Consider the following 72,089-nt stretch of genomic DNA (forward strand, 5'->3'; position numbering starts at 1 on the left):
CAGCAAGAGAATGGAAAACAAATTATTACTTACAATGTTGGACCTGTGACAGGGCGTAGAATCGTCCTGAAAGATGACCTCACTTGAATACTGATATCGCTGTTAAATGCAAGGTATTAGATGCTCCTCCAAAATTCTTCTATTGGCTGGACCATTGACTTTTCCATCAATTAGCGAAAGTCCTTTAACACTATAAAACGAAAAGCAGCCCCAGATCATCCTGCTCACCGGCTGGCGTACTGGTCTGGATACACTCACCACTGAATCGTTAACTTGATCTTCTCCATACGTGGTGGATCCCATCCGACCCAAAAATATTAAATTGAGATTCATCAGAGAATATTACAGTTTGTAACAGTTCCAGTGTTCAATTTTCGTGTTCCTTTGCCCGTAAATAGGCTTCCTTCCGCGTTCTTCTATTTAAAAAATGCTTTATTTGCGGGACGCCGGACATGAAATTCGCCCTCTCTGAGCCTCCGACGAGCCGTTGATGCACTAATTTTTGTCCCAATGGCATCTTTGAGCTCTTTTTAATCTCCGCATCAGTCTGTCTTTGGCTGATGTAGTCCTTCCAGAACCCTGTTTTCGGCCAGCAGACCTTGTGGACCGGATTTTTTTCAAACACTGAGCTACAGAGGACTGACTAAGCCCACAACGACCGCTATTTGTCGTGTGCTACATTTTTCATGGAATAAGGCAATTATTTCTCTTTTGTCGATATCACTCATTTTAGGTGTTTTTGCCATTTTTTTTACTTAATAATAATAATAATAATATTTGATCAGGGCTTTGAAGTGTGTTAGACCACTTCGTGTCGACCAGGAAGAAACGTTTACCCTGGGGTGTCGAAAATTGTAAGGCGACGTGGTACTAAACTTCGAGTAGCCATCGCCGAGGCTCCCAGAAAACCTAGTTTCTTGTTGCGCTAAACGTGCATCCGATGGTGCATTTAGTCGCTTGAGCTCCGTATGTCCGATGGTACCAACAAACCGTCGAGGTCGATAAGGATTCCAGCGTACGACTACGCCCATTTCGGGAAGGAGACATCGATCGTGATTGCGATCGAGATCTATTTTCGGAACGCAAAATATTATACTAACCCTCGCTGTGAGCTTTGTGATCGCGTCGGCCATTATTGTTACCATGGACTTAAGCTCATCGATTTCCGGAGTTGTGTCTCGGGAAATTTCCGCGACTACGGGATGCGTGTACACCTCGTGTACTTTGTCGGCCGTGGCGGACAACACCTCCAACGAACCCGAGTTGCCACAGGCCAAGATGATCCGGGTGCTCTCCGGGAGTCGTTGCAGCCACAGAGACTTTACCAGCTCAGAGCCGACCTTATCCCCACCCAGCTGCTTCATTTCTCTTAGCAACTGGCTGGGGGTACGGTCACCTAGCCTCAGCTCATTCAGCAAGTGATTAAGCTTTGCTTCCTCACTTATTGAAAGACGCCGAATCAGCTGCTCCTTCAAGTGGACGTACGAGCACTCCTCCAGCAGTCCCTTCACAAGTCCAATGGTTTCCTCGTCGAGACCGATGAGCGCTTGGTCGAACTTGGTGGCGTCCGCCATAACGCCCGCCATCTCAAATTGCGCCTCCAATTGGCGGAACCACGCAGCAGGATTGCGTCACCAAAAGGGAGGTATCCTAACCGCGACTGCCGGTAGCGGCGGTATTGCGTCTTCCGCGGATTTCCCCTTGCGCGACATATTCCTTATTGATTCAGAGAGAGCGGAGAAAAAGAAGAGGCGCAACAATTTCCGCAGTCACGCGGGAAACGGTCTGGCAGAGACCGTAGGCAACAAACGACCACATCTCTGGCTATCTCTTGAACTCAGAGCTCTGTATTTCCTTAGTCCGCTGGAACTGTAGCTTTTGGAGAAAAAAAACTGTTCTGCCCGAACGTACGGGGTTACCACTTTGGGGGCTTTATTCTCCAATGTTCAAAAACCACTGCCTTATTTTATTTACTATTTATTTTCTATTGAATATCGCAGTTTATTATTTTTGAACAAAGTAGCACTTGGAATCTTCGCTGGCCGGTGAACGAGAACAAAGACTTTTTATTTTCTTGACCTGACTTTCTTCCAGCCGCTAAAAGGCCGTCTATCGACTTTGCTGCGGCCATTATTACAGCGACAGAGGCGAAAGCGCGAACTTGGGGCACCATCGCGAATTCGCGATGGTGCCCCAAGTTCGCGCTTTCGCTGCATCGCTACAGTATCAGAGGAACTCATGTAATGAGTTTGCTTATAATAATAATAATCGTTGGCACAACAATCCATATTGGATCAGGGCCTTGAAGTGTGTTAGAGCACTTCATTCAAGACCGTAACGGTACACTACAGAGCACTGTAGGAGGCAATGTGGTCAGCATTACGCTCGCCCGAGATTATTACCCTGATTTGACTCAGGTACTCATTCACAGCTGAGTCGACTGGTATCCGACGTCAAATCACGATACAAATCCCACTGCCGCCAGCGAGATTTGAACCGCGACCTTCCGTACGACAGCCTTGTGCTCTAACCACTCAGCTATCCGGACACTGAGTTTGCTTAGTCTACCGTAATCCGAAGAGCAAAGTTCGATGTGACGGGTATATTAAAATAGTTTCATATCTCTGTTGATGTTCATCAGGGACACACCCTTTCACCACTCTTCTTTTGATATTGACACTTTCACACGGGACACTATTTCAATAAAACAGAATTTTGTGATGATCGATGAAAATGTAACAGCCATTTTCAGTGGGAGTGACTTGCAAAGAAATGAACAATTTAAATATCTTGGATCAATGCTATCAGGTAATGGTGAACTGCGTTGTGAAATTGCTTCAGCAATCAGTGCAATTTGGATGAAGTGGCTTCCCACAACGGGCGTTTCTTTGTGATCGACGCATTAGTGAAAGTCTCAAATCGAAAATTAGCCACAGTGTCGTTCGCCCTGTCGCCCTCTATGGTTCCGGATGTTGACCGATTATGAACAAATTAATGGCGCCTCGTGGTATTGGAGACAAAGATGTTGTATTGGACGAGTTGCGTAACACACAATAATCATATCAGAAGTGAGGACATCCGTGATTGATATGGGGTTATACCAATTGTAGAGAAATTGCGAGAGGCGTCTTCAATGGTATAGACATGTCGTTTGCGCTCACGAGAAGTCACTTGCCAAGATTATTCGAAGTTGATGCAAAACAACCAAAAGCCAGGCCGAAACAACGTTGGCTTGGTACGCTAGATGGTGATTTGAGAGCTTTTGGACTGACTGAATGATGCAACCGATCAAGACGAGCCGGATATGCTTTTGAAAAAACAGAGGTTGAAGAAGAATAGGATGAGGGACGAATCCCGGGGACAACCGTATTAAATTTGGGGGTGATGCTATGCTCGCCTGCGGGCAGATGTAGTAGACACACAGATAATGGTCCCTTTCGAGGACTAAACATTTTAGTAAGAAAATATTAATAATATCACAACATTTATTTCATCTTATACATATTAATTAAAACAAAACTAAGACACTGTTGGAGCTTCAAAAGAATCATTTCTCAAGATTTCTAATTCTTCTGGAAGAGCGTAAATTCGCAGTTGCTTCTCAATCATCAGATCCTGCATTTGAGCCAATTCTTGTGGAACGTAAACCGATCCGTCGAGATACAGGGCCTGTGAAAAAGAGAATACATTTCAAATTAGTAATCAGCTCTGGAAAGTGATCGAATAATTCGCCTACCTTATGCCACGGACACTCATCCAATGCTGTAAAAAGGGCATCCCTGCTTCTTTCAAATGTCGCTTGAATATCACATAAACTCCTTAAATAAAATCGCCAAACTAAGGAATTCTTGCGTAACGGTGAACTTTTATGTACTGCTTCCTTTAAAATATTGGCGACTCGCCTCTTATATGTGGTTTCACTGCCGTCGATATTTGAAGAATAAACTCCAATGTCACCTTGTACATTTTCACTCCTGTACTTCGTGAAACGACAACGCGCCGCTGCTATCAGGAAAATTATTCCAAGTGGGGATTTCGTGCTAGTCAAGAGGCTGCGTAGTTTGTACCAAGGTTGGTTGTCTAGCGATGCACAGGTTTTCAGTAGATACAGATTTTCTGGAAACTCATTCAGAGCTCTCGAGAGAGTTTCGTATATTAGAAGGTTTGAGACCAGACACGTCCGATCGGGGAACTGCATTATTTTCAGGTATAATTCGTAGATACCTTCCCGGATGAATATGTGACGAGGATTCTTTTCAACAAAGTGTCGAAGAAGGTTCTCCAGTGATGCCATTGCTTCAAGTTTATTTTTTAGTAGAACTTGGTAATAAATTTTTGCTTTTAACAAGCTGATGAAATAGTCTGGAAGGAAATATTGTTCCAGTTCCATTATTTGGACATTTTTCTCGATAAAGGCTAGATCGGCCAATCTTTCAGTTAACTTTTTTAGGGAGAGTAGTTTGCGAGGCTCGCTTAGAATTTCGCCGTCCAGTTCTTCAAGGGAAATGTCCAGAGCGAAGCAGGTCAGGACTTTCAAGGCCTTGATATAGTTTTGATTTTGGATTAAAATTTCGGCGTATGTCACATGAGCATGACAAAAGTCCGATTTTGGTACTTCTGAACCTCCTCCACTTATGGATGTTACGAAAATATTCTCAGCCACATGCAGATTGCCAAACTCGTATTCAATTAGCGCATATTCTGTATAGAAGTTCAGGACATTTCGATTCTCCTCCCTTTTGAGGAGATTTTTTACTTTTGATTTGATCTTTTTCATGGCCTCATTCGATAATTTTTGGCTTATCCGCTCAATTATCAACGAAATCCTCTCAAACTTAAGCCATAGAAGTACAAAAATGGTTCGCTTCCTTTCATCGCTTTGATAGCATTCTGAACAAAGTGTAAGGATATCAACAATCGTCTTCAAATAGATTTCATGTCCAATATTTGCACTTAAGAAAGACGGTCCCAAAATCATCTCCTTGACTAGCTCGTAAAGAGTCAGATCGAAATTTAAGGAGTCGACAAATAGACTCGTTGTCTTATGTAAGCACACTCCCAGAATGTCCTCAATGGCATCGAATTCGCTCAAGTTTTGCGATGCATCGAAAAGAAACCGATTACGAAGACTCGATGTCGACAGAAAAGGAATCTTCAGAAGTCTCAAGATGATTATAATCAAAGCAAAACAGTTCTCTTTATTTGCCAATGGGTAGATAAAATAGCAAATGTCCTCGTTGAAGACGATGCGCTGTGGATCGCTGTAGTTACTTGTACTTGGACATGGTAAGAAATTGTAGTTCTGACGAAGTTTCTCAATGCGCAGCCAAATCTCGTTCATTGGAAGTCCTGATTTCAGGATTACCTCCTCGTATTCGATTAATGTCTGTTGATCTTTCTCTTCAGGCTGTATTTTATTGAATTTATCAACTGAAACGTTCAGCTCGAGAGCGAGTTTTATTAGGGCGAAGAATTGTTCACTCAAACCAGATTGTCGCAAGAAAAGAGCGCAGCCATTGAAAAGTTCTGAAATGGGAAAAATAAAATGAATTGCATGAAATTATGCTCACGAAAGTGAAAAGGGAAGGAAGGATTTGAGGAGCGAATAGTGTAGTAGGTCACAGGAATTTCGTGTGTTAAATTATTAAAAGGGGCCAGCAGTTTTTCGAATCAACCCGCGGAATCAGTGATTGCATTTGCGATACGAATCATCACTGAACGGAAGGGGTCTAGGCGATGCAAAGTGGGTCAAAAAACAATAGTTTAACTCCTTGAGAATGTTTTTAGTTATTTACACCTTGTTAAAAACAGTTACGGTAAATTTTCAGGAAAGATAGAAGTTGCATAAAATAGTTCTGCGGAAAGAGCCTCTTTCGAGAGTAACGGAGATCCCGTAGTAATTCACAATTTGGTCCAAACGGAATCATTAAAGTTTTTCGCCAAGTTTTCCTGGAATTACAAATTTAATTTTTCTCCATCACCTTCCCCCTGGTAGCACGTTAATGAGCAATCATTGAAGACAGCTAAAGTACATAGGCAATTATGAAAGAGTGTAAGCGTTGAGGCCATAATTGGAGCAGACCGAATCCAGACGGAATTTTCTGGCTACATGAGTTTGTAAACCTCATTAAAAACAAAAATAGCGAAAACCAAGGTACTCGGATATTAATCAATGCACTTGTCCATACTTTTATTGTAACTACCCCACTCCATTTGCCCACATTTAATTGTGTTTAAGGGCTGCTTCACTATTATAATTACGGAGGATAACAGAAAGGATTCAAAATGAAATAAAAATTTGGTGCTGTAATCTTGTATTAGAGATTCTATTTCAAAGTGCCTTAGCAAATAATAGACGGTCCTAACGCCGTTTCAGTTTAGAGGAGTGAAGAATCATTGTAGTCTGAACGACCGTGTATCACCTGGAGGTCTATATTTGCTATTAAACCAGGTAATCAGTGGTCCGCTGTGTAGTGAGGGTGGCGTAGGGGGGAAGGGAATGTTTGAATCCACTTATTCCCTCCTAATCGTAGTCCGAATAGCCCAGTGGTTAGAGCGCTGCGTTATCATACGGAAGGTCGCGGTTCAAACCTCACTGGTAACAGTGGAATTTGTACTAGGATCTGACGTCGGTTACTATCTCAGGCGAGTGCACTGTACTGTAGTGCACCATTACGGTCTTGAATGAAGTGGTCTAACACGCTTCACGGCCCTGCTCCAATTGGATTGTTACGGCAACGATTATTATAATTATAATCATAAAAGGCGACTTAAAGGCCTTAGGCTTCGGAGACGTCTTCCATGTCTCGGAAGTAGACTGATTTTTTGGCTACAAAGTTTTTCTTTCGTCAGAGGTTTATTATCGACGACAAAATCGAGACTTCTCAGAATGCTCCTTTGCTTAAATTTCAGCGATACAAGCTGGACATTTTGGGGTTAAATGATGTAAGATGGTGGGACTCTCAGGACTCACTCTTCTCCCTCTTGTGGCAATATGCTATTGTATTCTGACAACTCTGCCGGAGATATTAGCCAGAATAGCTGCAAAATTCTGGCCCAGGTGAGGAACACACCAACGGAGATTTCCGATGAAGACATGAAGCAGTCTTTCTATGAGCAATTGAATGCAATCCAGGAGAGGCTTCTGAAAGGTGTCATTGCGAATATAATGAGAGATCTGAATGGTAAGGATGCTTTCGTGTGTGGCTTCTTGCAGCTTCCAAGGCCTTGTCAAGGCAGTACACTGTTCGGACACAGAGTCCACTGTAAGGTCAGTTGGGTTTCAACTGATCGGCAACGTACATCTAGTCAGATCAACCACATCGCGATTAGCACTATATTTAGGATATGCGAAACTAGAGAGACGCTGACACCGAGCTCAGAAGCGTCATCTGATGGTTGCTTACATTTGCTTCCTTGTTGCTTATACGTCTAGTCGTAAAGAAATGGAGTTTCACCCTCGAAATTCAATACAGATCGTTTCCGCAATGTGGCTGCCGTCTAGGAGTAGACAAATGTTTGGTGCATATACTAAATAACTCGCGGGAAAAGACTGATGAGCACTGAGCCGCCATCAAAAGTGCCTTTATCTCCGGCACGTTACGAGATCTGGCAGACGGCGCAAACGTGGAAGCGGATCAATGAATGTAAAAAGTTGAGGGCTATCTACCTTTGAGAATTCGGGTGCTTAGCTCAAAATTAGGAGTCCATGGACTAAAAAAAAATCGGACCAAGTCTTTCTCCAACTGGTTCACCTAGCGAATGGCGATTCAAATCCTCAAAAAACACTCAGATTCTAATGGTAAGTGGGTTTTAGAAATGGAAGCACTCCGGCGTCCCAGAACTGTGATGCTGGGGAGGCAAATATAGACTCGGATCACTATCGTTGGCATAGTGCTCCAGGCTCGAATTACAACACCACTTACAATCCCCTCTGACAATCAGGTGAGAGTGAATACCAAAACCATTCACAACACAGCCCTTTGTAACACCTATAAGGGGGAAACGGATGCCGCAATAACCACAACTAACAGATGTCCAGGAGATCAAAAATTGATCTTCACAACCACCTGAAGAGCGTTATCATTGATACGGCCACAAACATACTTGGCCGCAAGAAAAGTCGAAACGGCTGATTTGACGATGAATGTAAGCTAGCAACGGAACGGAAGAATGCTGCATACCGAGTAATGTTGCATTCGCAAAGAACGCGCAGAGACTTAACAAGAACTCCGTCAAACGGAAAAGCGACTCCATAGACGGGAAAAGAAAGCCTTGGAGAACCAACAGGTCTGTGAACTACAAAAGTACAGGGAGCAACCGCACCAGGCGTGCAAGTTTTACCAACAAGTCGGCAGGATGAAGCGTTACACACCTCGATGTTCATCCTTCTGAGACAAAGAGGATAATCTGATTTCCGACAGGATGGGCATATTGGAGCGATGGGTTGAGTACTTTGATGAACTACTGAACAACCAGAACATCGGCGAATTGGAGGTCCCGCCAACTGAAGACGACGGATAAATGCTGCACCAAGCATAAAAGAAACTGTCCGTGCAATCCACCGGTTTAGAGACCGTTAAATATGAAGGCGACCAACTTCCCCAAGTGGTTCATCAACTGATGCTAAAGGCGTTGTACAGCGAATCAATGCCTGACGACCGGCAACGAGGCATTATTTGTCGCATACATAGAAAGGGGGATATCATGCAGTGCAGCAATTATAGGGATATCACGTTGCTGAGTACCATCTATGAGATATTCTCCACTAACCTGCTAGGTCGTATAGCCCCGTATGCCCAGAACATCAATAGCCTCTACCAAAGAGGCTTCACTCCAGGCAAATCAGCAACAGATCAGATTTTCTCTGTTGCACCATCTCTTCATCGACTTTAAAGCCACCTATGATAGCATAGCCAGGGTAAAACTGTACACGGCCATGAGAAAATTCGGTATCCCAACGAAATTGTTGAGACTGACTAGGCTGATCCTAACCAATCTGCGAGGCCAGATAAATGCAGCAGGATCACTCTCAAGGCCATTCGACATCAACAACGGTCTTCGACAAGGGAATACCCTATCATGCGTCCTCTTTAACCTAGCCCTGAAGAAAGTGATTCGCGGTGCTGACGTAAATACGAGAGGCACCATCCTCTTCAAGTCCATGGAACTACTGGCTTACGATGACGATATTGACATTATAGGAAGAATAACCCGAGATGAACAGTCTATCTTCTTCCAGATCGAGCAGGTGGCGCGAGATCTTGGGCTGCACATCAATGAAGGCAAGACAAAATATATGGTGGCGACGTCAGCACCAAAAACCAACCAACCAACAACATCAAACCGCCCTGGTCAAACGGGAAAAATAAAGATAGAAGACTACAACTTTGAGACCGTTGATAATTTCTCCTATCTAGGGTCGAAAATCACAACCGATAACAGCTACGATGATGAAAAACGCGCACGGTTGTTGGCAGCCAACAGAGCCCATTTCAGCTTACAAAAATTGTTCCGCTCGAAACGTCTCACCATAGGGTCAAAGCTCTTACTGTACAAGACAATGATCTTGCCAGTCCTCATGTATTCCTCGGAAACTTGGGTTCTTAGCAAGAAAAATTGCGAACTCTTGGCCGCGTTCGAGAGAAGAATCCTCCGAAGAATTGTTGGCCCCCTACATGAGGATGGGCGATTCCGTAGCCTACATAATGACGAAATCTATGAGCGATAACATGACCGTCTGGTTGTGAATAAAATCCGGCTCAACAGGTTACAGCGGGCGGGTCACTGTGTGTTTGAAATTTACCTCTTGATGGGACATAATATGTCATATCTATACGTCATCGTTCACGATACGCTGGAATGAACATTGGCTCCCCAAATAGTTCCCGAAATGTTCTGCGTCATGCGCCCCTGGGTTCAAAAAAGAATATTAGCACACATCAGTATCAACTTAATCTTAGTATTGGACAAAGCAACGAAGCCAGATCTAGTGCTGCTAATGTGTCGAACTACATTAAGTTCGCTGCGGCCGTCGGCAGATGTCACGCTTCCTAGATATACAAACTGATCGACGCCTTCGATGATGTTCCGATTAATGCGGAAAAGAAGTTGACCCGTCATTCTACGAATTCAGAGCAGGCAGATATCATCAGCGTTCATGTTGCATTAAAGCCCTCTACGTCCTTCAGACATGCAGCATGAAGAACATCATCAACAACAAGAAGAGATAACATTGGTAACAAGATGCAACCCTGACCTCGTGCAGCAATTGACATTATGTCGCTCTGATAATAGCTATCAGTTTCTCCGGAATGCGTAGAGCACACTAGACAGACAAATATACTCCCTGTTCACACGTTGACCATCATTGACGTTCTTCCGTAATGTGGTATACGGTACTGAAATCATTGCTATCTGAGCCAGCTTCTACTTCCCTGACCAGTGCATTACAGTGCAATTAGTCTAATAAATTTTGTCAAGGTGTTAAATCTTCCATGTCTAGTATTGAGAGGCGCGTGAATGTCCAGTCATGAACCGATGTCAACAACATCAAGGTTCGATGAAGATGTTAAACCACCATCAGAAGCTGTTTGTAACCATATATTCACCAGGACTAAACTTAGACCACACTAAATGCAATATATCGACGCTCCCATTTCCATATACAGTCCATGCTCTTTTTAGAATCGTTGTGTCTATTAAAATATCTTGTCTTCAATTTTACAGATACTACTGAAATGGAACCTTCACTCGCTTGTAACCAAAATATCTTTTACTAAATAAAAATAAATTTTACTGCCAGGATCGCCTTAATAAACTTCATATTCAATTGTTGTGATAGCTCTTCCCATTAATTTTCGGTAAATTCGTAATCGGAGTCCAGCAAACACAATTAAAAACTGATAACGAGCGGATTATTATCGGGGACGGGCTACAAAATATCAGACATCAGGCAAAATTTTTCATTTGTTCAGACAGCAGGCATCGCATGTCTCCTGCCTGCTTACTGAAATGCAGTTTAGCCGTCCTGGCCAAGCATCGGCTGCTCCCACACTCTGGTCTGATCTCCATTTCTGGACCGCTCATTAAGATTCGTTGAATATTTTTCCGTTCATCCGACAGATTTTTCCACAATCAGGGTAGCATTGATTGAATGTGAAATGAGCGAGGAGCGAATAAAAAATGCTGGAATATTAAATTTAAGTTTATTGACAGAGTCAGCTTTAAAACCTGAATGGAAGCGATGCCGTAATCGATGGGAATGTTAGACAAAAGGATGGGAACGGAGATGCTTTTTATGCATGCAGCATCATTTGGAATTTCAATATTGAGATTGTGATTCTTCCATGAAAAATATTTCATGAGATTGTAATTGAATTTCAGCGTAGAGCGCGCTATTTGAGGAATTGATGAGTAATGATGTGGTACCCATTTTGAATAGTATTAATCGATTTAAAGATTGTTTTTAGTGAGTCTGAAAAGAAGTCGAAAATAATCCAATCAGTACAAGCCAAAGGATTGCAATTATAATCTACATGCTAAAGCTACCCGCTCCCGGGGTCAAGCAGTGCACTGTAGGATAGACTGACACGGAATATAGCTCTCTGCGACCAACCTATCTCTCTCTGAGAGTGAATTGTCTCCCTTTTAGGTTGGTGTGGGGTTTCCCAGAGGCCAAGCCTCTCGTTTATCAAGACCAAGTGAGTGGTGACATCCACACCATGTACGAGGCGACGCTACTATTAACAAAGTCGAAAAACACCTTCCCCAGAGTGTCAAGCGAACTCTGCCATTGGATAGTTTACAGTCGGGGGTAACCGACTATATTCGAACGGAGCCTGACTGATACCTGATCGCCTCAGTGAGTAAGTTTGACCTTATCATGCTACGGGGGGCTATTGCACGGCGGATCTCATAACTCTCAAACTCGTGGGAATCAAATGAGTAAAATTATGAAAATAAAGAAAACTGCAACAAAGCAAACGAGACTCCCTACCGCACACAAACTGGTCAACCAGGTGGAGGCACATTCCCGAAATAGTGAGAGCCAAGTGATTACATTCAACAAAGAATAAATGGGGACGTCAAGCAATAGATACAAGGTCAACATTGGTATACTGCGAAGACAACAACCAAGAAACGTCTGAGATCAATATATAAGACTTCAGGAAGGAGACCTGATACCTGCATTATCTGAAAGAAGGTCTGAAACCAGAAAAGACCCTTAAAAAGGCTCAGGATAGATCTAAGCCATCTTTATCGGAGCCAAGAAAGCGAGGAGCAGTGGGGATTACCCCGCATGAGGGGAATGCTCCCAAAAAACCCAAACCTGAACCCAAGAGGGGAGAAAAACCGGGTAGGTCAGGGGTGAAGACAGAAATCAGGAAGCCCGCCATTAGCTATGCTAGTGCGGTCAAGGCCATTCGACTGACCATACTGCCAAAAACGTTTCCCGAGCAAATACTCACTCATGAGGAGCAGGAAACTATCGTCAGGCAGATGTACAAGGTGTGGACTGCGAAACTCGCGTTCATCGAGCTACGCTTTCGGTCAGGTCAAATTCTGGTGGACTACGCGAAGGACACTGCAGAGTGGCTTAAAACTATAGTTCCTAAATTGCCAGGCTGGGAAGGAGCAGAACTGTCAACATGTGCTGGGGATGATATACCGGGAGCACACATGGTGACAATTTTTCTCCCAAAAGCCGCGACAATAGAGACGGAAGGTCTCATGGACCTCGTAATCGCTCAGGATCTCCATACGCGACTATGGAGAGTTTCAGAAGCAAGGTGGAGGGAAAGGGTAAACTCTTCACGACCGGGGTAGATGACCGATCCCTGGAGGCCATCAAACGTCGTAGTTGCCATATCAACTATCGATTTGGCACATGCATGTGCACAGGCAAAAGCCGAGGAAAGACACCTCGGAGGAGACACCAGGTGAAAAGCATATCGAGATCCCCGAAGAAGTCTCGAAAGTCATAGAGGGGGAAAGGAATGGATCAAATAGGGAAGTAGACCTGCTGCCCAGTGAAGAGCAGAAGCTGGACGACCTAGAACTAGGACTTCTAGGGCTCAGGGTAGACAGCGACGCACAGGATAGCGCCATGTCGGAGGAGGAAGGCGATACTCCAACAGTGGAGAAGAGCTCCAAATAATAACGGAGACAATGGCCAGCACTAAGGTAGCCCAAATAAATCTCCACCATGCGAAAGATGCATCTGCGGTAATTGCAAGGGCAAGTTCCGAAGAGTACATTGGAATAATTCTGCAGCATGCAGGTAATTTGGGACTCCTCTTGTGAAAAACCAAGAGCTTGCATAATTCTTAAACGTAATTTAAAATATATATGTCTTCCAGAGTTCCTGACCGGGGAGCTTGTGGCTATCCAAGTCTCATTGGAAGCCGGAAGGAGCACTCGAGAGGCAGTCGTGGCGTCGGGATACTTCCCAGGAGATGAAATCCGAGTTCCTCGGAACAAGTCGCTAAATTGGTGAAGTACTGTGAGAAGAGGGCGTAACCACTTCTCCTCGGCTGCGATGTCAACGCCCATCATGAAGTTTGGGAAAGCAGCGACACCAATTGAATTTATTCTTAACAATAAGTTAGAAATATATAACGTAGCGAACACTCCAACATTTGTGACCAGCACTAGACAGGAGGTACTAGACATAACTCTAGGAAATACTCTAATGAACGGGATGATTAGGAATTGGAGAGTGTCGGAAGAACCCTCTATGTCTGATCACAGAATAATCAGATTCGACATTGAGGGCAACTCCGAAATAAAAAGAATAATAAGGAATCCCAGGAGAACGGCTTGGAAATCCTATGCAACACACTTGAGCAACAACATGGCCCACCTTCAAGGGGGCGGTAACATCAGGAGCGAACTGGAACTAGAAACAGTGGTGGAAAACCTCAATATAGTCATCATTGATGCCTATGAGGGCAGCTGTCCGGCGAAGACAGTTAAGTCGTTAAGGGATGCATCATGGTGGAACAGGAACCCCGCCAGAATGGGAACAGAGGCACGAAAATGCTTCAACCGGGCAAAACAAACCGGGGACTGGCAGAGGTACAAAAATGTACTGACTGCGTATACTAACGCGATCAGGGAAGCAAAACGGAACAGCTTCAGGTAATTCTGCGAAACATATCACAGAAGCAACCAAGCTTTACAAAGCTGTAGCCAAAGACGGGGCAATATCTTCTGTCTGAAGAAGGAGGATGGGACATTTACCGAGAATGAGGGAAACAAAGTATACCTGCTTCTCAGACCTCATTTCCCGGGGTCCTACTCCACGGCGGCAGGCGACAACATTCTGCCTGACACCCGAACAACGAATAAAAGGGGAAGAAAGGAGAACTAGAAAGTAGCAAAAGCGGTATGCTCAGAAGCTAGGGTAAGGTGGGCAGTGGGAACTTTTCAACCACTGAAATTACCCAGAGTAGATGGCATTTCCCCAGCACTAATCCAGAGAGGTCTGGGAATGCGAATGTGGAATTATTAGTTTGTTCCGGTTTCAGCCTACTAAGAAGCCCACAATTTGAAATTTTATATTCCAATTTTGTTTTAGGGGAATCCCCATTTTGTAATTAAAATGTAACAGAGGTGCATTGGTAAGTTATCGTTCATAGAAATGGTACTGATTTTTGGAATAGACACGCCATTGTTCGCCGATATTTGAAATGTCCTTCCGTTCCCCCACGACTTCCCGAGATGCTCGCAGTCCTCTAATGTTCTGTGCCAAGTGCCTTGGAGGCGACCCTCTTCGGAGAATGTATTCTAGTCCATGGCGTACTCAACAATGCAATTGTCGCCCCTTAATGGGTGACCTATCTAGTGTCCGGATAGCTGAGTGGTTAGAGCACAAGGCTGTCGTACGGAAGGTCGCGGTTCAAATTTCGCTGGCGGCAGTGGAATTTGTATTGTGATTTGACGTCGGATACCACTCGACTCAGCTGTGGATGAGTACCTGAGTCAAATCAGGGTAATAATCTCGGGCGAGCGTAATGCTGACGACATTGCCTCCTACAGTGTTCTGTAGTGTACCGTTACGGTCTTGAATGAAGTGCTCTAACACACTTCAAGGCCCTAATCCAATATGGATTGTTATGCCAACGATTATTATTATTATTATCCAGTGCCACTTCCGTCTTCTGATCACAGTGCGTACGAATGCCTGCCCCGCGCGCCGACCAAATTCTTCGTTTGAAATAGTGTCAGGCCAGCGTATTCTGATAATACGATGTAGACATGTATTCACAAAAATTTAAAGCTTTTGGGTAACAGTGGAGTTCACTTTCCATGTGCTAATCCCATATAGCAACACAGAAAGAACACTAGCACAGAACAGCCTGAACATGTTCTTGGTGTTAAGATAACTGCATTTCCAAATTTAAGACAGGGCAGCGAACGCGGATCTGGGGTTATTAATGCATCTTGCAATATCTAGTTCGGTGCCGCCGTCGGCAGAAACCCCGCTTCCTAGACATACAAATTGATCGAAGCTTTCGATGCTCTCCCCATTAATGCAGATAGGGCGAGGGTGATGGCCCGTTAGACAGAGGACCTTGGTTTTATTGGTATTTATCTTCAGTCGAATTCTACTTGCCTCTATTTCCAAATCCACAGGCATTTGGCCAAGGTCCATGTCCCGATGGAAATGGTGAGAGAGCAACCAGATGTCATGAGATGAAAGATGCCATAATCCATTGAATTCCTTTACGTCCTCCGAGTAAGGCAGCATGAAGAACGTCACCGATAACAAGAATAAATAATATCGATGACAGAAGGCAACCCTGGCGGCCTCTGATATGGACCTCGTGTGGCTTTGATTATTATTCTGTTAAGGGAAAGTCCGCGTCCTTGAAGAACTATTGTGCCCCTTTTACTGGTTATAGTGTACCTGTTGATCATAGTATCTCAAGCAGGCCTGTAACCGTTAGGAACTTTAGTATGTTCCCCACTTCCAGAAGTTTCAGCTTTGCATCTGGTATTAAGTGTTCTCCCAGATGTATCGACCTACTTTGCACAAGTGCCGGACACTGTCCCAGGACGTGCATAGAGGTTTCGTCCTCCTCCTCACAGAACCTGCAGGCACTGTCTGTAGGCCCTAGGCTTTGATAATGGCTATTAGTTTCTCCGGAATGCCCCTCCTGCGCAAAGCACTCCAAATACACTACCTGTTCATGATATCGAAACTTTCTAAAAATCGATGAAGAGAAGGTGCAGCGAAGATCTAAATCCTACGCACTGTTTCAAAATGATCCGTAAGGTTTGAGTGTAATTGCGCAGTGTTTCTAGCGATTATTTATTTGAAATAATAAAACTTCGTTTTGAGAATGATGGGGTCCTAAGTCCGCATCAACTTATTGCTTGACCGGACCCCGCTGCTCCCAGGGCAGAGGTGAGGCAGCGTCTAACGATTTGCCTCTGCTCTGGTAAGAAACCGTAAAGTCGTCATCGCTTGACTTTTTTTAATAAAACTTGTTTTTTCTATTCGCTTGCGGAGAATTTTATTTTGCAAATAGCGATATTTCGGGAACCACTTGTTCTCTTTAGCAGTGGTAACAAAGGACTTGTTGTTGCAAACTAAAATTCTCCACTAGCGAATAGAAAAAAGAAGTTTTATTATTTCAGATCCGTAAGGTGTTGATGTGGTCAAGCCAGGAGGATCTGGAGCGGACAACAGCCTGTTCTCTGACCATCAAGCTTTCGAGATGTTCTTTAGTGCGTTCCAGGATTATTTTAGCTATTATCTTTGCGACGGCACGCAGATAATCCTCCAATAGACTCCCCGCGTTAGAAAATAACTATATTTTTTTTACGCCGAAATAGTAGTTTCACCTGCCAAATTACCATATCCGTTAAAAAACCCAATTCGTAACGCTCATTTGTTAATTATAATGGTTTGAAAATTGAATTTTCACCAGGCGAAAAAGAAAACACGGTGACGTCATCAAGCGAGTAATTTGAATCTTATCTACGTGAAGGCATCCGATTTAGCGCTTGTTGCTTGTTACTTTTCAAGTAATCAATCAGTTTTAACCAGGAAGTTACTTTACGTTTCGGCAGCAATGGTAACAAGCTATATAGCCAATTCTGACATTTTTACCTGAACGGCAATAAAACGTATGTTTCTGAAAGATTCAAAATGGAAACCACCTTGCTGGTTCATTATCAACCGGGCCAACTAATGGCTCTGATCACCGACGCATCCGATGTTGCAGTATGCACAGTGCTCCAGCAATTGCAGAGTGATCATTGATAGCTACCTATCGCTTTTTATCAGAGGAAACTCACCTCTACCGAGCAGAAATACAGCGTGTACGGCCGCGAATTGCTCGCAATCTACAACAGCGTTCGTTATTTTAGAGATCTATTAGAAGGGTCCCAGTTCGTAATCAGAATGGACCACAAGCCAATTACCTTCGCCTTTTCACAGAAGGCATCGCCACTTCAGCTCAGACACCTAAACTATATTTTGCAATTTTCCACGGATATTCGTTATATTCAAGCCGAAGCCAACATTATTGCTGATTCACTTTCCCGGGTTGAAACTACTAGGCTGCCAGCACTAATCTTGGGCGACAACTCTAGTCCCCTTCGGTTACAGGCGTTCAGTATCGGTAACAGCAGCAGACTATACTGCGACACTTCTACGAGTCACATCAAGCCTTTCGCACCAGCGACACTATCGATGCTCATATCCCCGCGCTACGCTTCGAGCCATTATTAAAAAATTTGTTTGGCCAACCATGCGGAAATACGTGCATTGTTTCGCTTGAACGTGCCTTCCTTGCCAAAGATCCAAGACTGGTAGGCACACCAAGAACGAGTTCCAACTATTTCGAACTCCCGATAAACGGTTTCAACAGGTCCACATCGATATCGCCGGACCACTGATGCCTTCACGTGGATAACCACACCACACCACACACCAATTATAAAATTATTGATTAACAATGGTGGATAGATTTTTACGCTGGCCCCAAGCAGTGCCATTGTCAGATCAAATTGCTGAGTCCATCGCCGATGCCTTTTATGGAGCTCCTAACATCGTCACGTCCGACCAGAGAGCTCAATTTGAATCTGCGTTCTTCACGTCGCTTACGAAATTCCTGGGATGCTAACGTACGCGTACCTCTCAGTACCATCCGGCATCCAATAGATTAGTGGAACGTTTCCATGAGTCCCTAAAGGCAGCTATTATGTGCTACGAGGACAATGTCAATTGGGTTGGAATTTTGCCCACTGTCCTTTTGGGCCTGCGATATTCGTTCCAAATGGAATTAGGCGCCAGCTGCGCTGAACTCCTTTTTGGAACCACTCTGCACCTTCCAGGAGAATTATTCCAAAGTTATTTACCGACCAATTTCATCACCAAATGCGAGAAATTTGACCAACGCCCGTAGTTCATCGCAACGCTCGTACCATCTTCGTCCACAAAGGTCTCAAAGCGTGGCCTCAGTAAAAAAGTCACTTACGCAACCATACACCGGATCCCACCGTGTAATTCGCCGCATATCTAATGTGCTCTACACGCGAGGAGTTGTAACATCTCCATAGAGAGGCTCAAGCCAGTGTTTAGTTGCACTGATGTTCCTTCGTTCCAGTAACATGTCTCTGATGAACAGGATACCAATAACGAGAACGAGATACCATCGACGAGTCTCGTCGATGTTCCAACTACATCAAACAATACAACTGAGCCGCTTAGCAAATCGACAGCTCAGCCAGCGTCACCCGCCGAGCCAGTTCATCAAATACCGACGCCTTCATCGTCGTCCGGGAGGCTCAGCACCAGAATTAGTTGACAGCCACTCAATCCACCTCCAGTTCGAATTCGACGGACATACCTACCAAAACTTCCAGGTGGCAGGAATGTAGGGATTCACTACCAACTGCATGGCATTATAGAGATGCGTGGTCAACTTCCCTCCATTGATGCCGCACACCACTCACTTGATCATCAACGCTTGGCGCGAGTGGACGTATTGAACCACGAATATTACAGTTTAATTTCTTGTTATTCTTTAAAAGTGAATTAAGTTTTTATATATACAGAGACACGCTGAACCGTCTGGGCGGCACGCTCAAGGTCACCCTCCTCTGGGTTCCCAGTCATAGGAACATAGAGGGGAATGAACGGGCTGACGGATGGGCCAGGCGAGTCTGTTTTAACAGCCCTTCGGTGAATACAGTCGATGTTTCGCTGGCAGTTGTCAGGGGCGGAGTCTACTCGAACTACCTAGCAGTCGCGGGCTTTAGATGGCGAAGGCTTACGAACTGTGCCAAGTCAAGGAGAATTTGGCCCGTTTATAACAACACCACAACCGATAACAGCTACGTTGATGAAATCCGCGCACGGTTGTTGTCAGTCAACAGAGCCTATTTCAGCTTACAAAAACTGTTCCGCTCGAAACGTCTCACCATAGGGTCAAAGCTCTTATTGTACAAGGCTATGATCTTTCCAGTCCTCACGTACTCCTCGGAAACTTGGGTTCTTAGCAAGAAAAATTGCGAACTCTTGGCCGCGTTCGAGAGAAGAATCCTCCGAAGAATTTTTGGCCCCCTACATGGGAATGGACGATTCCGTAGCCTACACAATGACGAAATCTATGAGCGATACCATGACCGTCAGGTTGTTGATAAAATCCGGCTCAATAGGTTACGGTGGGCGGTTCAGTTAGGCCGTATGGATGAGGATGATCCAGCCCGGAAAGTCTATAAGGGCAATATTTATGGTAGAAAAAGAAGACGAGGCAGACCCTGCCTAAGATGGAGCGATGACGTAAGCCAGGACGCCAGACAGCTTTTAGGGATATCGAATCGGTGGACCTCGGCGCAAAACCGGGATGTCTGGAGTTCCTTATTAAGGGAGGCCTAGACCGGATACCGGTTGTTGCGCCGTTGATGATGATGATAACATAGCCTCATCACAAAAGCTCTTGCGCCAGACGCGTGCAATTGAATTGAAAATTACGGCGGTCTTCACGGGCCACTGGCCCATAGGGGACCATGCCGGCAGACTCGGCATACTCTACAATTCGCATTGCCGAAGCTGCGGAGAAGGAAGGGAAACCCTCATTCACTGTCTCTGCGATTGCCCAGCTCTAGTTAGAGTTAGGCTACCGACACTGGGTAAACCATTCGTTGGGACCTCAGAGAAATTTTTAGCTGCAAGGTAGGAGTGCTGTTTTCCTTCGTGAATGCTACTGGCTGGCTCTGAAGACCCGAGCCGGCTAGACTCTGCCTACCTGCTCTCATAGCAGCTGTCACGATCTTAGGAGTTTGTGGCATCAAAACGACGCACCACAGCGCTAATTGGGCTCCTCGGAGCGATCACTGATACCTACCTTCCACGACACTCTTGGTTGATGTGGCAGCACAGAAAAAAATATGCAATACTCACTCAGCATGACTTCGTCGTCCTGCGACTTGCGATACATCTTCTGCATGCATTGCTCGTAAAGCTTCAGCACATCCGGGACAATACATCGCGCCATGGAACCTTGCGTTGCCTGAATCTGTGCGCTCCAGAGAATATAATTGGTTGGATCTGCAACGAAAAACACATTTGTAATCATCGACATCTGCCTTTAGAATTTCATCCAGAATTTACCTTTATCCAAAAGTTTATCAAGAAACTTGCTGACTTCAAACGAGGGATAAGTTGAATCCACAATTTCCACGTACAACTTGTACAGCTTCTCGTTGCCGTGGTTGTGCACCAGAGCCTTTTCTATGATTTCGATTTTTTTCTCTGCCATTTGGGTTTTGGTGGTTCGCATGGGCATCCTGTCTTGGTGGTGGATGTACTCAACCCAGGCATTTGCGTTTTTCGGGTTTTGGGCGAGTATTTTATTGAATTCTTTGTTTTTGGCGGTAAATTCTTCCTCCGGCAAAGTATTGGTTGGAGGAGCAAGCGCTTGTTCGGTTTCTGCTTCCCAGTATTTTCTGGAGAAGTAACGACGTTTTTTCTCTTTTGGAGACCCTTTAACGTATCCTAGTTGGCGAAGGATCCGGCGATATCTGGATTTTAAAATAGGAAAAATATCAAAATTGTGATACTTAAATGAATTATTCTCAAATGTAGGACTTACCTTGGGCATGCTGGTCTGTGCAGTCTTTCCACTGATAGGTAACCCCTTGCGGGATCTTTATCCACGTAGTACTCTTCCTCGCCAGTGAATTCAATCGTCTTTTCTGGGGTTTCCCTGCGCGATTTCTTCCTTTTCTTTTTCTTGTCTTTTTTCCTCTTTTTCGAGTGCCGGTGTCGGTCCTCATGTTCTACTGATTCACTGCTGCTACTCTGGGGGGATTCACTGCCAATTTCCTGAGTTGCTACGGATTCACTTGTGCTTGGTAAAGGCACAGTTTGAAAAGGGATAAAAGTTGAATTTGTAAGCCAGGATTTCGCCTCGTCTAAAAGGTAAATTTTAGTTGATATAATCGCAAGACGTAGTCAGTGAACACAAATGCTTATTAGGAATCGAATATTTACTCACAATTTTCCTCATTCTTTTTCTGATCAACAGAAGGACCTGGCGTTGGCTCATAAGCCGGGAAAAGGGACATCGTCCAAATGTTGTTTATTTACCACAGAAACGTCAAATTCAAGTCTTTACGATTGAAAACGTCAGATTGACAGCCGACAAATTTCTTGAGGAACTGCCAGATATCAATGTGAAAAAAATGTAATTACGATAAATTTTCAGTGTCAAATCGTATTTGCTTAAAAATTACCTCCTACTTTTCTGGCCAAAACAAGAAATGATAGAATTTGATATCCATCTTTCATGTGCTTTGTTTTCATAGATAAATTACGAAATACATCAAGTTTAGGTTCTCACAGTTACTACTTGAATTGTTACTCTACAGTTACGATATTATTTGGACTACCCTCACAGCAATGATGACGTAAATAATGTGCAACCTGTTGGCTGGTATTTTGCTGGTGAGTGTATTGTAAATAAACACACCGAGTGCAAGTGCTCTCGAATTGTTTTTATTTTACGGAGTTTTCCTTCAGAAGTCTCCCAGATTCTAAATGATAAATTGAGTTTTAATTGCGCCGATATTACTCAAATAGAATTCATCCAGTCTTGATGGCTTCTCACGAAAACGAGACACTGCTCGCACGGAAATCAAGTGCCCAAACGAGATCTTCCAGTTCCCCAGAGGAATGGGGCGAGGGCTCGTCCAGCTATTCGTCAAACTCCTCCTACTCTGGAACCTGCAGGTAATACCAGTTCAAATGCAGAAGTTTCACTTCCAAATCCAATTCAATTTTTTTCCAGTGACGACAGCTACATTGCCAACTGGGAAAACCACGTCGGCCAAGATGGGACCTTGTTCTACGCCGAGTACAGCTACCATGGAGCACCCAAAATAAGTGCGAGTGGGGAAAATGCATTGAATGTTATGAAAGGCGACTTCAGCCGGGCTTCTACGCGCCGCAGCAGTAAGAAAACAAACGCCTCAAGTAAGCTGTCCAGGTTGATTGGCAAGGCAGATCCCAAGAAGGATGAACCACATCGATCAGGACAGAGCCACGGAGCCGGAGAAACAAGCAAAGTCACGTTTAGTGAAGGAACTCAAGGCGAGGTGAAAGAGGTCGAGATGTTCATCAACCCTGAAAATCGATTCAAATACGGGAGAAGGGCAACTGCTTCAGAGTCGATGATGGGTAAGCGATAGCTCTTTTTGTCCTTTAGGTTAGCCCCAGGAAACTTTCTAAACATGAAGCTCTTGCTGCCATCATCATCATCATCAACGGCGCAACAACCAGTATCCGGTCTAGGCCTGCCTTAATAGGGAACTCCAGACATCCCGGTTTTGCGCCGAGGTCCACCAATTCGATATCCCTAAAAGCTGTCTGGCGTCCTGACCTACGCCATCGCTCCATCTTAGGCAGGGTCTGCCTCGTCTTCTTTTTCTACCATAGATATTGCCTTTAGACTTTCCGGGCTGGATCATCCTCATCCATACGGATTAAGTAACCCGCCCACCGTAACCTATTGAGCCGCATTTTATCCACAACCGGACGGTCATGCTATCGCTCATAGATTTCGTCGTTATGTAGACTACGGAATCATCCTCATGTAGAGGGCCAAAAATTCTTCGAAGGATTCTTCTCTCGAACGCGGCCATGCTGGGGGAAAGTTGAAGCGGTATTTCCTATTTTTGGCAGAAGTTTGTAATGAACTTAGGGGAATAGGAGGATCAGACGATCATCCTAAGCGGCCGAGAACAACCTAGAGGAAAGAGCTATCCCAGAAACCTGAAAAGTATGCGAAATTGACCGTTAAGGTCCGCCCGCAAAGACTGAAGCTCCATCAAAGTGCTCGGTTGACACGTTCTTGCACGCCTCTGTACTAGTCAGGTTTGGTAATGTGGAGCAGTAAGTTTCCGGACTCGGGTGTCGCGATAGAGAGGGAAGATCCACGATGGATCACTGTCCCGATCATTGTTCCTTCTGCTTCCTTGACATCCTCAGACCATTATTTAGAGGACGTCCCTAATATCCATGATCGGGATTGTGAACCGTCGTGGATCTTCCCTCTCTATCGCGACACCCGGGTCCGGAGACTTACTGCTCCACATTCCCAAGCTTGGCTAGCACAGAGGCGTGCAAGAATGTGTCAACCGAGTACTTTGGTGGAGCTTCAGTCTTTGCGGGCGGAACTTCACGGTCAATTTCGCATACTTTGTAGGTTTCTGGGATAGCTCTTCCCTCTAGGTCGTTCTCGCCTGCTTAGGATGATCATCTGATCTTCCTATTCCCATAAGTTCATTACAAGTTTTAGGTAAGTTTCGCATTCCCTGGTGAGAATATTGAGGTTGGACTCAGTAAAAATCTCACCCAAGACTGCGTTCTGATTGTGATCACAAAATCAATGCGTATTAGTAACTAATCATGGGTTTATGCATACATTTTGAATCATATAGACCGTAACTGCAAATTTTAAGGAAAACAGCGAAGAAGGATTCAACTCTGCCGGTACATTGAGTGATATGAACTTGGGTGCCACCAAACCAGAACAGTACGACATTCGATATGCAAAGGATGCAATGATCCGCTAGACCCCAAAGAACACGAAATTTCGATGGGAAGGATCTCAGATTCGCGGGATTTGCGAATGAGTGGAAATAGCAACTCTACAGAAACTTCAGAGGATGTAAAGAACAGTTACGCAGGGAGATAACTAACGCCGATGACTTTGAATTTGAACGCGTTAAAGGCAAAACTAATTGGGCTCCCATTCGGTAAAACAGTTATTTGTATGTTGCAATCTTGCTATATCATCCTTGCCTCCTGAACACATCTAATGGCACATAGAAAGCATCCTTCTCTTCTAAATCGGACCAGATCGATCTCAGGACGCGTTTAACGAAATTAGTGTGTATGTTAAGGCGTGTTATGCGGTGTGAATGAGGTCTAAGAAAGAGACCTGCTAGATCCATATATGTGGGCCCTTTGTTGCGTTTTCTACGTATGGGTCCCCTTTGTTGAGTGTGTTTGAGATGACGGTGCAGAGTATGAAACTGCTTGTCAACGAGTGGCGTTTTTAGCGTGTATTCCTCTATTACGAACGGTTTCAATCGACGTAATGAAGGCTTTATTGGTTCTTTCTCTTGATCTATAGGGTCAAGGGGAGCGTACCTTTGCTGTGAACCGACTCAGTTAGGTTAGGACAGCTTCTGATTGTCGCGGCACAGCGCATCGCCGGCAGTGTAAACGGTTCCACCGATGCACTGAACTTCTAACCAGAGCGGTCCGAGACCCTCCCGCAGAACTGTAAACGGATTGAATAGATAACTATTTATAATTTATCCCATTCACAACGAAAAAGACTTTGCCAATTTTAAGAATTTCAACTATAAAATAAAATTATGCTCCTCCTTTTTCTTTAACCTTTGTCCCGTTCACAAGGGGGTCGGCTCGTCGTGATCGGTTTCGCCAGTTGATTTTATCAAAAGCCGGATCTGCAACCGCGAGGCTTCCAAATCCCCATCCAGTATATCAAGCCACCGTTGTTTTCGCCGTCCTTTTGCTCGCTTACCATCGACTTGGATGTTCAGACCAATCTTGACTAGTAAATTCTCGTTAGCACAAATTACGTGACCATATTATCGAAGACGCCTCTCTCGCAATTTTTCCACGATCGGTGCAACCCCATATCGATCGCGAATATTCTCATTTCGGATGTGATCAATGCGTGGCACGCCCCTAGCCCAATGCAACATATTCGTCTCCATTACCGCAAAACACGATTGATTGTCTTTTGTAGTCGGCCAATACTCAGAACCATAAACGGCGACAGGAGGGACAACACCGCCATCAATTTTATATTTGAGACGTTCTTTGATACGTCGATCACAAAAAATACCAGTTGTGGCCACTTCATCTAGGTTGCGCCAATGCGTGAAGCGACCTCATAACGCAGTTCTATATTGGCTGATGGCATTGGCCCGAGATATTTAAATCGCTCACTTCTGGGCACATCACTGCCGCTGACAGTGATTGTGTCTGTTTCATGGGGATCGGTCGTCAAAAATTCAATTTTATTTAGATTCAATCTGAGACCGTGTTGCATGAGGCGATCATTCCATTTTTGGACAAGTTGCTCGAGATCATTTTTGCTATCAGATGCTAGGAAAACATCATCTGCATAAAGCAGTGTGTAGGGCGCTGGACGCTGGATATCCCGTGTGACGGTGTCCATAACAAGAACAAAGAGGAGTGGTGAGAGCGCGCTTCCTTGATGAACACCAACAGAGACACGAAGCGGTTTTGATACACCCGCCATACTTCGAACTTCACTTTTCGGATCGTGGTATGAGTATGGCATGAGTTCTTCTGGTACGAAGTGTTGTCTTAGAGCATACCAGATGAGTTCGTGTGGTACACGGCCAAACGCTTCCTCTTGATCCGGAAATGCAATGTAAAGCCGGAGATGCTTCTCATGGTATTTCTCCATGAGTAAACGCGCAGCGTGTATTGCGTCGGTAGTTCCGCAATTCTTAACAAATCCGACTTGATTCACGATAATTTCAACGATTTCGCAAATACGGTTGTCAAGAATGCGTTCTAAAATCTTCATGGTATGGGAAAGTAACCAGATCGGACGGTAATTTGAACATTCTGTTAGACTACCTTTCTTTTTCCATGTTGGAACTGTGGTACTTTCTTGCGAATCAGATGGTGAGTAACCCAATTAAAGAATTTACTGAGCCCCTGGTCCAAGCTCTTTGCTTTCCTGAGCTCAAACGCGAAGTCTTCAGGTCCTGTTGCTTTCCCCGATTTCACTGGTTTTATTACTTCCTCGACTTCAGTTGCGCTGATAGGTGAAATTGCTCCAAATGTCGGCAATGATTGTGGAAGTGGAGGATGAATAAATTCTTCAGCTGAAATTTGCTCGAAATATCCTCGCCATCTATCCGGAAGTATTCGATTTCTTGTATGCCTGTGTCCTGCTTTTGGCTCTCGCCATCTCGAGTGCCCAGTTTATCGTAAAGATCCTTGTAATGGACCGCTTGGATAACATCGATCGTTTTTTTTTGCTTCCCGGTTGGCATTCTTATAAATTTGGCAATGCGAACGTTTTATCGTTGAGAAACATGTGGTGGATTCGTTTCTTTTCACGGACGTTCATTTGAACATTGTCATTCCAAAGCCAAGTATCTCGGTTGATGTACCGCTTAGCTAGCTTGGTGACCCTGAGGGTTGCAGGCGGCGCTTTGTGGATCGTGGATTTCATTTGGTTCTACAATTTTTCCACATTCGTAATGGTAATCCCGTAAGTGAAATCATTTCTTCTTTCTTCTCACAAAACAGCCACCATTTAATGCGCGGCGACGAGACAATCGTTTGATGAACCATGTATAAGTACGCTCGCCACCCTCATTGCGCACTTTCTGCCTCCCCTTTCTGCCTTTCCCATATAACCATTAAGGTTGCCTTCAATAATGATATAGGCACAGGAAGTACATTACAGATCTTTGCATCGAGAAGTTACCATCAGGCATCAGGGCGGTTTGTCTGTGGTGCATGGATGCATTTTCTTGGTCGGCGGGAACTGTCACCAAGAGAGATCACAGGTAGGATTTAACACGGAGTTGTTAATATAAATTGTGATGTAGAAATTTGAATGGTAGCCATCGTTACGTGGTAAAAGGTTGTTAGATGTGATTGTTAGAACAAAAAAGGTTCCAGGGACTGGAAGAGGGAAATGGCATTCACTGATTTCGTCGTCGCCCGAGATTGGATTGGGCTGTCTTTGATTGGAATATAAATTAGTAATAATAAGTAATTCCGAAAATCAGAGTGAAAATTGGTGAATGAGAACAGCGTGAAAATTACCGATAAATGTGACAGTGTCTATGGGAAAATTAGGATTTTTCTTTCCCGATTTTGCTCGTTTTACTCCACTGCACTTTGGACTTTTTGTCTGGTTCTGTCGCGTGTACTTTGTATATGCTGTAGCCGCTGTCTACCTTGATGCCAACGAGAATAGCAGCTATGACCGACGTCGACACTGACGCCGTTTTCGGGGTCAGTCAGTGTTTCACTGGAAAATCGCCCGGACTAGGAATTTCGGGAGTAAGTTGAAAAAATTCAGCATTACGGCGAGCGCTAGACGCAAATAAGCTAACTACAGTATTTTTCAACTAACTGAATTTTTTATTAATTTGTTCAAACAAAATAAAAATGAAGGAGCAGTTCGTTAAACGCCTGCTGGTAAGTGAAACGTCCAAGCCAAATCACTTATTGGATGAGCGATGAGCGCCTAATGACCGTACGCTAAACCGAATGCTGCCCGGTAGCAGCACTAATAGGCACTGTATCTAAGTTAGCGGAGACTGTTGGTGTTTGGGAGGTAAGACTAGGTCGCGTTCTGGATATACATACCCGAAAAGAACAATCCGGTAGTACGCCTATGGGGGCCTTAACAATTCCTGAGCATACTGTTACGAATGAAAGTTCGCAAAAAAGGCTACTAAATGTACCAGCCCCTGCACTTTTTCGCCTACACATAAAAACAAGACTTGCCGGGAACCTCGGCGACTTCCATTCGAAACGCATCACCACGTCGCCTAACAATTTATTACCCCTTCAGCAGGCGCCACTAACTGATAAATGCAAACTCTGAACCTGAGCCTAACACTACAAACTTTAAAACCCAGTGTAGCGAATTTCTTGTCTTTCCGTACTTATGGTGGCAAGCAAGTAAACATGAGTCTGGGACTTCGACAAACTTTTTTTTGACGCTTCGTTATTCCGGACATCAGCACTTCTATCTTATGCGCAGACTTTCTGTGCCACTATGGATTGCTAATAGATCTGCACAACACATCCCTCTTCGACCTCATGACCTCTCTTAAGTCATTAAGAACATTCTCAGTCTGCACGCATAACGCTTTTTCCATGGTTTTTGAATATGTTGCCGAACCATATAGCGTCTCTGAGCCAGTTAAGCAGTTCAGCACCACATCAACACTACTGGCTCTTCTATATTTTCTAAGTAGCATCCATTACCACCTTGAGTGTATTTTTCGACGTCAACTTGAGGCCAGTCTAATAGTCAATGTTATGACATGCAAATACTTGCAGCGGCAGGTTTCATTCTTCGGCCACCTGATAACCTCTGACATCACTCAACCGGACCCGGACAAAGTGCATGCGATTAAGAGCTTACCGCTTCTAAAGACGATTAAGGATCTGAGAAGGTTCTTATTTGGGCCGAAGATCAAAGACTCCCGCCTGATTGCGTAGTCTCCAGAGGTTGTACAGATTTTTGAGACCACCAAGCAACAGCCGGTGGAAGCCGGCATTCCCCTCATAAGATGCACCGCACACCTCACTAAAAGGTAAGCCAAGTCAGGTAGCAGTTGGACTTTCTTTCCAAGCAACTGAATCCCGCACATGGAAAAACAGCACCTACGATCGTGAGTTATTAGCTGCGCATCTTGCAACGAAGTATTTCGTGGGCAGCGTGCTCAGCATCTCAGCTTCTGCACTCGTGTTCTAGTTAGGATCGATGTCTCCCGGAGACCGCTGCAACCAGCTTACGAGGTCCTCCAGGTAAACATCCTACCATTTTAGCTTCGACATCGGAAGTACACCCAAGAGGGTCTCGCTGGGCTGGCTAAAGCCTTTCTACATTTCGACTTAACATATGGCAGCAGAGCTGAGGTAGCTATGTGTCCCGTTCTTGGTAAAACTCCTTTGACTTTAGCTGGGGGTGCAATGCTGTGGCAGGGTGACGTAATTTGACCTATGTTATATGCGAGTAAACCCTTTTCAGTCGGTGATCGCACCCTTTCCCCATGAAGCTGACTTCCTTCCATATGGCGGAGATCCCGAGAATTGGAGAGGCTCGGCGGTCATGGAGTCGGCAAGAAAACGGTACCCATTCCATTCAATTGCTTATCATCGCCACGTGCGAACCTTCGTATTCCCATTTATTCAAGTAGTTCAATTGCCCTACCACGATCCGAAAAGTAAAGTTTGAAATGTGGCGGGTGTATCAAAACCACTCCATGTCTCTGTTGGTGTTCATCAAGGAAGCGCCCTCTCACCACTCCTCTTTGTTCTCGTTATGGACACCATCACACGGGACATCCAACGTCCAGCGCCCTACACACTGCTTTATGCAGATGATGTTTTCCTAGCAAAGTGGCGTTCCACAACTGGTGTTCTTTGTGATCGATGTATCAACGAACGTCTCAAATCTAAAATTTACTGCAATGTCGTCTGTTCTGTCGCTCTGTATGGTTCTGAGTGTTGGCCGACTATAAAAGACAATGAATGGCATCTTGCGGTATTGGGTCGAAGACGTTGCGTTGGACTAGTGGCGTGACACGTTTTGATCACATCCGAAATAAGGATATCCGCGATCGTTATGGGGTTGCACAGATCGTGGAAAAATTGGGAGAGAGGCGTCTTCGATGGTATGGTCACGCAATTCGTGCTAACGGGAATTCACTTACCAAGATTGGTCTGAACAACGAAGTCGTTGGTAAACGACCAAAAGGCAGGCCGAAACAACGGGAGCTTGATACGTTGGATGGGGATTTAAAAGCCTCGAGATTACACCCAGATCCGGCATTCGATAGAGCCAAATGGCGAAACCGATCACGACGAGCCGACCCCGCTGTGAACGGGACAAAGGCTGAAGAAAAAGAAGAAGGAGCGAATAGAAAAAAAATCGTGAAAATGATAGCTTCTCTTAGGGATGAAAGGGCCCTATTCAGCTTGAATAGTAAACAGAATTTATGATTGTTACTGCTTTTTGTAGAAAATTTTATATCCGGGAACATTTTCTAATCAAGGAAACTTGCTGCCCCAACTGAACTAAAAGTTTTTGTATGGTATTCAAATATTCTAATCTTTAAAAAGTTGAAAAATGTCCAATGAATCAAAATTAGGTCTTTGGATTTTATTCACAACTTCTAATTCGTCCATTGAACTTTGATATGCATGAATGAATCGAATGTCCACATTTGTACGACTTGTTATTATTCAGACGAAAGCAGTTCCATTAATTGCCCCTAACCAGTTGGGCGATATTACAATCTTATCAAATCTGCAACTGTAATCCAGAAGTATGAAAGTCTCATTGATTACGGATACAATTCTACTACGTCGATCCCATTTAAAAAAGTTATCGTTCAAGCTGAGCAAGAAGTCATTTCTTATCATTTAAATTTGAATGCATTTGACTTTCCCAAAGTCACTTTGGACAGAAACTCGATTTGGGTTATCGTTAAGAGCTTAATGAAGCACGTATGAGGAAAAGTAATTTTTTTTTCTCTTAAATTTTCATTCCAGGCATTTCTACTTGCCCCTTTCCAGATGGAAATCGAATAATGGTCGCTGGTTTTGTAGCCAACTCCGAGATTGGGAATGAAAAATCGGTGAAAGTAGGCGATTGGTTCAAGGCAATTAACAACATGGAAATAACAGTTCAAAATCTGGATGAAGTTCTTAATCAATTCACTCGTCCGGTGAAGGTAGTTCTTAAGTTTCAGCGGATATCTGGCGAAGAACAAATTACGCCAAATTTCAATACAATACACCAAATTGCCAATTTTGAATCATACGCCAAGCAAGCCAGCGAGTTATTAGTTGCTGCCCAGCCTGATCAAAGGAATAATCAGGCTCCAAATGAAATGGTGATGAGTATGATGATTCTAACCCTGGAATTTTCCGATGCCGATATTGAAGCAAACGATGTTGTGTTTTGTTATCCTGAGAAAGAGGAAAATGGTAGTTGACATAATTTTCAGGGTGTAGAAAATGGAATCAATAATATTTGCTATTTTCCAGTTTTATTCGGTGTTCGAGGAAGCTTCTTGACACTTAACTCGATTTTGAAATCGGAGCTGAGATCGGAACCGATAACATCGTCGGTTGTCTCTGATGGACATGAATACCACATTTGTTACCACTCTTACAACAAAAGTATGGAATTAATTTGAGCGAATCGCCATATATCAAACATGATTTCCATTTCCAGTTCTACTTTTATATGCTGTCTCATCGAAATACTCAACCCTGAAGGAATTGACCCTACGAACACAAGAGCTTGTTCAATACTTCCAGTTTTTATACCTAGGTCTCGACATTGCGTTCAGCGACACAATCAGAAATGAAATTCGATATGTTTGTGAAATACTCAAAGCTCAATTGATAGAAAATAGAGGACTCCCGCGTTTTGAAACGATCCTCCAAGAATCACATCTAATTCCATTACCAAAAGAAGCTCAGCTCCGAATCTATGATGCCATCAGTGAAATGGAGGCGATGGACTACAGAGAATGGAACGATGAACCTTTGAATTCGCACAGAGAATTTTTCATTTTCGGCAGCGTCCTCTACTTCAAATCATATCTACTGGCGAGTCATCTGCCAGTAGCTCAACTAGCTGGGCTAGAGAGTTTTCTTCGTTGTCGAGGGATTTTCAGCTTTATCGAAAAACAAAATGTGCGTGACTTGGTCCTCTGGCAAGAGATTCCCATGATGTCTACCACAAGTCGCTTCTTTATAGCAATATCAAGCCGAAACCAACTTTTGCTAGCGACAATATTGCAGTCCTTCACAAGCGAACAGCGTATTTCAGAAAGTGGAACAATTGAAGAGAAAGTCATCGGTCCATCACTTTTCTACATTGAGGAGATACAAGAAACGCTAGATCATTTGCGACATGGAGGTATTGAGGCATTAGCTAGGGTTTGGATGACTTCTAACAAGCGACCGGAAGTGGTTTTGAGCCCCAGCGGATTGCAAAGCAAAAATATGGTTCCGTCGAAACGAACGGAAGTGATATCGATTCTGAAGCATCGGGCGACGTCTTCTGATGATGTCCGTGTTGAGTCTTCTGCTGGAGGCAGTTCGGTGCAAAGTGAAGATTCGAATCAGAAAATGGAGGATTGTGATAGTGATTCAGATTGGGATGGATTTCCGGTGATATAACTTTCCTGTTTTCTGAAGAGCAAATCGGAATAATCAAGTTGTCTTTTCAGGATAGTCACAAGAGTTCGAGTGGCTTTGATATGTCAGAAATGAAGGATTCGTTTCTTAAGGAGGTTTCCGATATTGTTCCGAGCAAGTAAGTTAAGTGATATATTTACTGTCTTTATTCGCTGTAAGTCAATACGTCGAGGGTGGAGGCAATTCTTTAGACGCTGTCTCACTTTGCTCCAGGAGCAGCGTTTTCGGATGTTGATCGCTTTTAATTAATTCCCAAAAATCGCTATGGTTCGATTTTTAACTGATAAAGCAAAGTTTGGGAGAGGGTGCTACATAGAAGATTTCTGGAGAAATTAAGAGCTATCTGGCGGTGTTCCTTGAGCTAAAACATTAGAATTCTTATGAGGTGGAGTCCTTTACCAAATAGTTTTTTTTTGTGATTGCTGTCGTTTTTCATTTGGTCTGAAGAACATGAAGGAATTCAGTGGAAAACCAGATCATCAGTGAAAGTTTCCGCTACGCAGATAGCACTTGGTTGTTCTATTACAGATTTGTCTATATCGTTTTGTATCTGGAAAAAAAAGCAAAAAGAGTCGGATTGAAGACTATCACACCTTAAGGGGTAGAATCAAAGGCTTTTTTTGCCTTAATTTAATGTTCCGATGTTTTTATCCATATTCCAAAAAAATATTGAAGCAGTTGGAGTTGGTGTTTCGTTCGGTAAGTGAAAGACTAAATTAATGCTGATGATACTACTTGTTATTCACATTGCATGCTGATCCCAAGCTCAGGTTTCTTTACCTGGAGGGTTTGAGGCAACGTACTTTGTACTATCCTTAATAAAACAAAGATGAAATGATGCAATCAGGGAAAGAGATGAATAAAGTATAGTTGGAGTTATTTCACTATGCCAAATTTGACCTTATCTCTGTTGGCGACAGGTCCGGCGACAGGCTGACCAAGAAAAGCGTGTTGAGTACTGAGCCTCGGAAAAAGGCTAGTGTATTCGCCTCAGTCGACGCGGCAGGACGAACCCCGGTCCTTTCGAGAAAGGAGCAAGGATTCTTGAGGCATGGACGGTGTAAATTAGTCCGAGCAAAAGAAACATGTCTCTGCACGTTAAATATTGACATCCTCACTGGAAAGACCCAGGCACTTGCAAGAGCCTTTCAGAAAAGGCGCATTGAAACCGGGGTCTCCAGGAACCCCGATGGTTTGGTGCCAAGAGCTGCGACATAGAACGAGAACGCGGTAGAAATGGCTATAAATTTCTCTACTTTGGCAGCAGACACACCCAATACCATGCTGGCGTCGCCATCTCTGAGGGTTTCCGTGATACTATTAAAGAAGTTCAACGATTTGATGACTGGGTGATGAAGCTCACCATTATGTGAACTGATTGCACTATTCACTTCTTCGTGCGTACGCACCACAGAGGACCACCTGGTGCCTGCTGATGGTTATATCATCATTGTGGGCGACGTTAATGATCATGCGGATGAAATGGCAGACAGCAACAGATGCCATGGGGGAAAAGGATTTGGAGCACGCAACGACTGTGTTGAATGTACAGTCGATTTTGATGATGCTCATGACCTTCTACTTAGCATACATGGTTCATCAAACCATTGCCTCATGAGGCGCCAAGATTTTACCATCGTCACTGACTGCAAAGCCATTCCCTATGAGATCAACGCACCTCAACATTGGCCGTTGATCGCCGTCTTGCGAATCAAGCTACTCTCACTTACACGATTACCAACCATTACGAATTGTGGCACCAAGTTAAAGACACGATCCACAAAGCAGTCTATGCAGCCCCCTAGGCTACCAAACCAGATAAGCGGTTCATCAACGAAGATACTTGGCTTTGGAATGACAATGTTCAAAAGAAGGTTCGTGGAAAGAAACGCCTCTGCCACAAATTTTCTCGATGAAAAAACGCTGGCTAATCAGGAAGCAAAGAAAGCAATCGTTGTTACCTGAATGGTCCATTACAAAGATCTTTACGACAAATTGGATATTCGGGATGGCGAGAGAAATCTGCATCGACGTGCCAAAAGCCGATACCAACGTACACAGGATATCGAACACTTTTGTTGCGTTAATGGCAAGAACGTTTCTTTGCTTACCGTCCGACGAGCTCCGACGGATAGATGGCGAGAATATTTGGAGCAGATTTGAACGGAAGAATTTGCTCATCCTTCACTTCCACAAGCATGCTGGCATTTGGAGCAATTCCACTTGTCAGCGCCATTGAAGTCGCGCAAGCAATAGAACGAATGAAATCAAAGAAGACTTGACAACATCGCATCTGAGCTCTGGAAAACGAAGAGGTGGCGCCCAATACTGTGGTTCAGTGAATTCTTTAATCGAGTTATTCAGGAAGATAGAACACCATGTGAGTGGCAAGCAAGCAACACAGTTCCAATATGGGAAAAGAAAGGTAGTCCACCGGAATATTCAACTTGCCGCCGATTCGGTTACTGTCTCATACCATGAAGATTTTCGAAGGCATTCTTCACAACCGCATTTGCGAAATCGTGGTTACTCCTCGAAAAACACCGTGAGAAGCACCGCCCGCTTTACATTGTATTTCTGAAACTCGAGAAAGCGTTTGATCGCGTGCCACAGGTAGGCAACACTTCGTTCCAGAAGAACTCATGAAAATGTTGCGTTGGACTAGTGCTTGTGAACGAAACAAAAGCTAAAAAATAGAAGAAATACTGCTTGTCATAATCAGCGGGTTGACGACATTACTAAATCGAGAAATCTGCTTATGAAGGTAGCTGAGACTCAAAAAGCAATTGGTAACGATTTTCTATTTGCAACAGTAAAATTCTAAACTACTAGGTTAACATCGGGTGGTTGATGGCTTGGCTTCCATATGCCGTTTAACTGTAAATGGTAAGACCTAATAGGGTCTTGGATACTCCTAGAAGCTGTTAATTCTGTAAAGCGATTGTTTTTGGTCATTTTTTGAACCTATGATGAGCGATGAGGCGGTACTGAAAGGTTTGGCCGAAAAGAAGCTTGATGTGTTGCCCGAATCGTCCCTCTGCCAAGGTGAAAGTGGCAAAGCCAAATGACTATGCCAGTGGATTTTAACGAGTTGGCAGGGCTCGAACGAGTGCATTCATCCTTGCGAGTGCCGGGCCCGACGCATTTCGAAGAGAGAAAGCGTGCTCAAAAATTAGAAGTTATGTAGATTATCGGAAGCCGAATCTGACTTTTCGCCTTGAGGCATCGCAAGGGATAGGGGAGCAATCGATTACAAGCGCGTAAAGATCCAGGCTTCCAGATCCAAGGTTGGATGGGCTGCAGCTTTTGCTCCGAGACTAATTGACTTTGGGTCGAGCGCTGAAGGCACGCAGTTGATAGCAGTGCCCTTTACAATGGCCAGCATAATTTTGAATTATAAAATAAATTCAAGTTGAGTTGAGTCCTTGTCTGAGGGTTAAGATACTGCAAAAATCACTATTTTGTAGATGATTTAAACCTCGCAATCTTCAGCGCTGTAGAACTCTGCCTCGGATAGGGCAACTATCTCACGGAATAGTCAGCGTATTCTGCGGGGTGCAGGTAACCTTTATATTTTCTTTTTTATGTTAAAGGTTCCATTTGAGATTCATTGTCGGGAGAAAGACGTTGTTAGTGGTCTTTAGAAGCAACCCACCGTACAGTATCATACAGGTAGTTTTTAACGAAAAGAGCATTTCATTGAAGAGATAATGGCGCGTTGGCCTAATGTGGATTTTGTGAATTGAAAAAGTCCAATGTCCGCAATGTTCTCCTCTTCAAGTCTATGAACTGCGGGCTGGCTCACTGGCGAGATTTTCCCAGGGTCACGTCGTTTGAACTCTTCTTTTGTCTGGATTGGAAGAACAGCGGCTGATGCGCGGTATGCGAAGTTATTTGCATCGTCAGAGTTAGTATAATCGGCTCTTTGATGGCATTTCCTTAAGTGCATTATCTGAGTATTTAGATTTGATTTGGGTTGAAATTTTTAAATTGCATGTAACATTTTGTTTTCCTGGCCCTCTCTGATGCTTGTTCTCTTCCCTCCAAATGTGCAACCTACCGTGTTCTTCTTTATATGTGCTAGGAATTCGCTATTTTGGTCAAAAACTCACTCAATGGTCACCGCCTGCATTTGGCAAAAAAAAACTGGTTATTTGCAAGTAATGTGAATAGTAATTCCCTCTCATACACATCCTTGATATTAGGCTGGTTTCTTATGCGTACTTTGTTAAATGATGAACACATCCGTCAACAACCGGTATTAGGTCTAGGCCAGTCTTAATAAGGAACTCCATACATCCCGGTTTGGCGCCGAGGTCTACTAATTCGATATACCTAAAAGCTGTTTGGCGTCCTGATCTACGCTATCGCTCTATCTCAGGTAGGGTCTGCCTCGTCTCCTTTTTCTACCATATATTGCCCTTATAGACTTTCCGGGCTGGATTATCCTCATCCATACGGATTAAGTGACCCGCCCCACCGTAACCTGTTGAGCCGGATTTTATCTACAATCAGACGGTTATGGTATCACTCATAGATTTCGTCGTTATGTAGGCTACTGAATCCTCCATCCTTATGTAGGGGACCAAAGATTCCTCGGAAGATTCTTCTCTCGGCGGCCAAGAGTTCACAATTTTTCTTACTAAGAAACCAAGTCTGCGAGAAATATATGTGGTAATTAGTCTGGTAACTGAAATATCCGGAGTTTTTGATTAATTAAAGATTAGTCCTGATTTTTTTTTTTTACTAAATTAGGATGTGGAACCATGATGGAGCTTTCCCAAGATCCATTTTCCTCCGGAAGTCTGGAGATTTCTAGACTTTCTAGGATGTCCAATGACCGTTTTTCTCTTACTGTGCGCAACGTCTCGTAGTTATCTATGGCGATGTTATGGCTCCTGCTTACCATAGGCTTAGCTACTGACGATTTTATTTCGCTCTCTACTCGTCCTTTCTTCAATGCAGCCCGTGCTTCCCCTATTTGTTCTCTGATTCTGGTGGCGACCAGTCTTTTAGTTTGTCCAACGTAGACCTGGTCGTATTCCGGACAATCAATTTTGTAGATCCCACTCCTCTCAATCTTTTGCCGGCAGCCTTTTGAAGAATCCTGTTTTTGTTTTAGCTGTTGTTTCTTGCTTGTAATAATATTACACGTTTACCTTGAGTAGATGCAGGTGAATACATTTCTGTCCTCTGAATTTTCTTGTTGTTGTAAGCTTAGGAGCGTAACTTCCATCCTCTTCAGTTGCCATTTATTTTATCTCATTATATGCGTCACTGTTTTTTCCTTGTAGCCGTTCATCTTAGTCGTGATGCGGATGCTCCTCCTCAAAGTGTTCCTCAATTAGCAGGACTGTGTACATTCGATGGATCATGGCGTTTTAGGGGGCCATCTTTCGACCCCATGAATGATTAGGTGTTATAAGGATGGTTCATTGGGTGTAAGTAGTTTTCCTGTGGATGACAGGTTTCAGCTTCTGTCCCTGTTTATTATTTTGACATCCAAAAAACGGAGGCTGTGCTCTACTTCAGTCTCTATTGTGAAGGAAATTTTTTCGTGGATTTTCGTAGACTTGCCAACAAGGAGGTTGCGTCTTGTCTTTTGCCCATGACTAGGACATCATCCACATATCTTATTCAAGCTCCTGTGGCGAGTTTGTTGCGGCATTTATCTTCCGCATTTCAGTTCGAGGTTTGTGGATTTTAGGTCGGTACCTGACTTTTGGAAGAGTTAGGTTAGGCCCACGCACCGTTGAGAGGTTTCTAATAACACCTTGCTATTTCCTAATCATTTTTTCTACCCTGATTCTGATTCTGGTAGGGGGTCTTTTCTTAGTTGATGGAAGTTACCATTGTTCAACATTTCTATGACTGCTTCATAGTACTCCGCCTTGTCCATGATTACAATCGCATTTTTCTTGTCCGCGTTTATGTGAAAAACTGTTTTTTTCTTGAAACCTCTGACAATGGTAGCTTCTCTTATCCTTGGCATCATCTAGCATGATTTTGGCTAGTCCTTTTCTTACAGTTCACAGTCTTTTTCGCCCATTTGGTGCTATTGGATGGCCGCTTCGATGTCCACTATTATGTCCTGTGTTAGGAATCTGTCTTTCGTGAGAGCGTAGTTCATCCCTTTGTGGACGAGGGCTAGTTCTTCCTCTGAAAAGTTTCCTTTGGACCTGTTTATACCAGGTTGTTCAATAAGTTTTGCGGTTCGATAAGAAAAACACAATTTTATGGTTTGAAATACACTTTATTATTCAGTATAGTCTCTGTGAACATCAATACACGTATTCCAACGAGATTCCAATTTATGAAATGAGAATCTTGAAGGGCTGAAAAATACGCTTCCACAGCTGTTATGACCTCATAATTTGATGAAAAACGCTTTCCACGCATGAATTTTTTAGGTCTGGAAATAAAAGGAAGTCGCTAGGGGCCAAATCTGGTGAATACGGTGGATGTTCCAACAATTCGACCTTGAATTCATGGTTTTAGCCACTGTCAAAATTTGCTTATGGCACGGTGCATTGTCCTGATGAAAAGGAATTTTTTTCTTCTGCAAACCAAGTCTTTTTTTTCACGAATTTTTTCCTTCAGCTGGTCTCAAAAGTTACAATAATATTCAGAATCTATTGTTTTACCAGTGTGCAAGTAATTCACAAATAAAATTGCTTTCGCATTCCAAAAGGGTGATGTTTACATCTTCTTGGCCGATTTCTGGACACGAACTCGTTTCGGAGCCGAAGAACCAGGTTCACTGTACTCTTTGCCTCTTGTTTTGATTCAGGATCATGGTGATAAACCCAAGTATCATCCATAGTGATGAATTGACCCACATAATCCACTTTATTCTCTCGAAAACACTCTAAATTTTACTGAGAAAGTCGCATTCGAGTGTGTTTTTGTTCCGTTGTTAGCGAATGCGGCACTCATTGTGTACGCAGCTTTCTGAAACCCAATAGTTCAGTCAAAATATTGCTTACACTGCCCAATGGAATGCCTAGGGTTTCTACTAAATTTGTTCCAGTCACTCGACGATTTTCCAATACGATATCCTGGATTTTTTTATACGATTTCTGGTGTTGTTGCTGTTTTGGGACGTCCTTGACGTCGATCGTTTTCAAGGCTTGATACGACCACGTTTAAATTCAGCAACCCAACTTTCTACTGTACTAATCGAAGGCGAAGAGTCCTTATACACTTTCAACCCCGGTTTATAAATTCAATCATTGTACGATACTTGATTTTTTCCATTGTAAAAAGATACTGGGGCCAGTCGAAACTAAATGGCTTGTAAACCAAGAATGAATTGACAGATTGGGATGAAACTTCACATATGTTCATATAAGGAGTGCACCAACGTAACAAAAAAAAATTAGGCTAGTAGCAACGCCCTCTCTTTTATTGAACCGCAAAACTTATTCAACAACATAGTAATAAAGTTGTTTAAGTACTCGATATTCTTATTTCCCGTCACAGTGCTGTCCATGTTGGGTAGTTGTAAGACCTTAATTTCTTCGTAAGTATGGCTCGTTTCCTTTTCTTCTCACATTGAAAAGCTTGGTTTGCCTTGGCTGTAATCTCCTCAACGGTGTCTTTACTCCTTCTGCAGTGCAGACAAATTTTAGATACTGATGGTGTGGCCGAGGAGTTATGTCGTCTAATTTCCTGTAAGGAGAGTTGATAGCGTTATTAATGATCTGTTTCTCTAGTTTACTTTTCAATTCTTTATGGCTCCTTGACGACATAGATTACTACGAGATATTGCACAGGGTAAGAGGAACATGGTCATCGGATCTTCTAGAAATTCTGGAAATCTCCAGACTACCGGAGGAAAAGAAGATGAACACGGATCTTCAGAACGCTCCATCATGGCTCCTCATCCTAATTTAGGAAGAAAAAGTCAGGACTAATCTTTAATTAATTTAAAATTCCGGATATTTAACGAGAACAGACTAATTACCAAGCAATGTAAGAATCTGGTGGCAAAAACTTGTTTAATATTGTGGAAGGGAACAACTGATTGCCGAAATATGGATACCTACAAATCAAAACAAGAGGGTTATCTCTAATCAAAAAACAATCTTTTGGTTTCATTGAAACACAGGACAACCAAACAGTTCAAGACTACAAACTATACATAAAATAGAAATACATGCACAAATATACCGAATTTGTCCTTAATTTAAAAAAAAACAATCTGTTTTGCCAACTCAGGCAACTCAGAAGTTCAACACTAAAGCACGAACCGAAAAAGGTATAGCGCAAATATTTATTCCATGCAATCTGTAGCAGATTCTTTGCTAAGCAGACTAAATAAGTTCTTCCTGTAGCAGAGAACATCAGTGCTCTGATAGCTTTTACAAGTGCAATAACAGTAGTTTAATCAATTGGTGGCCATTCTTTCACTTCCTTTCATACTCCTGTATTCTGGGATCCAAAGTAGGGTCCTTATGACCACCACAGAACTCTTTCATAAAACAAATGCTTCATATAAAAATAAACAAAACGCACACACGCCTTGTTATCATTTCCTATCAAAAAATTAGCTCCAGACATCACATTTCTAAATCTTTCGATAAATTCAAATTATTTCAGAATTTCAGCCGGAAAAGAAAATGTTATTTATCACTATGTGCATTTGGACGTTGGCACTGGTATGATCCTATCGCCTCCAGAGATTGGAATGGATGCAATTGTGAAGAACTTCCGTAATGCATGTTATCTAATACATGGCGTTCTACAGAATACTAAAAAGTAAGTTTACTGAAAAGCGTTTTCGCGACATTTTCCAATGTTTCTTTTTTCCTTTAGGTTTCGTCGTCTCCTCGCACAAGAATCCGTGAAGCCGAATACTCATAAAAGTTTAGTTGCAATAAAAGAGCATGGAATTTTGATATCTATTAAGAATGAGTCTGGGACGGAAAGTAGTTTTTGGGTTGTGGGGTAAGTTCGAAGTTTCCTTCGTATATGCATTTATAGCTCGATAAATTGGGTGGAAAGAGCCGTTGACTCATAACTTATGAGCAAAAAATAAAAGATATAAAAATAAAGTTTTCCTTTTTTTACAGGCGACTTTTTACATCCCCAACGAGAGAGTTGTACGTTTGTCATCGAGCAGATATTCCTCAAAATCTGGTGGAAATTGCCTTCCGATTATCCTTCATTACAGCAGGTTGACTTTTCACTATTTTTTTTACAACTCTCGAAATACAATGTATTGGTCAGCGACATTTTATATATTTTTTTACTCCAAATAAAAAGATTATTTTTTTTAATAAAACTTCCTTGTACTTTGTACTTTACCCTATCGGTTAAATAATCCGTAACAATGTTTACGAAGACTGGACATACTTTGATTCTTTCAAGTCAATTAAAAAAAAAAGTCCGAGATTATGGCCTCATTAAAGAAATCCAATTGTCTAGTGGGTGATGATAAAATAAATCTCGTCTCTCACAGAACAATATTTTTCCGTATTCAATTAATCTCGTCAGCGAATTTTCCATCGACCCATGATCACTGATAGGATGTTGCACCAGTAGATCGTCTACTCGTGAATCACGAAAGTGAACTTTGTACTGTAATCATGCGTTTCGTCACGAAACGGCTAATAACGTATTGGCTCCAGCAACAGACCGCAGTTTGGGTTCATAGTCTAAACAGTTCAACGGTTAGCACACATTCTAACCATTTAATTTTGATAACGTTCATTCGGAATGGGCGTTTGCTGGTCACTTGACCGGCTTACCCTATTGTTTACGTGGATTGCAGCGAACAGCCGACTTAAAACGTGGCATGGATGCATGCCAGTGGAAATGCTGAAGCAATGCTGAGTTTTACTATTTGTTACTGCACAGCAACCTTTTGATTTTCCGCATTGAATTGAATTCTCCCAAGCATTCAAGCATTTATGGCTGCATTGATAACAAAATGATCTCCTGGTTCTTATATTCGCTTCGTTATCAGTCAACTACAGTGTGTGTGGAAAAAATGGTCTAGACAGATCGAACTAAACGAGCTGTCCTATTTCAATAAAGTTCCGATTAGAAATTGACGAGCAACCACGTCAGGTGACCTTCGACAGGTGATCTCGAAATGATCCTGATGCACGTCATACTTTTACGGAGTCTTTCCTCCAAACAAAACGAAACTAGAAATCAACTACAAAAATTTGTCACGCTTTTCAGAGGAAAACTGTATCTCTTCCAATATTCCATTGAAATCTCAATAAATACTGATAACTGATAACAGTTGCTCACTGACTTCAGCTGGCAATTTAAAGTCTATGCAAGACGTATTCCAATCAGTACTGAGTCAAACATTAAATAGAGTGCGGACACTTTAAACCTTTATATGTGTAATCGTCGAAAAAAAGTGCTATTTCTTGATCAATGTGATATAATTAATAAGAATTATAGTTGGCAATAATTAACTACTAAAACTTATTAACTTTCCCTTTTCTTTAATCGTCCGTATCATTGCAATTTAGTACATTTGTCTGTGTATTTGTGATTGCAATTAACGAGTTTCAACGGGAGATAAACTCGAAATAGTTGTGACAAGTCTTTAAATTTGACAAATTGTCTATAAATCTTGTTTGATAATTAAAATTTTCTCTATTATTTTTATTGCTATCAACTTCACACATTTCTAGGCTCCAGGGAGATTTTTTGCAATTTTTTTAATCACAGTGAAAGTGTGATATTTATAAGAGAGGTTCATGTGAAGTTAGAAAATATACAATGATTAACCTTAGATTATGAGAATTATTCAGAGGGGCTAGCTTAATAACTTGAGTGTTATTTATTTAATTTTAGTGGTTTGTGATAAGTGATGTGTTCGGCAGACTTTTAGAAACTCGTCTACGAAACCAAAATGAATATGAATAAAGTGCAGAACGGAAAGTTATATAATGATGTGATAGAACTAGTGCCGAAGGGTACAATCTTTATTTTTTACACTAAGTCAATATTCATCGGTATCTGGACACTCATCAAGTGGTTGATTCATGTTGTTTGGAGCAGCATCTATCAAGCGAAAAACAAAAATAGTGAAAACCCTGACTATTATGACGGATATCACGATAAACCTCCATCGATTCTAGTTGATAATAAGATCGGAAGGCATTCCTATGTTAAACTTAAGGTAAGATACTTCGAACATTCTAGACACCACTTTTTCGATTACATTTCAAAAATATGCCATTTGTTCACACAGAGTGACCCCCTAACCTCAGCGAAATAAAATTATCTCTCGTCGAAAGTTAAAGTGTAATAAGTATCAATCAGAAAAAATGCAAATAATTTATTTTGCAAATAACTGAGGAGAATCTATCAAATATTCATTGCTATCTGATCAACTCCAAACATAGAAACAGAGATTCAATTGTTTTGAGGCGCTTTTGCGAATGACATCAGCTTAAAGAGTGTCCTCTATTTGAAACTCACCACGTGATTTGTGTTTAATTATAAAATTTGATAATACATTATCGACCGATCATATTCATTTGTGTGATTCAGTACATTTACGTACTTTGAGAGTTGACTAATTTCGTGAGTAACTTTAGTGATTTAGTTTTAGCCCTCGTTCAGTCTTCTAAATTTTTAATCACATATTTCAGTGGGAACGATTTTTAATTCATTGATTTTTCATTATTTGCAACATTAAAGTAGCATTTTTTGAAGCGAGTTTTATTTTTGAAACAAGGAAAGTATTTATCTCAAGCAATATTCACTGACTTTTTCAAATAAAGGTCACAAAATACAGACACCAATAGAAGAAAACTATACCCAGCGGTCCAAAAAATATATACCCGCCAAGGCAATCGTTTGTAGTCGAATGAAATATGCAAACCCGTTCTGCGCATCTCTTACATATATGCTGTGTCGTGTCTGTATAGCAGTCTACAGGCTGCTTATGTGTGCAGACAATGTAGTACGTCATGGTCGTTAATGTCTCACTGGACTTTGTACTTCGGGATTTCTTTCGAATAATTTTTTGGGCCATCGTGGCGTCACCGGTTTTAGTTCTTAGAAATTTGCTCAACTCACCCCACGATTTTCCGAGAAGCCTGCACTCTACTACTGTCACTGTTCTATGCCATGCAGTGTTAATACGAGGTATTTGTCGGTCATCCTGCGTAGTGGGTTTCATATAGCATATCTCGTCATGGAGCTACCACGTTTCTCAACGTGTAACTTATCCACTGCCACTTCACCCTTCTTGTCAATTCGCCAATGGACAACTGATCTGTTCGTAGATGAAGTTCCTTGTTTTTTATTATCAAAACCAGGTTAACTCAATAGTAAAAATCCTTTTCCAAATCCGGACTCATTTTGCCAAGCTCCAGTGACAAAACAAATATCGTCAGCATAGTCGAGTGTTGTGAGTGAGAAAATTGTTACGTTCCCACGTTAAGCACCAACTGTGTTACGATGAGGGGCCAGCGTTGCATGATTCCGGCACCAACATGGCCACCAAGGCTGTCAACCAAACAAATTTCCCATTTGTGAATACCTACCAATTGCGCGTGATAATATGAAGAGCCGGACGGCACGTGCTGGAGCTAACCCGAAAGCTGGCAGTTCGGCGAGATGAGAGAGATAGTCAAAAAAAAATAAACCCATCCTGGATAAACTACTCTAATAGAGACGTGAAATCTCGAGTCGGGTGGATACCACCGAAAATTTCAATCCCAAAGGAGCTAGACTACCAAATGGCCTAATAAGGGAGGGGACACGATCACAAAAACAATGGACGAGGAAGGATTAGCCCTGAATCGATTCAGGCATCCCCCGTCTTATTTTCCGAGAACATTTCGGCCCTGCGGCGATCCACCCCAACCTAATTGTTCACCCCCAGCCACTCCAAACAAAATGGGGGCACCCTAATTACTTGAGAGGACTGCCACCTTCTTTGGGAGGGTTAGAGCATTTACCCAATTGGAATGATTTACTTCTTTTTGTTTGTGTTGTTTGCACCAAAAATGCTTAATACAAAAATAGTGAATTGAGAACGTTGTTAACCCTGACTATATCTAATAATCTTAATCATAAGAGAACCAAACGTAATTACGATTGTAATACATGTAAATTTGGTATCATTTTTCTTCGTTGGTTCTTATTCCTTTCAAATATTTCAAAGGAAATTTTCCTGAATAATAGAAAAAATTGAAAATAAAACAATTGATTAATTGAAGAAATTCATATCGATCATTTTTTAAGGTTTTGTGTAAAACAAAACCTTATTAAAATCGATTCACTGTCTGTCTGTCTGTGACATACACTTTTCTTCAAAACGGCAAAACCGATCCGAACGAAATTTGGTGGATAGATGCGAACTTGAAATGCCACGCAAACAGCAAGTAACATAAATTTACATGGATTGTAAAGAGCGATGTAAAATTTTTTTCATCAAATATAGTCACGTGGGGTATCGAATGAAAGGTATTAATTAGTACTTTCCGAATTTGATATTGGTTTTCACATGAATTGCAAAGTCCGCCAGTAAGGAGTCAAAATGTACACACTTAAAGTGAGACAGAACTCATTTTCGGAAACTACCCAACCTAAAAATCCGAAAAAATTCAGAAAGGTGCGCTTAGATGAAACCTAGGCCTCAAAATATGTCCCATTGCGGTATCTGCTCAAATAAACTTACTAATAGTATAATATATTACCAGGTAGGTAGGTATCAGTGGAAGCTCCGGGGAGCCCAATTAGCGCTGTGGTGCGCCGTTTTGATGCCACAAACTCCTAACACCGTGACTCCTGTTATCGGAGAAGGGAAGCAGAGTCTAGCCGGCGCGGATCTTCAGAACCAGCCCGTAACGAAGGAAAGCAGCTCTCCCACCCTGCAGCTAGAAATCTTTCTGAGGTCCCCAAGCAAGGGTTTACCCAGTGTCCGTAGCCTGACTCTAGTTAGAGCTGAGCAATCGCAGAGAAAGTGCACCAGGGCTTCCTTTCCTTCTCCGCAACTTCGGCAATGCGAATTGTAGGGTATACCGAGCCTGGCGGTATGGTCCTCTATGGGGCAGTGCCCCGTGCAGACCGCCGTAATCTTGAATGCATTTCCATGCGTCTGGCACAGGAGCTCTCGTTATCGGGCTATGTTATATGCGCGCCTCTCCTTGACTTGGCACAGGTGGTAAGCCTTCGTAATTTTAAGCCTGCTACTGCTAGGTAGTGCGAGTAGACTCGGCTCCCATCAGCCGCCAACGAAACACCGACTGTATTCACCGAAGGGCTGCCAAGAGTAGAGCCTCGCCTGACCAATTCCTCAGCCCGCTCATTGCCCTCTATGTTCCTATGCCCGGGAACCCAGAGTAGGGTCACCTTGAGCGTGCCGTTCAGACGGTTCAGTGCATCTCTGCACTACCCCACCAGTCTGGGAGATGTCGTCGCTGAGTGCAAGGTCTTGATGGCCGCTTGGCTGTCAGTCAGAATGGCTATGTTACGCTTGAAGCTCGAATTTCGCTCCAGCCATTGACAGACTTCCAGTATCGCTAGTACTTTCGCTTGGAATACACTGGCGAAACCTGGGAGACCATACGACTCGGATACACTGTGTGGATTCGAGAAAACCCCCGCGCCGACTCCACAGGCTGTCTTTGATTCGTCGGTAAAGAATACTGAGTCATAACCTTGCAACACGCCGCCGGTCTTCCATTTTGTTCTGGTTGGAAAGTCCACAGCAAAGTTTCTCGTGAAGTTCAGCTTGCGTATGGCATAGTCCGTGGAGAATGCCCAGATTTCCCTAGGTACTTCGTCTGGGATGTTGCTGTGGCGTCTAGGATGTCGCTGCTCAGCATCCGGACTCAGGTAGTCTGACGGCACTGCACGCTGCAACGTATTTAAGGTGGAGCTCGAGGGGGAGGAGATTCAGGAGTATATTGAGAGCATTTGCCGGGCAGGACTCCACAGCCCCAGTAGCACCTGCACACGCGGTTCTTTAAATCCTAATAAGCTTCATCCAATTGTATTTTTTTCTCAAAGCCTCCCACCATACAATAGAGCTGTACGTTAGGATCGGATGCACTACAGCGGTGTATATCCACTGAACCATCCTTGACCGGAGACCCCATTTCTTTGCAAAGGTTCTCTTGCAGGCAAAGAAGGCTATACAGGCCTTCTTAACCCTCAATTCTATGTTCAATCTCCAATTTAGCTTTGGATCCAGGATTACACCCAGATATTATCCAACTGCAGCGACCGTTCAACGGTGCCATACCTCGTGAAGGGCGGTTTCTGTGGATTTTCCTTTGAAGTAGGCATGCTGAGACTTAGAGAAAGGCGTTCTCTCTAAGTGAATGTCCAGGATGCGCTCTAGGGTCTTCAGCACGAAAGAGGTCTGGCTGATTGGTCGAAAGTCCTTCGCGGGCTCATGACCACTCCTGCCCGCTTTCTGTATGAAAACAACTCGTGCGCGTCTCCAGGACTGTGGTACGTATCCTAAAGGGGTGTAGCTCCGATAAATCTCTCTCTCTGTAGCATGACTCGCATTATGCCATTTGGGCCTGGAGATTTATATGCGGAGAAGATGTTTACAGCCCAGCTGATCTTATCCTTGGTAATTGCCGATTTGATAGTCTCGCATAGCTGGTGTGGCCGCAAACCCTCCAAGCCCAGTTTGAACCAGCAGCTCCAAGGTTTCACTAGAAGATTCCGTCCAGGAGCCTTCCAACTTTTTAAGAAAGGAGGGCTCTTATGTTCCTTGGACAGAATCTTACTGAGCCTCGCGGATTCACTGGTGCTTTCGATGTTCTGACAATAGTCCAACCAAGACCGCTTCTTGGTGGTCCTGGTGGCCGACTTTTACTTATTCAGGCAGTCCTTGTATGGCTGCCAATATTTTTGCCTGTAGCAAATGGTGAAGATTTCTCTGGTCCGTTTCCTGAGACTGAAGAGATCTTCATTCCACCACGGTGGTAGTGTCTTATTGCTGCGCTTAGTAGGGCACGAGACTTTAAAGGCGGTATAGAATGCCTTTTCCAGAGCCCCGACCTTTGACTCCAGTTCGTCTGTTGTGCCAATCTTACCAATTTGCGCACCAGAGAGTTTGTTCTTAATTACTTGACCAAACTTTCTCCAATCGATCCTCCTGGGGTCTCTGAAGGGCTGGGAGACCTCTGCAGTGAGATCTAGACTGAAAAGTATCCAAGTGTGATCAGAGAAGGATCTCTGGTCAGACACTCTCCAATTCTCCACCCTAAGAATCCCATTGTCGGTAATTAGGATGGTATCAAGGACCTCCTCCCAACCGTCACAGTTCTCCGAGCAGGGGAAATGGAAGGTTGGTTTAGTGCTGCTGTTACACACCGATAGGTTTGAAGTCATAATAAAATCAAAGAATGACTCACCTCTCTCGTTGATTTCCGAACTGCCCCAAACTGTATGCCTTGCATTGGCGTCGCTGCTTATCAAAAGGTTGGCTTTCTTTGTTGCTATGGTGTTCATCAGATGTTGTAGTTCTTCTGGGGGAGCTGATCGGTCGTGAGCCATGTAAGCCGAGGAAATATACACGTTATCTGCCCCCGCCTGCTGACCTGACCTGACTAGGTCGCTGGAACTTAGGTCCGGACACAGAAAAGCGTGTACACTCTGCCTCGCGAGAATTCATGCTCTAGGTCTGTCCTGATCAGCGTCTCCGGTTAAAATATTTCCTCTGGAGCTCTTTGATGGTTCGCTCCTGATGTCGATGTCTTCCTCTAGGAGGAAGACAGTATATTACCAACTTTTAGAAATTTACTAATAATTTGAAAGAAATGATAGTTGAAGTTAAAGTTATTTGTTAGCCAGAAGTTAAACAAAAGAAAGAGATTGAAGAGAGCTTATTTATTAGAAAACGCAAATTCTGAATTTCGGGAAGTAACTTTCCCCTTCATCGGTACGGAAAATTCACCTCAACCTGCTTCTTTTGTTTGGAAGGGAAATGTTTCGATGCTATTCAATTGCTGATATCAATCACAATTGGTTCTTTAATTAATGGTTGCGTTTACTTATTTTATCTTTAGAAGATTAGTACGTATTTTGTACAGATCTTAACACAACTTTTACTTACAGGGTGTTAAATTGCATTATGTTGAGGCAGGGTCTCAAGGCAGCCCACTTGTTTTATTACTGCATGGATTCCCAGACTGCTGGCTAGGATGGCGAAACCAGGTAAGGGGCGATACCTTTTGCCCTAAGCTCAACTGTAACACTATATGACATCCATTATCATTTCAGATCGACGAACTATCAAAATTCTTTCGAGTGATAGCGCTCGACATGAAAGGTTTCAACGATTCGGATAAACCTATCTGGCGTCAAGTTTATACACCAAAGAAAATTTGTGAGGAATTGCGTCAATTCGTTTTTTCTTTTGGTTATCACACGACAACAATCATCGGCCATGACATTGGCGCCGTTATCGGTTGGTTTTTTGCTCACACCAATCCAGATAATATTGACCGATTCATTTGTGTCTCGGCCTCACATCCAAATCTCATCTGGAACAATCTACATCCGAAAGCTGTTATAAACAATTCCTGGCTACAGTTTGTACAATTGCCTCTTCTTCCGGAAGTGGATCATTCACGGTCATACTCGAATTTCCTGGAAAAGTGCCTGAAAACCTCACAGGCTGAAAGCAACTCTACCAAAACAGTTGTTAGTTTAGTTAGACGACCCTCAGAGAATGGATTTGAGAAGGGTTTCGATGTAAACTGGCTCGATACGTATAAATATGTTTTTAACAGGCGGAGCGATTGGACAGGACCTTTTAATTATTACAGAAACTTCCCGTTTTACAGGATAAAGGAGGGATGTATAGTTCGATGTCCTGTTCTGATAATCACTGGTAAGTCCTGGTAGAAAAGGCGCTGTATTACTTATCTTTGTCCATAACTGAGTACGCAATAAATATATGTAAATACCGTAATCTAAATGTATTATATACATAGTATGTGCGATTGGAAGTAGCTCAATGCCAACTTAGTTAAACGTATCGCGTGAGTGATTAGATTGCATGATACGTGACAATTACTGTGTCCAGTAACCGACTTATTCCTATTCGCATTAAAAGTTAGTGTATCAAAAATCACACGCTCTTCTCGGTGCACCAACAATTACAAATAAAGATTTGAATCCTAATCTAACCGACTACGTAACCGGCTGAAATGCGATAAGAATATTGCTCCATCAGCCGAGTGCACTTACATTTTTTCCTAAGTTATTAGTTTCTACTTTTCCTGTCTCATATACGAGAGCATCATTGCAATTGACCCAAAGAATCGTGTCTGTAGATATATTGTTTATATTTTGTTTTTGCTTTAATCATTTTTAATTAATTTCATCAACTTATCACTTTCTAGGCAATGCCGACAATTTCTGCTGCCTGGAAGCAATGGTAAAAAGCACTGAATATTGTGATAACTTCTTAGTGAAAATTATCGAAGGAGCTGGACACTGGCCACATCAGCAAGTTCCAGATGAATTTAATAAGATTGTTCTCAATTTTCTAGTCGGTAAGTAAAAAAATCAGAATCAAAGTTCTTTGAATGCGAAGGACAGAATTTTGTATTGAGAGTGAGCGGGGTTGGACTGTTGACTTTGCTTCACTCGTAGATACATACCTACTCTTAGCCGAGACTATAATATCACACATTTTCCAAATTTACCGCGGAAAACCTGCACCACGTCCTAGAGAACTATTGTGTCCTTTCGATGATTCCAGTATGTCTATCAAAGTTATAGTAAAGTAAAGGTCCTATAACAGACGGAAATTTAAGTATGTCTCTTACTTCTAGGGGCTTTAGACTTTCGCATTAGATATTCTCCCGGGTGTATTTCCTGCTCCGCATAAATGGCGGACATTTTCCTAGAATATTCAAGGAAGTTTAACTGGCCTCCACATAGAATCTTCAGTTAATGTCCTCAGATATTTCCACACAGTAAATCTCTGACTATCTTACTATGACCTATTATTATTTTCCGAGTTATCACAATCTCGGTAGATGCCGGATTTTACCTAATACTAGCACTATGTGCCAAATATTTAGGCTTCGATTTTACCTACTTAAAAACTAAAGGGGCGCTGGTGGTAGTGGCCGGTGGTGGGTCCATGGGAGAATCTGTCGAGAATTCCTCGCAACATCGTATGCAGAATGGTGTACTTCTACATGGTTTGAACCACACTGTGCGAAAGTCCCAGGTCATCAAGGGAAGCCTTGAGGGATTTAGGTACAATACCCATAGCTGACAATACTATGGTAACTACAACCACCCGCTCGAGATGCCAAATTTCTTTGATTTCCCGAGCCAGTGACTACTGATCGTTCTCCAGTCGTTCTTTCAAGATGAGCTTTTTATAAGCTCGGGTGACGACCACGCCGTCCTGAATGGACACATGAACCCCTTCGTCTCAGCAAAGAGCTTCCATGAATCTGCTCTTGGTCCGACTTCACCCCACTCAGAGGATTGAAAGATCTATCTTTCAAGTTAAGTGGAGTCAGCCCACAGTCTGCCTTATAGACAGCCTCTATTGTAAAAATATGCGCGCAGCGAGTCGAATTGGCGATGATGTTGTGCCGCCACGTCAACCACGCCCCTACCTCCGATGTCACGAGGCAGGTTCATCCGCTCCGCGGCAAAGTTTTGGATGATGCATTCGGAATTTGGACATAGTTGTCCGCATCCACCGCTGGATCGCTGGACCGCCAGATCGATCTTCGTCCACGGTAATATTCCGAATGCATAAGCCAGTGAAGGGATAGCGAATACATTCTTCTTCTCCTTTTTCTTCAGCCTTTGTCCCGTCCAGAAGCAGGGTCGGCTCGTCGTGATCGGTTTCGTCATTTGGCTCTATCGAATGCCTGATCTGGATGCAATCTCGAAGCTTTTAAATCCCCATCCAGCGTATCAAGCCACCGTTGTTTTGGCCTGCCTTTTGGTCGTTTACCATCGACTTTGATATTCAGACCAATCTTGGCAAGTGAATTCCCGTTAGCACGAATTGCGTGACCATACCATTGAAGACGCCTCTCTTGCAATTTTTCCACGATCGGCGCAATCCGATAATGATTGCGAATATTCTCATTTCGGATGTGATCAAAACGTGTCGCGCCACTAATCCAACGCAACATCTTCGCCTCCATTACCGCAAGACGTCGTTCATTGTCTTTTATAGTCGGCCAATACTCAGAACCATAGAGGGCGACAGGACCGACGACATTGCGGCAAATTTTAAATTTGAGACGTTCGTTGATACGTTGATCACAGAGGACATCAGTTATGAAACGCCACTTCATCCAGGTTGCGTTAATGCGTGAAGCATTGAAGCATTGACCCGAGGACAAATTACTGCCGCTGACAGTGATTGTGCCTGTTTCATGGGGATCAGTCGTCAAAGTTCAGTTTTGTTTAAATTCAATTTGAGACCGTGTCGCATGAGGCGATCACACCATTTTTGAACAAGTTGCGAAAGATAATTTTTGTTATTAGATGCTAGAAAAACATAATCTGCATAAAGCAGTGTGTAGGGCGCTGAACGCTGGATGTCCTTTGTGACGGTGTCCGTAACAAGAATAAAGAGGAGTGGTGAGAGGGCGCTTCTTTGATGAACACATACAAAGACACGAAGCGGTTTTGATATACCCGCCATACTTCGAACTTTACTTTTCGGATCCTGGTAGAGCAATTGGACCCAGCGCACGAGTTTCTCCATGAGTAACCGCGCAGCGTGTATTGCGTCAGTAGTTCCGCAGTTTTTGACAAATCCGGCTTGATTCACGGTTATTTAAACGATTTCGCGAATACGGTTGTCAAGAATGCGTTCAAAAATCTTCATGGTATGGGAAAGTAATCGAATGAGATGATAATTTGAACATTCTGCTGGACTACCTTTCTTTTTCCATATTGAAACAGTAGTACTTTCTTGCCAGTCGGATGGTGTTCTTCCTTCCTGAATAACCCGATTAAATAATTCACTGAGCCACAGTGTTGGGTCCCAGCTCTTCGCTTTCCAGAGCTCAGATACGATGTCGTCAGGTCCTGTGGCTTTCCCCAATTTCATTCGTTTTATTGCCTCCTCGACTTCAGTTGCACTGACAGGTGGAACTACTCCAAATGTCGGTAATGATTGTGGAAGTGGAGGATGAGGAAATTTTTGAGCTGAAATCTGTTCTGTTCTGTTTTCGCTAACTATCCGTCACGTGTGCCCAGATAGCTGAGTGGTTAGAGCACAAGGCTATCGTACGGCGGTTCGCGGTTTTAATCTCACTGATGGCAGTCGGAGCTGTGAATGAGTACCTGAGTCAAATCAGGGTAATAATCTCAGGCGAGCACAATGCTGACCACATTGCTTCCTACAGTATACTGTAGTGTACCGTTACGGTTTTGAATCAAGTGTTCTAACACACTTCAAGGCCCTGATCCAGGCCAGGGTATTATCGTCGACAAACTTGTCGTAGAGGCGTTTGTTTTGACGGACCTTCATTTTTACATCGTCATTCCAAAGCCAAGTATCTCGGTTGATGTACCGCTTACCTGGCTTGGTGACCCCGAGGGTTGCAGAAGCCGTTTTGTGGATCGTGTCTTTCGTTTGGTTTCACGATTCTTCCACATTCGTAATGGTTGGTAATCGCGTAAGCGAGATCATTTCTTCTTTCTTCTCACGAAATCGCTACCATTTAATGCGCGGCGGGCCAGTGCGTTCCTCACGCTGTTTTATCGGTGGCTTAATTCGCAGAACGGCAATCAACGGTCGATGTTGGGGTGCGATGATCTCATAGGGAACGGCTTTGCAATCAGTGACAGTGGTAAAATGTCGATGTCTTCTGAGAATATAGTCAATTTGACAATCGTTTGATGAACCATGTATTCATAAGAAAAGGTCATGGGTGTCCGAAAAATCGATTATACGTTCGCCACCCTCATTGCGCGCTCCAAACTCTTTTCCCCCATGGCACTTGTCACCGTCTGCCTTTTCACCCATATGACCATTAAGGTTGCCAGCAATGATTATATAGTCATCAACAGGCATATTACAAGTCTTTTCATCGAGAAGTTGCCAGAAGGTATCTTTCTCGGCATCAGGTCGACCTGACTGTGGGGGTGTAGAAATGAAGAGTGCGATCAGCTGATATAATGGTGAGCTTCATCAGCCGATCATCAATTCGTTTGACTTCTGAGATGGCAATGCCACCACCGTATTGAGTGCGTGGGCTACCAAAATAGAGAAGTTTATAGCCGTTTTTATCGCTTTCGCGTTCTAAATCGCAGCTTTTGGCATCAGACCATCGTGTTTCTTGCTTAGTGCAGATATCAATGCACCTTTTTCAAAGAGGTCTTGAGAGTTCCTCGGTCTTTCCAGTTAGGGTACCAACATTTAGCGTACAGACACGTATTTGTTTTGATTTTCCTCGGACTAACTTACGTTTTGACGCCATCAATGCGTCAAGTACCCTTGTTAATTTCTCGATAGGACCGGGGCCGTCCTGCTGCATCGACTGAGGTGGACGCTCTGTTTCCGAGGTTGTTTCTAACGAGATTGGATACATTTTCTTGTTCGGCCTGTCGCGGGACCTGTCACCAAGAGAGATCAGGTAGGATTTAGGATAGTGGAATAACTCCAACTATACTCTATTTATCTCTTTGCCTGATCTCAGCATTTTATTTTTGTTTTACCTAGGATAGTACAAAGTACATTGCCTCAAACCCTCCTCCTTTACCTGGGCTTGGGACCAACATATTATGTTAATAACATGGCGGAGTTGATAACTGGACAACTGGCAACAACATGCATGGTATTTTCCCCATCCCTGGAAGGAAGCCCTTACCACCCCTGTCTTCAAGAGCGGATACCCTTTTCTTAGTGTGAACTACCGCCCATCTCTCTTCTCTCCTTTTGCTCCAAAATCCTAGAAAGATACGTCAACGACTGGTTGACCGCGCACTTCGATCACCTCATTGTCAAAGAGCACTATGTTTTCGTGAACCGTAGATCTACGGCTTCAAACCTCCTGGTCTTTAGCAACTTCTTTGCTAAATGCTTTAATTTACGACAGGAAGTATATGCTATTTATACTGATTTCTCCAAAGCCTTTGACACCGATGACCATAATATTCTCCTCTCTGAACTCTCATTACTCAGCTTCCCTCCCTCAGTCATCTCCTGGTTTTCCTCCTATCTCTCAAACCATTCCTGTAAAGTTCTCTCACTTTTGACTTCTCTTCTCTCACTACTGACCTCCTTCCAAGACCTGGGTGTAATATTCGACGACAAACTTCGTTTCAATTCCCAATTCGTTGACATCATCAATAGAGCTTCCAAAATGTCTGGTCTTATCGTACGTTCCTCCACCGTCTTTACCTCAATTCGGCCCTCCTTAACACTCTTCAATTCCCTTGTCAGAAAGATCCGAATATTGTTGTTTAGTCGGGTCTCCTTTCCGCATTCATGACTGTCGTGCTCTTGAAGTTATACAACGCAAAATCAGCTGCACCCTCTTTTACAAAAAGAACCTTCCACGGGTTGACGCGCCCTCAATCTTGCCTCCCTGCAGCAATGCCGTATCATCCTTGATATGTGTATTCTTTTCAAACTCTGATGATGGACTGCTCTGCCAACTCGGATATTACTTCCCTCGCCGCCTCTCCTAAGATACGTGGTGCGGACATTTTTGAAGTACCCTTCGCGGAGCTCGAGATTTACTTCCACTCCCCGATCCCGAGGCTATGCCGGCCCTAGCTTGGGTCATTTTTTTCATCAAATATAGTCATATGGGGTATCAAATTAAAGGTCTCGGTTAGTACTTTTCAAAGCTGGTGTTAGTTTTGACATTTATTGGAAGGGTGGGGAGTGCAGGGGGTTGAAAGTGATCATTTCTTTAAGGAGGCCATTCTCGAAAACTACCCAATCGAAAAATCTGAAAAAATCAGGAGGCTGCCACTATATGGTGCCTGAGCTCTGAAATACATTCCATACCGATATCTGTTCAAATAAAGTTACTAATAGTATATTACTATAATTTTTTGTAATTGGATGGAAACCCCCTTAAGTTCATTCTAGCACCACGAAATATATAATAATATATGGATATATTACATACTACGTACTATGAAATACACAAAACCTTTCGAACCTACAGCGTCCAGCTTCCGGTTTCCCGACTTGTTCTTGTTGCTAATTTGCGTTAGTTCAGTTTGACCAAATTGGTGTCATTGTAGTTTCTCCCATTAGCTCCATAAAACCAAAAAATGTCCAACCTTTTGACGAACATCGACTCTTTCCCAATCGGTAAAAAGGAGCATACAGTCAACTTTTGCAGCAGCCTTGTTCTTCACGAGCCCCACCCTCAGGGGTCTACAAATTAGAGCGAGGCGATCTTATCAGTCTTCAAATCACCCTTTAATATAATATGCCCAGTGTAAGTGAGGAGAGCACTTGCGACCTTTAGATCAGAAAAAATTTGTGACTGTAAACTCGTGCCATAAAGACTCTAGACTATTTAAGATATACCACGGCTATTTAAACCTAAACCGTAGGTGAGCCAACGTGTGATGTGTTTCCTCTGCCGTGGTACGAACCCGTAGCCGTCTTCGTACCTCTTTTGATTTTTGAACTTTGGATGTTAAAGAGGAGTCCATGGACCATAAAGATTGGAAGCAGGTTGTTCTCGATTTGGTCCAGTCCGACATCTAGTGGATGCCGACTTAGGACTCCACAATCCCTAAATAAAAAGTTAGTAACTCCGGTAAAGCTTTGGTCCGAACTGTGAGAGGGTTAACGTTGGATATAATTCACACCTTTATTGTGTTTTGCGAATTATAAAAGAAAGGATATAACACCTGCGAGTCGCTTCGATTGTGCTACTCCCAGGGCAGAGGAATGGTAGCTTCTGATGAACTGTCTCTGCCCTGGTACAAAACCGTAGCCGTCTTCGTCCCTCTTTTAGCGACGGTCTAATGATCGATTTGCAGACTGTATGGATGTCCTAATTCCACACTATGGTTAGTGTGGTACCATTTCTGCATTAGGCTGAGAATGAAAGTTGGGTTTTTTAATCAACTTCCATGTCCTTCATTATCGTCCTTTTTTGTTGAAAATCTGCCTTTGCTAACTGGTTCCTTTTTGGTTAGTCTATATTGAGAGAAATGAATTTCACTACTATCTTCAACTTCACTAATCCAAATTTTACTATTTTGCAGGTCGACGTGCCAATAGTGAAGTACGAACGCATGTTGAGAAGAATAATAAAGGACTAGTCGGTCGAATGTTCGGTGCCGTATCGAGTGGTGTCAAAATTGGATCATCCATGTTGGATTCGATGCAGCAACGAACAAACGATGTAATTGCGAATGCTCTATATTAGTAACAATCTAGTCTCCAGCGACATTCGATAGTTTAGCTTAAGCTGAAAAATCTGAAAATCTCAAACAGTGGTATCACCCAAATCATATCCTTCCTATTCAGTTACACTTACCCTACGTATCTATTCTGCCTGACCGTAATGAGGTACGGCTCAACATTTTACCACTCGGTATTCTATGACGAAATTATGCAAATCAATTTATTCGAGATGCTTGGAAATCATGTGAAGATGCATCTATCACCGAAGCTATCTTGGACGATCTTCTGCAGACGGGAACCAGACACGTTTGAACAGAAGGCGCAGAAGTAAAAAATTGCCACTGAGAAGTGCATATGTGTAGACGAAACAATAAGTCGATACTATGCATTGCACGGAACGCACTGTGAATACAATAAACTGCAGCCAGATCCAGAGTGGAGGAATCAAAAGAAATTGGAGTTCATGTTCGATCGAAAAGATCGTATGCGCCTGTCGGGGAAACCGCAAACAACATACAACACGATCCGCGATCCGGGATCCGACAAACAAAAGAAAAGACCTCGCTGTAAAGAGCGAAAAACGCGAAAAAAATTCCTTCAAGTGCACTCAAGGAATGCCGCTAATGACTTAATTAAAGTGGTCAACCATATGGAATGTATTCCGCAGCCCAGGATGAATGGATATTTCTGCTTAATTTTTTTGTGTATATTTTGTAATTTATATGATAATAATACAATAATTAGTCGGGTTTTTTGTAGTCTCTCTGCACTTGCATTGTATTCGCTTCCATGGCGAATTCCTTGCAAAGCGTCAAGCTCCAGTGCTTTGAATAGAAGTGATGATTGTATCTGTTAGCCGCGATCTTTTCACAGTTCCTACGGTATAACTGGAATGGATCACTTTCATGCGTTAGTATCATACTCAATCGCATTTAGTAGAGGATAAGAAATATTTGTGTTACCGGATCGGTCGTTGTACTGCATCTATTGTAGGGAATATATCGTATTTAGATATGTGTAAGCAACAGTAAGCAGTAAGCAGTTAGTATGTAAGTCAATTAAGCGGGGTGTTATCGTGAACTGAATAATGCTCTTAAGACGTTTAATTGAATTGATAGCAAATAATTTAATTAAAGTGTATTGAGATTATGTTTAATGCCTAAGATAATATATGTATACTAGAATAAACAATATTTAGTACGAAAAAAAATGATTAATTACTTTTAACAAATATTACCAGACTGCTGGCTTGGGGCTCGTTTCATATTATCTAATCATTTATTTTCAAAATGTAAAATTTTTCAATGTGGGGGTGGCTAACGGCTTAAACTTGCTTAGCATGCATATATTGAAAGTATACCACAAAAAACGCATCTAGAATAGCATGATCAGTTACAGGATAAGGGAGTTAGGGCCAAAAATGTACGCTCCATACAGTGTAACAATCTGCTCAAATAAGGTCAATAATCGTATATTATTATATTTCAGAGAGTTATCAAAAGTGTCACCTTCTCTTTAATCCATCCTCAAAAAGTAAAATTTGGCGTGACTTTAAATGATATTATAGGGTATAATATTGAAACATTTGATTGAAATCTTACCATTATTAGCAAAGTTATACTAGGACACAATTTTCTATTTCGTGTGAATTGATTGCAGCCTAAGACATCATAGAAGAATATATTTTTTATATGTATTATGATACTGATATACCACGGTCTAAAACGCTAAGAGTTCATACATAAGAGTTACATTTTTTTTCATTACCCCAATTACTTAAGTCCTAAAGCGTGGGAAAACAAATATTGTCGGTATGCTCCTCCTTTCTACATGTACTGCTAATTCGATGGTTACTGAATTTCTTTGATTCAAAGAAACAAACTTTGCGTTTTAAGATTTTGTCTAAAACAAAATCGGTTTACTGTCTGTCTTTTTGTTGGCAAAACAAAACCTTATTAAAATTGGTTCAATGTCTGCCTGTTTGTCCGTCTGTCTGTCTGTCTGTCTGTCTGTCTTTTTTTTAATCGTTGGAAGGGGGAAAAGTTCAAAACCTACTGCTGGCTCCTGCCATGCAGTTATGTGAGACTTCTACTCACGAAAACCACCTCCTTCTTTTTCCAGTCTCCCCACGGGACTGCTATAAGCATTGCATCGCGGGACTGGATCAGTTCTTAACTGCGGCGCATTATTGTTCACTCCCTTTCTCGCTTTCTTCTCAGTTCTTCATGCCTTAGCTGTTGATTAATCATTTTTAGCTGAATTACCACTTGATTCCAAACCTCCGTTGATTCCAACATAAACTCCGTTAAGGGCCTGCCTGTGGTCGCCTCCAGCCTAGTTCGGTGTGCTGTAAACCTTTGGCACTTAAATACAACACGCTCCGCATTCTCAGCCATGCTACTATATCTTGGGCAGCATGGTGACTCGTCGGGTCCAAATCGATGTAGATAAGCCCGATAACCTCCATGTTCACTTAATGTGAAACTCTACTCGCCCCTTAAATCTGCACCTTCACACGTAGGACAATCGGGCGATTCATAGAGACTGAACCTATAGAGGTACTTTTTGTACCTACCGGTGAAGAACTGAGTCAAATCGTAACTCATCGTGGTTCCGCATAGTCCACATACTAATATCTGGGATAAGTCTGTGTGTTGACTAGCTCTTCTCCGACTAGTCCCAGGCTGTTTGCCATGCAGCCAATGACTGGTTAGAATTTCAACTGGGATCATCTCCGCAATCAATCAAGCTGCCTTATAAGGTGTTCTTTGGTAGGCGCAACATGTTCGGAGAGTGCTTAGTCGATATCCAGCTTGGACCTGTCTGCTATTTTCTCCGATTCGCGCGGTCGCGCCTTCCGGAAGTCAAACTGCCTATTGGATAAAGAACCGCCCTTTCAATTATTGAATAAAGCCGGTTATAGATTACCTGTTGTATTCAGAAGGCAGATAGGTCTATAGGATATTGGTTCACCTATGGGCTCACCTGCCTTTAGGATCAATACAAGCTTTTGCATTTTCCACTCTGCTGAGAAAGACCCTTCTTTTAGGCGCCTTGTTGGATATTCGATCAATGTTGAGGCTGCGGTATCCCGGACCCTTTTTACTGCGTCTAAGACTTCGTATGCGGTTACTGGAGAAATGCTTTCGGCACTCATTGGTAACAATGTCGACACTATCTCCCATAATAATCTAGGGCACATAATAAAAGGGGACCTTCTGCCTTTTATTGATGACATAACCGAAATGTATCCTCATCAAGTACTCTTGATGACCAACCTGTTTCTGGAGGGGGGCCCTTATCAATAGTAATATATATTGCCTGGTGGTCGCTACGCGTGTATTCTTCGCTAACATGGCAGTGTAGATGTTTGACCAGCGTAGATCTTTGACTTACGAAAGTAAGATCCATGACGGAACTTAGCTCTCCAAGCCTAAAAGTGTTTACGCTTCCGATATTGGCCAGGGTGACGTTTATGCAGGAGAAAACCTCAAGTAGGATTCTTCCCCTTTCATTTGTTTTCCGGCTTTCCCAATCCATTGGCCAAGCATTGAAGTCGCTAGCAATAATTTTGCGGTTGCGATCTTTGGCAACTCTTGCTAGTCTATCTAGCATGTTGCAATACTCTGATATTGTCATACTTGGAGCGGCATAACAGCTGTAAATGTACAGGCCGTCGATCTTAATCCTCACAAAATCGTGTTCGCGATGCTTCAATGCTTGCTGAAGTGCTCGGTTATCGCAAGCCCACATCGCCGCTTTCCACTTATGTCTTTTTCCCAAACGCTTTCATAAAGGCTTTTGTATTATACGCAGATAATAGCAATATACTTTCTGTGTTAGCAGGTCCTGGGCGGCTTCAGCTATATGACTCTCATTTACGCAGAGTACTTAGAGTGATCCTGTAGACTGGACACTTGGTGCTACCCGTTATGTAGTTGCAATCGCGATCATTGATTTCCTTGCATAGAAAGTAGTGAGGGTTCTTACTGAAGTCCTTCGTCAAATGATTTTCCCCTTCCACATCTTCGACACAGTTTGGATCTATCAGTGGTGTTAGAACAATCCTTCGCCATATGTCCGAATCCGAGGCATTTGAAACACTTTTTAGTGGAATTTGCTCGCGTAACCGATGCGGTCTTTGCAGCTCCGAGCATTCAGGCCATTGTTAGGCCCATTCCCCGCTACGGCGTTCGCAGGCTTTAGTGAATCTAAGATATTTCTCCAGAGGCAGAGTGCTCAAACCCAAAGTATCAAATTCGATTTTTCAAACTCCGAACGCGGGCCAAAAAAATTCATCGCGGTATGCTCTGACAAAATCGCATTCAGAAAACGACAGCCATCATCAAAAGATGATCATTCAGCATCCTTGACGTGAGGTCATGCCGAGAAGCAAATTGTGACTCTAACCACTTCATAATAAAAAGCGTCTAGAGGTGCCAAATTTCAAAACACTGCGGAATAAAACACTATCAAAGCAATAGTGGAAGAAGTGGTTGGATATGAATTTTGGCGCCGGAGAAATGATTGGTTTAACGAAGAATACCACCAAGCGCTTGACAAGAAAAATGAGATATCCAGATAACATATAAATCAAGTAAACATTGCGAGCAGCAACACAAGATAAGCCTTCAAAGTAGTGGATCGTGGATATCAACCCCAAACTACAAATTTCAAAGAACTCCCCGAACCCCCGCTTTAAGGCTCAGATCCAATTGAATTGTCGCGACGATTATTATTACTATAATTTTTGGCCAATACCACAAGGAACTCAACGATTCCCTTTGTAAGATGCCGCTCCGTATACGGAGATATTAGCACCCCTAGATGTCCGCACTGATAAGATGGTATGGCATCCTTCCATGACTGTCGCCAAAAACTTTACTAGTTTCGGATCAATTCGGTACAGATGTGGGAGATCCATTAGACGGGGACGCTGTCAAAAACTTTGGCATAATCGATATAGCAACTAAAGAAGTTCCTTTGGCCTCTAGCTGCTTAGCCTGCAACTACCTAGTCGATAATGAGTTGCTCTTTGCAATCCCTCCACCCAATTTGATACTCTTTTGCTCTTCGGACAAAATGTTGTTGGTCTCGAGGTGGGCATTGATCCTTCCACTAATAGTCGACGTTATAAATTTGTAGAGGGTTGGTAACCAAGTAATCGATCTAGTGTCTGCGGAATTTTGCATCATATCCTTGTTAAGGATAAGGCAGGTAATCCCCGCAGTTCTTCGGGCTGTTAATGTTCGTCGAATCTTTTCTTCGGCAACATCCACGGAATTCATGCCCGGCAAAGTGGTATGGCGGATGCCTTGGGCGGTAATCCACTCAACATGCTCAGCATTCTAGACGGTGATCTTCAAAGTCCACCCCAACATGGTTTCGGTTCTGTTGCTGGAAACTGCACTGTCTGGACTACGGTATATTTAATAAGTAGTACACATTCAATGGACCGGGCTTGTGAATGGATTGGGCAAGCTTATCCGTTCACATGATAGGCACTAAACCACATGTAGATACTGCTACTGTACGTTGCATTCTGCACACGTGTGTTCTGACTTTCGCCATACCGTAATACCTACTGCATACCACAGAAAGTTTCTGCTTTAGTGTGTCCAAAATTTCAACTAGGGTGGCTAGTTTCGGTAAAACCTGTACTTTGGTTTTCACCGGTCTTATAGCAATGCCAGTGCTGATTTGAGTCACCAAGTAACGTCCTGACTTAGTGAATTACGGACGCTGAAGAAGTGTGTTTCTGCGAATACTGAAACTATTGTCTGCAGTGCTGCTTGGTGTTTTTGATGTCGCCGCGTTTCATCATCATCAACGGGGCAACAACCGGTATCCGGTCTAGGCCTGCATTAATAAGGAACTCCAAACATCCCGGTTTTGCGCCGAGGTCCACCAATTCGATATCCCTAAAAGCTGCCTGGCGTCCTGTCTATGCCATCGCTTCATCTTAGGCAGGGTCTACCTCGTCTTCTTTTTCTACCATAGATATTGCCCTTATAGACTTTCCGGGTGGGATCATCCTCATCCATACGTATTAAGTGACCCGCCCACCGTAACCTATTGAGCCGGAATTTATCCACAACCTGATGGTCATGGTATCGCTCATAGATTCCGTCATTGTGTAGGCTACGGAATCGTCCATCCTCATGTAGGGGCCAAAAATTCTTCGAAGGATTCTTCTCTCGAACGCGGCCAAGAGTTCGCAATTTTTCTTGCTAAGAACCCAAGTTTCCGAGAATTACATGAGGACTGGCAATATCATAGTCTTGTATAGTAAGAGCTTTGAGGTCTCACCATAGCTCTTGAACAGTAAGAGCTTTGACCCTATGGTGAGACGTTTCGAGCGAAACAGTTTTTGTAAGCGGAAATAGGCTCTGTTGGCTGCCAACAACCCTGCACGGATTTCATCATCGTAGCTGTTATCGGTTGTGATTTTCGACCCTAGATAGGAGAAATTGTTAATGGTCTCAAAGCTGTATTCTCCCATCCTTATTCTTCCTGGTTGTTGGTTGGTTTTCGGTGCTGACGTTGCCACCATATATTTTGTCTTGCCTTCATTGATGTGCAGCCCAAGATCTCGCCTCAATTGCGGCCTGCTCGATCTGGATGAAGGCAGTTTGTACGTCTCGGGTGGTTCTTTCCATGATGTCGATATTGTCAGCATAGGCCAGTAGTTGGATGGACTTAAAGAGGATCGTACCTCTTGCATTTACCTCAGCATCATGGATCACTTTCTCCAGGGCCAGGTTAAAGAGGACACATGATAGGGCATCCTCTTGTCGTAGACCGTTGTTCATGTCAAATGGTCTTGAGAGTGATCCTGCTACTTTTATCTGGTCTCGCACATTGGTCAGGGTCAGCCTAGTCAGTCTTATTAATTTCGTCGGGATACCGAATTCTCTCATGGCCGTGTACAGTTTTACCCTGGCTATGCTATCATAGGCGGCTTTAAAGTCGATGAACAGATGGTGCAACTGTTGTCCATATTCCAATAGTTTTTCCATCGCTTGCCGCAGAGAGAAAATCTGATCTGTTGCTGATTTGCCTGGAGTGAAGCCTCTTTAGTATGGACCAATGATGTTCTGGGCGTATGGGGCTATCTGGCCTAGCAAGATAGTGGAGAATATCTTATAGATGGTACTCAGCAACGTGATACCTCTATAATTGCTGCACTGTGTGATATCTGCCTTTTTATGAGACAGATAAGGCGTCGTTGCCAATCGTCAGGCATTGATTCGCTGTCCCATACCTTGAGCACAAGTTGATGAACCACTTGGTGTAATTGGTTGCCTCCACATTTAACCAATTCGGTTGTAATTCCATCGGCTCCTGGCGACTTATGATTTTTTATCCGATGAATAGCACGGACTGTTTCTTCTATACTTGGTGGTGGCAGTATTTGTCCGTCGTGTTTGGTTAGCGGGACCTCCTACACAGATCGGTGTGGTTGGTAGTTCTGTTCTCATCAAAGTACTCAACCCATCGCTCCAATATACCCATTCTGTCGGAAATCAGATTTCCCTGTTTGTCTCGGCAGGATGAGCATCGAGATGTATAAGGCTTCATCCTGCTGACTTATTGGTAAAACTTTCGCGCCTGGTGCGGTTGCTCCCTGTACTTTTCTAGTTCTTGAAATTCAATTTGCGCCCCTAAAATGAGGAATGGGGTTTTTAAAACTCAGTATTGGCTGACGGGGGGGGGGGGGAGCAGGTGGCGCCAAGCTCCACAGCAAAGTAGCGCAAACATCACGACTTGAAACTCACCCACCTGAGTGGCTCGCCTACCAGTTGGTAACAGGTTGTCAGCCACGAGATCGGCGGAGCAATCGGGAGAACAGTTAGCAGGAGTCGTGAAAAAAAATGGCGACTAGCATAATTATAGTTAAAATTAATATTATTAAAATTAATTATAATATTAATTAATTAGAAATTAAATATGATTTGGTGATTTTATTTGTCCACCCTAGCATATTTCTCTTCAACAGGTTTTTAAGGTTTTAGTGGCATCATTAGCCGTGTTCGTCCATGCCTCAGACATCGCCACAGGTGCTGCTCTTCATCAAATAGTGAATCACATCTGACAGCCGTTGAGCTTCTTCTCCAAAAAGGTGGATCCCGGCCAACAGAACTATAGTTCCTATCATCATGAGTTATTAGTTCGAGCCGACCCCGCTTGTGAACGGGACAAAGGCTGAAGAAAAAGAAGAAGATCATGAGTTATTAGTTGCGTACCTCCTAATTAAATACTTCTAGTATTCCCTTGAAGGCAGGCAGCTGTTCACATTGTTTACGGTCCATAAGCCACTCACTTTTGCTTTAAACCAAAAGCCCGACAAAGTGAAAGAAGAGAGAAAAGATAATGTACATAGTTGTTGAGGCTTTGTCATGTGTTGTAGAGGCCAATATCCTCGCCACCGTCGATTTTCCGGCAATCGCCGAGGCGCAGGAGGACGACCCAGTTCTTTAGAGCTTCAAATATACTTTTTGGAAATTGCCTATCTTAGACCCATCATCCAGTATATACTGTGAGATCTCAGACAAGGGACCAATATATTCTGGCTGATTTCCTAAAGGAAGTATTTCACACCATTGACGATCTGGTGCACCCAGGCATTCGGATAACGAATCGGTTAGTCACCGCTAAGTATTTCTCGCCATCCATGAAGGATATTAATTCTTGGGCCAGATAGTGCGTGGCAAGGCAGAAGTGCCAGACTACAAAGCATGTGAGGAAAGAGGTCCACCAAATGTTTCCATACAATCATTGATACGTTCACGCGGTGGCTTGATGCGATACCTCTGAAAGACACAACTGCACAATCTTGTACTGAGGCCCTCTATCGAGCCGCGTCTGTTTTGACTTGCGGCAGCCGAGTTGAGGGAGCTGTGCACCTGGTTGTGAAACCCTCCTTGCGTGTCGTGACGCTCGCACATTGAAAAAATTTTTTTGACAGTGTAAATAGTTTTCCGGTGTCGAGAAGAGAGAGAGAATCGAGTTGGGAAACGAGCAGTTGAGTACTTTGTTCGTAATGCGATGTTCAAAGTTGTCCTTTCTGAGTGCAGTTAGTAGGTTATCTACCCTTTTATCCTTTGATGCACATGCACCAATTTTCAGGTAAAAGTTCATTTCCGTTATATCAAGCCGAAGCACATTGGACTATCCAGCATTTCGTCATGCCCAACACTTAAAAAAACTATGCATGCACACAATAACCAACATTCGTCCTTCTGTTCACATCGGATGATACAAAACCTAAATTTGGGCTGCAAATCTCCTGGGCTGCAAATTATGCCTACCTCCACAAAACTGCACAATTGCTCTAACTTTCTTAAAGTCTTTCTATTCCGAGTCTCCTAGAAAACTCCCAGCCCGAGTGGAATCAATCCTCTTTTCCCCCTGTTACAACAGGTTTGCAGAAGGAATTCAAATCATTTAAGTTGGTAATGCTAAACTTGAAGCTCAAAATGTCAAACACGTGCACTTTCTTAGATAAGATAATATCGGGTTCCTGAAATATGCATATATTTCTTCTTCAGATACATTCCTCAACAATTAAAGACTATTTTCTTCCCTTGTTCCACCTCCAGACAAATGATAGCCTTAGACTTCCTTGATCACACCAACCCAAACTTGAACCCTTATTAGACGGATCCCCTACAAATATTTTCGTTGCTATTTGATAGTTGCCCTAATGATTACCTCAAATACCACAAATTAACGGGTAATGAGTAATCCACCACATGTTACCACCATGCCGCCCCGGAAGACAATCGAATTGCTCAGACGCGTCTAAATCCGGAATGTAAAATTCGCTGAATCATTTTCCATAACAACATCCTGAATGATCCTTGTTTCAAGCCTGTTCGCTGCTTCGCATTCACCCCCTAATTTCCCCTGCGGTAGTCAGTCGTCGCCAGGAGTATGCGTGCTTGTTCCTTGGGCAACTTTCAATTTGCTTCCGTTTTTTTGCGCATTTCTCTGGTTCATGTGTAGGAAATATCGTCTTGTCATCCCCAGGCTCCTGTACATGTCATTACACTATCGCCCAGGAGGGAGTGAGGACCCTGTAATTGCATTTTGTAATGCTCCGTACATCCGACGAGCGCAACCGTGTAATTATGTAGTCACTTGCATGCACGAGAAAGACCATAAAAGCAGGCAAGAAAGAGGCCCCGCCCATTTCTCAATGGCGACGGTAGCAGTGGCGGAGTGCGATGATTGGCCTCGTCTGTGTAAATGGAAATGATGCATAGGTTCGAGGTGCGGACACTTGGAGCGCGCTCGTCACCCAGGAGAAAGCGGTGATTAGGTGTGTTGTTTACTAATTGTGGGGATTGTCTGGAGGCTTAGGACGGGAGACAATATTTATTGAATAGTTCGATTTAATTGTTGTTTGTCCGGTTGTGCGGCAAATGATTATTGCTTGGAATCGTTTAGGTGTATTTTAAGTCTATTAGACGCTGTACAATGTACAATGGGCTCTCCCAAAATAGATTTGCTTCCATATTCTAGCCTTGGCAGGAACAAAGGCGCCCATTGAACTTTGAACCAAAGTGTTCTGACTAATTGTGGTCGATGTTTAATTTTAGCTGGCCTGAGGTTTTTTTATATCAATTAATTCGTTAATATCACTAATTGAAGAATACACATGACACGGATGAATTCATGGTAAAAATTTAGATTTTGAAACAAGATATCAATGAAAAATTTAGATTACCGGAGGAAATGATGGAAAATAAAAAACTTTTCGGATGGTTTGATAAAAATGTGTTTCTGATATGAATATTCTCGGAATCAGCTTCTGTAAAGCATAAAGTGACTGTTGGCTCCAGATTGACAGAATTGAGTTTTTTAGTTTAAGGTTCGATAAGATAACATAATTTTATGGCTTGAAATGCACTTTATGGTTCAGTGTAGTCTCCGTGAACATCAATACACCTGTTCCAACGAGATTCCAATTTATAAATTCCATCCCTGAAGTGAGAATCTGGAAGGGCTGAAAAATATGCTTCCACAGCTGTTATAACCTTATCATTTGATGAAAAATGCTTTAGACGCATGAATTTTTTAGAACTGGAAACAGATGGAAGTCGCTAGGGGTGAATACGGTGGATGCTCTAACAATTCGAACTTGAATTCATCGATTTTAGCCATTATCAAAGTGTTCTTATGACACAGTGCATTGTCCTGATAAAAAAGAATTTTTTTCTTCTGCAAACCTGGTCTTTTTACACGAATTTTTTCCTTCAGCTGGTTTAAAAGATTGCATTAATATTTAGAATTTGTTGTTTTACCAGTTCGCAAGTAATCCACAAACAAAATTCCTCTCGCATCCCAAAAAACTGATCCTAATACCTCCATGGCCGATTTCTGGACATGAACTCGTTTCGGAACCTAAGAACCAGGTTTACTCCACACTTTGCCTCTTGTTTTGATTCAGGATCATGGTGATAGACCCTAGTCTCATCCATAGTGATGAAACGACCGACAAAATCCACTTTATCCCTTCGAAAACGCTCTAAATGTTGCTGAGAGAGTTCCATTCGAATGTGGTTTTGTTCTGCTGTTAGCGATTGCAGAATCCATTGTGCACACAGCTTTCTGAAATCCAATACTTCAGTCAAGATATTACTTACACTGTCTAATGAGATGTCTGGAGCTTCTACTAAATTTCTTTCAACCACTCGACGATTTTCCAATACGATATCCTGCATTATTTCTACGATTTCTGGTGTTTTTGGAGGTCCTTGACGTTGATCGTCTTCAAGGGTTGCACGACCACATTTAAAGTCAGTAACCATCTTTATCCTGTATTAATCGAAAGCAAAGAGTCCTTATAGACTTTCAACATTCGTTCATAAATTTTCTTTGCTTCCAAAAATAAAAATTCAGTCATTGCACGAAACTTTACATTTTCCATTGTAAAAACTACTGTGACACGTCAATACTAAATGGTTTGTAAACAAAGAATGAGTTGACAGATACACATACGTTCATACTAACAGTGTATCAACATAACAAAAAAATGGGCTAGTAGCAGCGCCCTCTCTTATCGAACCGCAAAACTTATTGAATAACCTAGTAGATATAAATTACGATTCATCTCTCTTTACCTAAAATATTGGTTCTACCCATACCTGCTGCAAGCCGGATATTTTAGGAGAAGAGTATTTCGATATTTTCTTTGGTAAGAAATTTTTGGATGTCATAATGTTTTCTATAACTGAAAATGAAATTACGTACTTTATGTTAACACATGAAGAGACGCTCACAATACTGTGGTTGCACAATTCCACGTTCCTTAAGTGAACTTAAAGTAAACTCATAAAATGGTGCAAATACCGCGGTCTTCACGTCTCAACCGAACTCTTCGTATAAATTCGCATCGTTGCCCTGTGAGTTGGGACTTATGAATATACTCAAACTCTTCCCTGCTTGTCGTAAGAGGCGTCTAAAAGGGATAGAAACTTTTGGGCCAGCAACCTATAAGATAAATGCAAGAGGTACGATCCTCTTTAAGTCCACCCAACTACTGGCCTATGCTGACGATATCGACATCATGGAAAGAACCACCCGAGACGTACAAACTGCCTTCATCCAGATCGAGCAGGCGGCGCAAGACCTTGTGCTGTACATCAAAGAAGGCAAGACAAAATATATGGTGGCAACGTCAGCACCGAAAACGAACCAACCAACAACATCGAACCGCACTGGTCAAACGGGAAGAATAAAGATAGGAGAATACAACTTGGAGACCGTTGATAATTTCTCCTATCTAGGGTCGAAAATCACAACCGATAACAGCTACAATGATGAAATTCGCGCACGGTTGTTGTCAGCCAATAGAGCCTATTTCAGCTTACAAAAACTGTTCTGCTCGAAACGTCTCACCATAGGGTGAAAGCTCTGTATTCCTCGGAGACTTGGGTTCTTAACAAGAAGAATTGCGAACTCTTGGCCGCGTTCGAGAGAAGAATCCTCCGAAGAATTTTTGGCCTCCTACATGAGGATGGACGATTCCGTAGACTACATAACGACGAAATCAATGAGCGATACCATGACCGTCCGGTTGTGGATAAAATCCGGTCCAATGGGTTACGGTGGGCAGGTCACTTAATTCGTATGGATGAGGATGATCCCACCCGAAAAGTCTATAAGGGCAATATCTATGGTAGAAAAAGAAGACGAGATAGACCCTGCCTAAGATGGAGCGATGGCGTAGTTCAGGACGCCAGACAGCTTTTAGGGATATTGAATTGGTGGACCTCCGCGCAAAACCGGGATGTCTGGAGTTCCTTATTAAGGCAAGCCTAGACCGGATACCGGTTGTTGCGCCGTTGATGATGATGATGATGAATCTGAGGTCTTGAGTGAAATTAACGAGCATAAGGAATGTCCGTTAAGAGAGTAGGAGAAAACAGTGGGTGAGGATTTTAGGGAGTAGCACATAGAGTGATACTTTCTGAAGTTTAGCGCTAAACCATTAGTCAAGCACCAACGAGAGAGTGTGTAGGTAAGATTGAAGGGAAACACAGTTCATGGGAAAACCGCTTAAGTTCGTCGGCATAGAGCAAGGACAAATAAGGAGGGGGGAAGTTCGTTGATAAAAAATAAAAATATCGCATATTTCGGCAGGCGGATCTAGACGTTGATCTAGTCCTACTTTCCGAATGCAAAGCACCGACGGCCTCTGCCAACTCAGAGAAGGTAGCCACTATCTGCTCCAGCTTAGCAACCTGGCTTAAGTTGTCGCCAGATCGCCCATGAATTTTATTCGTGGTGGCAGCTAACGTGTTCAGAGACCCCAAATCCGCACATGTCAAGATAGCCTGTGTGCTCTGCGGGAGCCTGTGCAGTCACGAAGAATGTTGCAGCTCAGTGCCACTTTGTCACAGTCCAACTGCTTCATTTCACGCAGCAGTTGGCATGGCGTACGGTCACCAAGCATTAGCTCCCCATGGAAGTTGACTTCAATTGCCTGTTTTTCCTTCCATTTGAGATTCGTTTTTTTTTGCGGGGTCACCAATTGAGTGATGTAGTTCAATTTAGTGAAGCAATTCATCTCTTTACTTTTAGAGTAATATCATTTATCTTATTTTAATTATTCACGTTTCTTTGACGCTGCAGTTTTTCTTATGAGTTTTCTCTCCTTTCTTGGCTCCATCCTCACTGACACACACAATTCTCGCTGACAAAAATTGTTTTTTTATGTCATGGCCACAGTTACGTCAC

At 43.0% G+C, this 72,089-nt stretch overlaps 3 protein-coding genes and 1 long non-coding RNA gene across 4 annotated transcripts; 2 read left to right on the top strand and 2 right to left on the bottom strand.

Moving 5' to 3' along the window:
- Nucleotides 1–3,496: 3,496 nt before the first annotated feature.
- On the bottom strand, nt 3,497–21,633 carry LOC119656052 (nuclear exosome regulator NRDE2). The gene is made up of 6 exons (XM_038062317.1): nt 21,519–21,633; nt 21,114–21,435; nt 20,633–21,042; nt 20,423–20,569; nt 3,737–5,526; nt 3,497–3,669 (listed from the first exon to the last, which is right to left on the bottom strand). Exons 1-6 carry the CDS (start codon nt 21,586–21,588, stop codon nt 3,520–3,522), a joined length of 2,889 nt encoding a protein of 962 aa, XP_037918245.1. The 5' UTR covers nt 21,589–21,633; the 3' UTR covers nt 3,497–3,519.
- Nucleotides 21,634–22,030: 397 nt separating this feature from the next.
- LOC119654299 (protein inturned) lies at nt 22,031–41,810 on the top strand. The gene is made up of 9 exons (XM_038059606.1): nt 22,031–22,252; nt 22,311–22,699; nt 30,848–31,285; nt 31,346–31,480; nt 31,536–32,482; nt 32,542–32,627; nt 41,111–41,269; nt 41,327–41,458; nt 41,584–41,810. The coding sequence occupies exons 1-9, from the start codon at nt 22,119–22,121 to the stop codon at nt 41,690–41,692; spliced, it is 2,529 nt and encodes an 842-aa protein (XP_037915534.1). The 5' UTR covers nt 22,031–22,118; the 3' UTR covers nt 41,693–41,810.
- On the bottom strand, nt 39,894–44,100 carry LOC119654301. The gene is made up of 2 exons (XR_005249807.1): nt 43,961–44,100; nt 39,894–40,180 (listed from the first exon to the last, which is right to left on the bottom strand). It is a non-coding gene; the product is annotated as an uncharacterized LOC119654301 (long non-coding RNA).
- On the top strand, nt 42,772–59,052 carry LOC119654300 (epoxide hydrolase 4-like). The gene is made up of 6 exons (XM_038059607.1): nt 42,772–42,906; nt 43,331–43,658; nt 49,574–49,672; nt 49,739–50,351; nt 50,866–51,018; nt 57,701–59,052. The coding sequence occupies exons 2-6, from the start codon at nt 43,389–43,391 to the stop codon at nt 57,862–57,864; spliced, it is 1,299 nt and encodes a 432-aa protein (XP_037915535.1). The 5' UTR covers nt 42,772–42,906; nt 43,331–43,388; the 3' UTR covers nt 57,865–59,052.
- The last annotated feature ends 13,037 nt before the right edge of the window (nt 59,053–72,089 follow it).

Source organism: Hermetia illucens, chromosome 4, assembly GCF_905115235.1.
Source record: "Hermetia illucens chromosome 4, iHerIll2.2.curated.20191125, whole genome shotgun sequence".
NCBI lineage: Eukaryota > Metazoa > Arthropoda > Insecta > Diptera > Stratiomyidae > Hermetia > Hermetia illucens.

What these genes read in the sequence shown, in the direction of transcription:
- LOC119656052 (XM_038062317.1), bottom strand. Translation starts at nt 21,588, where the DNA reads ATGTCCCTTTTCCCGGCTTATGAGCCAACGCCAGGTCCTTCTGTTGAT. An exon ending in TGATAAACTTTTGGATAAAG is followed by an intron (nt 20,570 to 20,632) that starts GTAAATTCTGGA and finishes TTTTCGTTGCAG; the next exon opens with ATCCAACCAATTATATTCTC. An exon ending in ATGAGTGTCCGTGGCATAAG is followed by an intron (nt 3,670 to 3,736) that starts GTAGGCGAATTA and finishes TCTTTTTCACAG; the next exon opens with GCCCTGTATCTCGACGGATC.
- LOC119654299 (XM_038059606.1), top strand. Translation starts at nt 22,119, where the DNA reads ATGGCTTCTCACGAAAACGAGACACTGCTCGCACGGAAATCAAGTGCC. An exon ending in CAGATTGGGATGGATTTCCG is followed by an intron (nt 32,483 to 32,541) that starts GTGATATAACTT and finishes TTGTCTTTTCAG; the next exon opens with GATAGTCACAAGAGTTCGAG. An exon ending in GTTCTACAGAATACTAAAAA is followed by an intron (nt 41,270 to 41,326) that starts GTAAGTTTACTG and finishes TTTTTCCTTTAG; the next exon opens with GTTTCGTCGTCTCCTCGCAC.
- LOC119654300 (XM_038059607.1), top strand. Translation starts at nt 43,389, where the DNA reads ATGAATATGAATAAAGTGCAGAACGGAAAGTTATATAATGATGTGATA. An exon ending in TCCTGTTCTGATAATCACTG is followed by an intron (nt 50,352 to 50,865) that starts GTAAGTCCTGGT and finishes ATCACTTTCTAG; the next exon opens with GCAATGCCGACAATTTCTGC. An exon ending in TGTTCTCAATTTTCTAGTCG is followed by an intron (nt 51,019 to 57,700) that starts GTAAGTAAAAAA and finishes ACTATTTTGCAG; the next exon opens with GTCGACGTGCCAATAGTGAA.